The sequence below is a fragment of the Rhodamnia argentea genome, chromosome 2 (assembly GCF_020921035.1).
Source record: "Rhodamnia argentea isolate NSW1041297 chromosome 2, ASM2092103v1, whole genome shotgun sequence".
In the NCBI taxonomy this organism is placed as follows: domain Eukaryota; kingdom Viridiplantae; phylum Streptophyta; class Magnoliopsida; order Myrtales; family Myrtaceae; genus Rhodamnia; species Rhodamnia argentea.
In genome coordinates this window covers 2042362-2104566 of record NC_063151.1, presented here as the reverse complement: position 1 = coordinate 2104566, position 62205 = coordinate 2042362, and the positions used below count along the sequence as shown (strand labels likewise).

Below are 62205 nucleotides of genomic sequence, written 5' to 3'. Positions count from 1 at the left end.
GCCACCTTGTGAATGACTTTATCAGCATAGTTGTCTTTGAGTCTCCGTAAGATTAACAACGCGTTCAAAGCCGCAAATTTTTTAAGGAGATGACCTCACAATAATCTTTTATTATTTATTATTTATTATTTTTATCTTTGTGGGCCAAAATAAATTATTAATTTCACAAACAATTTAAATCGGTCACTTAATCATTTAAAGGCAAGTCGATCTTCGTATTTAAATAGGAGGGAACACATCCTTCGAGGAAATCCTAGAGAGATATGATGTGAAAAATGTATATATATCTACTCCTTTTTCATCCAAAAGTAAACGTACCAACGAGGGAAATATTTTTACCGAGAAGTGGGTCCAGAGAATCAAACGAATCGTAGCCATTGACATCATGGGTCTCACAAGATCAACCGTTGGAATGTATTTGACCCACTAGACCCGGATCAAAACACGTATTTGCCTCTTGAAGTAATAACCTCGGTCACAAGAAGCATGGATACAAGAACTTCTTCCTCGGATTTTAAGATATCCTATGATAATCATTTTATTTATATATATTTTTTCAAACTTGGAACAGGTTTGGAACAGTTGCCGAACACAATTTCATTTTTTTATTTATTTCTGAAGTAAGCTTTTAGTCCAAAAATAGATTTAGAACATAAATGAGATTTCTACGTCTCTATTTCTAGAACAGAAATAGAAATAAGATTATTTGTCATCATTCACTCCCTCTCTCTCTCTCTCTTGCATCCCTTCGGTAGTCTGCCGATCGTTATGTGCCGTCCAACAGCCGGCAACCACAGAAATTTTATGATGTTATCAAATAAATTTTTATTTCGAAAATATGAATTTGATATTATGGGAAAATACGTTTTTCTATTCAGAAACTCGTCAAGAAATGGTAATAGAAAATTTTATTTCTATTTAGAAATTGTTGCGAGGAACATAAGAATTACCATTCGCGCATAGCTCGCCGGAGCAGGCGGGGCTGCAAACGTTCATTCCATGAATCCCACGTAGATCTCGGTGGACGCGAGAGCAGACGAGCACTTCCCCCCACGGACAGAACCTGAGCGATCACCTCACCTTAATGTCGGTGGCCAGTGCCCACGCTCCATCTTTGACGGCTTACGTCAACGTGCGAAAACCAACACATGCCAGTCGACTTAGAAAGGTTCAAAAAAAAAAAAAAAGAACTTGATTAAAATCCATATTTGCTTAATATAACATCTACCCACTAATTTAATTTGATACTCGCAGTTACATCACATCGTTCTTACGGATCGGCACTGTAATTTTTTGAAATATGGCTCGCAGAAAGCGAATCCCTGCGAGCACACCTTCCCACGAATATAATAAAGCATTGGAAATCCGAAGAACAATAACTCCACAGTCTCTCTCTGCTCATCGCTCACGAGATAGAGAGAGAGAAGAGAGACTCTGCCACTGGAGGCTAAAGACTAGGAGTGGGGAGTAGGATTTCCAGCCTCTGTTTCGCGTTGCAGAGAGAGAGAGAGAGAGGGATCTTTTCGGGTTTATCAATGCAAACAGTGAGTGCAAGAGAGAGAGAGAAAGAGGGAGAGAGAGACTGGACAAAGAAATGGCCAAAAATTGTTAGAAATGGACTTTTTTGTCTTCTATATATAATCCTCAGCTCGCTTCGTTCGATCCCATGTGATGCCCTTTTCCTTCTCCCTCTATAATTTCTCCTCTCTCTCTCTCTCTCTCTCTAAAAATCGGATCTTGCACTTTTTGTCTCAACCCTCGCAACGAAAGAAGGAGAAAGAGATCTGTCCTTCCTTCCTTCTTCCTCTTCTTCGTCTTCCTTATCTCTCTCTCTCTCTCTCTCTCTGGCTCGCTCGAAAATGGGCACTGGTTGGAGGAGAGCGTTCTGCACGACCATCCCTCGAGACCCAGAATCCAAGGCTCTCGAGAGGCAGCAACAGCCGAAGAGCATCAGCCCTAGCCCCAGCCCTAGCCCTCGTAAATGCACCGCCGTCAAGCTAGGTTTCTTGTCCGGGGGAAGTAACCCCACCACGCCGCGAGTGCAGGCTCCCCATGAACCTACGCCTCCGTCTTCGACCACCCCTAGCCTGCTTCGATGCCGGACTGCTCCGGTATCGGCTCCGGCTCCGGCTCCCGGCACCGCGAGTGTGAGCTTGAGCGAGACTCCGAGACTCGAGTGCAAGACCTCCACTCCCAAGTCAACCAAGATGACGCCCAGATCGTTGCCTAGCTCCAACGCTTCGTCTCCGCGGTCTCCGCTCAAGCTGTCTTTCTTCAAGAACAGCTTCAAGCTCAGAGTAAGAACCTCTCTTGGACCGTGCAATTAGAACATGTCGCGTCGCTTTGTAAATCGTTTTCGTGAATTAATCAGTCTTCCGACGTCGTGCTTCTTGTGTTCCAGACCGCGTGCGGGGTGTGTTTCGGCAGTGTCAAGACTGGCCGCGGTGCGGCGATATACACAGCGGAGTGTGGCCATGTCTTCCACTTCGCCTGCGTCGCCGACCACGTCCGCAAGCACGGGGCCTTGGTCTGCCCCATTTGCAACGCCTCCTGGACTGACGTCCCCTTGCTCTCCATCCACAAGGACCTCCACCGCCAAGATTCTCAGCTACACTCAGACCCACCACAGCCGTCGCCACTGGCAGAATCGGTCAAGCTCGAAGACAAGAGGATGATCGAATCTTTTGCTTCACCCAGAGCAGCGAGACCTACCACGCCGAAATTACCGGAACCGGTTTCGCGTAAGTTGGCCTACTCGAGATGCTATGACGACGATGAGTCCCTGCTGTCCCCCAAGTCCGGGGCGAGATTCGTTCCGATCGACGAGCGAGAAGAAGGAGAAAGAGAAGAGCAAGAGGAGGAGGTTGAAGAGTTTCAGGGGTTCCTCGTCAACCCGACTCCGTCGTGCTCCAACGTTTCCCAAATGACGAATTGCAAAGACTCGACGCACGTCGACGTGAAGATCTTGCCTCAGTACGCCGTCGTGTCCGTGTCCAAGAGCTGCGCCACCTACGTCATCGCCTTGCGGGTCAAGGCTCCGCCCCCGGCGGCCGCCACGCGGAGCGGCCTCGACCCAGCGCGCCGCGCGCCGATTGATCTGGTCGCGGTGCTAGATACCAGCGGCAGCATGACCGGCGCCAAGCTGCAGATGCTGAAGCGCGCCGTGCGCCTGGTCATCGGCTCGCTTAGCTCGGCCGACCGGCTGTCCGTGGTATCCTTCTCGGCGGCTCCCCGGCGGCTGCTGCCTCTGAGGAGGATGACGGCTCAGGGCCAGCGCGCGGCTCGGCGCGTTGTCGACGGTCTCACGTGCGGCCAGGGGAAGAGCGTGGGGGACGCCTTGAGGAAGGCCGCGAAGGTGCTTGAGGACCGGCGAGAGAGAAACCCCGTAGCAAGCATCATCTTGTTATCCGACGGTCAGGACGAAACCGTCCCTTACAGCAGCGAGAATCAAAGGCAGGCGTCGAGCCACGTGCCCTCCACGCGTTTCTCTCACGTCGAGATACCGGTCCACGCCTCCGGGTTCAGCAAGAGCGGCGGCGGCGGCTTCGGTCGCGAGCCGTCGGAGGATGCTTTCGCAAAGTGCATCGGCGGCTTGCTGAGCGTGGTTGTACAGGATCTGACAATCAAGCTCGGGTTCGCGTCCGGATCGGACGCGGCTGAGGTCACGGCCGTCTATTCGTGCAGCAACGGACGGCCGGCCTTGCTCGGCTCAGGGGGTTCGGTCCGGCTCGGCGACCTGTACGCCGAAGAAGAGAGAGAGCTGCTGGTGGAGCTGCGAGTGCCGACGTCGACCGTCGGGTCCCACCACGTGATGACGGTGCGATGCGGTTACAGAGACCCCGCGACGCACGAGGCCGCGAATGGGTCGGATCGGGCGCTCGTGGTTCCCAGGCTCCACGCCGTCAGATCGTCGGACCCGAAGGCGGAACAGCTCAGGAGCCTCTTCGTCACGACAAGAGCCGTCGCCGAATCGAGGAGATTGACGGAGTACGGTGACCACACGAGCGCTTATCACATGCTGGCGTCGGCTCGGGCTCTGCTGATGCAGTCTGGCTCGGGGCCAGCTCAGGAGTTCGCGAGAGAGCTGGAGGCGGAGCTGGCGGAGCTGTGCTGGAGCAGACAGCAAGCCTTGGAGAGGCAGCGAATGATCCAGCGGCGGAGAGGGAGCGAGAGGGAGGAGATGACGATGGTCGATGCAAACAGGGAGCCGCTCACGTCGTCGTGGGCTTGGAGAGCTGCAGAGAAGTCGGCTGGCGCGGCGATTGGGAAGAAGTCGCTAGGTCGAGTCAGCGACTTGCATGGCTTCGAAAATGCCAGATTCTGAACTGTGATTTTACTCGATAGTCAAAAAGTACATTTTGGAAGAGAAAATAGTTGAAGACACAAAAAAAAAAAAAAGAGAAAAGTCATTTAAGGCTACATTCGGACCATAAAAGGCTCGATACATGAGATCCGCCGGATCATGTAGATCTTATGTGAGATCGACGGCTAAAATATAATGGGGGAATATGCAATAATTTTCTTGGAAATTGGGGGTGTATTAGTAGTTGAACATGTCTTGCGGTTTTGTGCAATGTCCTAGGTTAAGACATCTTTCTTCAGCACCTGTTACTCGTTAGGAAGAGAGAGGCTGAGGTTGCATTTTGAATTTCGTGAATTAAGGGGCAAAGTTGTAAATGAATATCTATTGCAATGAATGTTTTATGCAAAACATGTGATAATGATGTATGTATTTATGGTTATCTCCAACAAGATTGTCAGGAAAACATTTCCCTACTTTCTATTTGGAAATTTGCTAGCTTGATAGTTTAATTGTTCTGTCGATTATTTTTTATCACATAATATTTTAATTAATAAATATTTTATATAAAATATGCAATAATGATGTGCCACACCTCCCTTAAAGCGCATTCATTACCTATAGCTACGTTATCTTGTCTGACATATTATTATTATTGCTACGTGGGCTTGGCTACAAATTCTCCTCTATGAATTCATTGCATTATGATTGGCATGTCGTCTTCCTTTTCCGTGCAATCACCTGGTCGCGTTGTGATTGATGTATCAATCAATGGCAAGTGCAGGGGCTTAGCCATCATAGGCTGAAAAGCCTGACGCATCATTAGTTTATATCACCAGATAGACGATGCTTAGGCCATGAATCCCGAACAGTAAGAATACCCTTTAAAGATTAACCTGTCTCTCTGATCCTTAACTCTGTCAGTTTAATTTTGTTGCAAAAAGATTTGTGCTTTTGTCTTCTTCTCCTCGCGGAGGTTCACTCCACTGTTGGGTCAGATTTTGAGTTGCAATGGCGGTTGCAATACTCAATCTGTATACATCGGGAATTACCGGGGGATGATAAAGAGGAGATGATTAACTGCCGATCTCAATCTTTGGAAAAATAATCGACTGACTAATTACAATGGTAGCAGTATCACATACAAACCGGCTGCGTGGATAATACATCGATCTATGTACCAAAGCTTGCGCCAAGAATCCCTAGCATGTATCCTACAAAGCCGGACGAACATACACAGCAGTAAGAGCAACCCACAAAGACGAGGGTCGATCAGGAGGGGTCGACGGGGGTCATCTGCCATCGACCCCCTCAGTGTTCTGCAATCCTCATCTACCTTTCTGAAGAGAAGAGTGAAACACTTTGACAACGTGAGGAACGCAATCCTCTTATTCCAATTTTAGAGGAAGAGAGAAAGTTATGTGAGAAGAATTCAGTGCTGGAGCTCTCATTTCTGGATTTGTTCGACCTTCGCTCTGATTTTCTGTTCCAAAAGAGAGATCTCCGTCTCGAGGCTGAACATTCTGTTAAGAGCGTGCATGTTCTCGAGCGTCTCGCTCAGAGTACGCCCGTCATTTTCGTCACATCTCAAGTGTTGCATTGGTCCGTGGAGCAGCTTGTTGACTATTCCTCGGCTGAGATCATCCACCACGCGCCTAGTTTTCTTCGGTATGTCATCACCCATCTTTGACAGGCACTTCTCTAGCTCCGCGACTCTGATTCTTTCTGCGTAAGCCCTCAGCTTCTTGATGGTAGGAACAGTCTCTAATGAATCCCGCCATGCTTCGAATTGTTTAGACTCCTCGGCAATTATTGACTGAGCTTCCATGGCTTTCCGGAGGCGATCCTCCTTGTTGGCTGCCACAACCTCCTTAAGGTCGTCGACATTGTACACTCGTGCAGTGCTGACATCAGCAACACACGAACCCACATTCCTGGGAACAGATATATCAACGAAGAGCCTCATACCCCCAACTTCTGAACTCACAGGAGGAAGAGTCTCAACATGCTCTTTCAAGAACAAAGGTGTCTCTGATGCTGTGCTCGTGAATATCACATCAGCTTCGCCTGCGCATTTGAGCATTTCTGTGAGGGGCTTGTAGATGACATCTACACCTGTCATCTCTTCGCGAATCGCGGCAACTTTCTCCTCACTTCTGTTCACTACCACCATCTTTGTACACCCTTTTGCCACCAAGTGCTTGATCACAAGTTTACCCATCTTGCCCGCTCCAATTACTACCATTCTGGCCGTAGTGTGGGAAGATTCCGGGATCTTCATCAAAGCCAGCTCGACGGCAGCAGAACTTACAGAAACAGCTCCAGAAGCAATGTTCGTCTCGGTTCTGACCCGCTTTCCCACAGTGATGGCGTGCTTAAACAGCCCGCTAATGTTTCTCCCAAATCCAAAAACTCCTTGGCCAACTTTTACAACCTGTTTAACCTGAGCAAGAATTTGACCTTCTCCCAGGACAAGAGAATCAAGACCTGCTGAGACTTCAAAAAGATGCTGTGTAGCATCCCCATTGTACAACAAAAACTGGTGTTGACAAAGCTCTGAAACAGGAATCCCACTCGTCTGTCATGAAGAAAAGTAGTGATAAGAACTTGACTGCATTTTGTGTTAATTCCTTCCTTAAAGGTCACACTAATTAGAACTGCTGATCAACTAGACAACACTCATAACTGCAGACTGTGAATTAACTAGGCAGCATCAACCTTGTAAAGACAAGACCCAGAAGCAAAATGCTGAAAACACAGATGATACAAGTTATGTTCCATATTTACCCAGAATGCTTCAGAAATCATTAATTTAAATTCTATAAACCTGTTTAATAAGTTTAAAGGGCTATGACCGGGATAGGTCAGGTGCTTTTATTTCTGCAAGGAACTAACAGCAGGATTTTATAAAAAAACAACTGCTAAAGGATTCTGGTTGCCACAGAAGAACCCAAAGGAAGAATCCTCGACTGAAAAGAACTCAAAGGAAACTTGAGTTCAACAAATTTAAAGGTCTATGACCTGGGATAACTCAGGTGCTTTCATTCCTGCAAGGAACTAACAGCAGGATATGATAATAAAAAATGCTCAAGGATTCCGTTCGCCAGAGAAGAAAAGAACAGAAAGGAAGAATCCAGGACTAAAAAGAATTCAAAGGAAACTTGTTCTTTTCATTCCATAAAACCAGTATTTTAGGGCAATTAATTGTAGCAAGACTCCAAGAACTATAGTCATGGAAAGGAACAAAGGTAATCACCTTAGACATCCATTCAGTCACTTCTTTAACCCCACGATGCTGAGACAAAGCGACAACATATATCTCCATTCTGTTGCAGGTGCTAAGGACAGCCGCTTCCTCTATATGATTCAAACTGCATAGTTCTCCAATGGCTCGAGGCCATTCTGCCTCAGGAATGGCAAGTTTCTCACGCATTTCCACTGGAGTTGTGTGGACACTAAGCCCAATAACCACAATGCTGCTCCTTTCTTTTGTATACCCTGACCAAAAAAATTCAGATAAATTTAGTGATGTCAACTTAGGAATCTAATGTCGCGATATATACTTTCACTTCTGTGTTTTCTATTTGCATCATTGCTTGAAAAGCTACACCATAGGCAGATATCTCATATCTAGAAGACCACACACAAAAAGTCTTCACAAATCACCAGACAGTGATTGGTGGTCATAAATATGGAAGGACTGAATCTATGCAACAGGAGGAGAAAGTAGGTAACCACATTTGCGGCCAACAAATGAAAAGAAGAAAGTCAATCTCTATGAACATAGGACTGCTTAAGCTCAACATCTCTAAGAAGAGAGGAAAATAAGTAGTTCCACCTCAAACGCGAAGAAAGGGATGCATCACCAAAAGAACAGAATAAAATCTGAATGACTCAACCCGAGACTAAATTCTGAAGTTCAATTGAATCATTATGGTTTTAACACAATTTGGACATATAACCATCTTCAGTCGGCGAGGCTACACTACCACCTAACTCCAAACCTCTTGCTTGGTCTTGTATGCATTTCTATCTAAAACCAAAAGTAGAAAACGGTCAGACATAAACTCTCTCCCTTTCAGCTCATAGATGACATTAACTCCATAATTCCAGAAAAAACTAACAAGTTCACAAATTCTTCAACATAATAAAATGGAGAAGGAGCAAACACTAGATACTAAAACCATCTAACCCCTCACTGCAACAACCCAGAAATTAATGGAAAATGCTTCAAATAACACGTACTTTCATGAGATTGCACAGCATAACAAAAATCCCAAGTTCAAAGCACACGCAAGAAATCCAAACTTCAAGCTCGAACACAACAGGGAAGAGGGCTCACTGTCAGCAGCAGAGGTCTTGAGCTGCTCGAGAGCGGAGATATTGGAAGTATCAATCTTGGGCGATTCGGAAACAACGTCCGACGCGGCGACGTCACATCTCACAACCCGATTGAACCCAGCCCCAACGCTCACGCCTCTCTGCGCAAGAGATCGCCTCCTCGGCAACCCAATTTGAGATGGCAAGGACAAGGAGGCCCTCGACGAAGACGAAGACGGCGACAGCGACCCATTACACAGAAGCAGCAGATTCTCCAACTTCGCCCCGGTGAAGCCGCTCGAGACCGCCATTTCGCCCCTCGACCCTTTTCAACACACGACGCGGAGGGAGCGACAATGGAGGTCAAGGGGGCGATCGGAGAAGAGAAGGCGTCTCTGGGTTCGTCGGCCGGCGAGATTGGAGGGGAAAGAACCCAACAAAGGAGGATCTTTCCCGGTGGCGGCGGCTTGGCTTGTGGTGGGAATGCGAAAGATGTCAAACGTGAGGTCGTTTTTGGGAGTCGCGGTTGGTGCGAGGAGGCATCGACTCGAGGGCCAAAAGGGGTTTGTGTGTAATCGGGGAATCGAAGCTGGGGAAATTGTGGAGAGGAGGTGACGATTTGGTGGGGGTAGAGGAGATTTCTGCGCTTTGTGATTGGTGGGTCGAATGCACGTTTTATCCACACTCCCTCCTCTCCCTCTCGATGTCAGCCTCCTGTTTGATCTTGGGGATGACCCACCGAGAATACTCCTCCTATCATCAAATCGAATGATGGATCCAAATCTGAAAGCAGAGGTGGTAAATGAGAGGGTAAAATCGATGTTCGAATTGAATCGTGTGTCGAATTCGAATCGCTCGAAGCTCGAGTCGATCTCAGGTTGTTTCAGGACAATTCGAGCCCATTTCGGATTCCATCCGATTTGGTGATGCAATTTTCACGAGCAGGATGCTCGGGTTTCGAATAGTTTGGATGGTTTCTTCTTGTTCCGCCTAGGCTTCTAGAATCATTTTGTTAATTTGGTAGTACGATGTGGTTCAGCATGTTCTTTACTTGCCACCTTGAGCATGTGCATTTTCTGTCTACCAGTTTAAGACATAAGCACCGAGAAAAAATTGAAATAAAGTTTTGATATGGCGATTCGATACCGATAGGCAGATGATAAATTTACACACCCCGATAAGGGATTTATAAGGTGCCGATACTTGCCCTTCTTGCTGCGATTGTTAAGCCATAATGCAAACAGCCGAGTGAGCAATGGTTCAAACCTCATTAATAATTAATGACTAGGTTTTGGCAAATCTTAACATTAAGATCTGCTTATTCGTATATATAATGTGGACTCTCCGTCACTTGTCTTCTACCTAAAATAAAAAAACCCCTTGTCTTGATAGAAACTCTCTTCGGAAAAGAACCCTATAATGCAGCGATTACGATGCCATGCCTTTATAATGCTAAGGTTTTAACTGTTTCGCAGAAAATGAATGATTCGAAAATTATTTTTTGGACATAATTACTTACATCTCTTATAAAAATGAAAAAATGAAAAAAAAATATTTTCAATGTCGAAGAAAATATCTGGGCATAAATAATTGACGATTATGAAAATACTTGTTATTGCCTAATTATTTTGAGCAACGCAAGCTATCATTTTTTGAAAAATGCTTTCGAAATCATTCATTTTTTATGGAAATAAACGGAGCCTTAATCTCTAAAGGCTTACCTTAGTTTCTCTGCATGGTATAGGTGATTTCGGTCTGAAGATAACACAAGAGTCGAAACAAAAGGCCAGAAGGTACGCCACAAAGCACTCTCACGACCATGTCTAACATGCGCAAGCCGATAAAAAGAGCTGAACATCTCAAGGTATATTTCATGGATTTTCTGTCTTCGTTGGAAAATATGCTTCCCCGAAAACAAAAAAATGCACTATTGACACTTTCTTTATGCCCAACGTGTAATATGATTCCTGGACTTTTAATTTGTTCAATGTGGTTCATAATCTCTTGACGATATGAAAATGTCCAATGTTATCCCCGATCTTAAATTTATGGAAGGATTATATTGAAATTTTCATATAATTCGGGGACTCTATTGAATATGTACCAAAAATTCGGAGGACGCATCGAACAAATCAAAATATCAGGGGCAATTTGTATCATTATCTCAACGTGAAAAATGGAATGTGCGGACAATAGCCTATTTGGCGTACTCGCGTGAGGAAACACGACAGCTTTTGCCTTGCATGCACGCTTTATAGCGTTGTTGTCATCTTATTTAGTACTGAAAATCAGATGGTATCGCAAGAATCAATTTGATTTGGCATTTGGCAAAGGGCTTTGCGCATGTGTTTCGTCGGAAGAGAAATTAAGAATGCACATACGGTTTGTGCGAATAGTTTCTTCAACCCACAGCTAAAAGGCTAAAAGCAATTTCAAAGACTCCAAGGTTCGCCTTTCAATAATTCCGTGAGATGACCTCGACTTCTCGATCAGATTTGACCGTTTGATTCACTCATCACCGGTGGTTTAGAAGTTTACATCCTATCGTAACTTAGATCCGACAACCTTGCCGTAACATCGAAGAACCGCACTTGCCGGGACAGACAGCGAAACCACTTGCCAAAACAACTGAAGAACGCACGCGGGATGAATATGGCTTTCGATTGCCGCATTGTCCGCTACTATTAGAGATTCTAAAGCTAACAAAAGCGCAATCCCTACCTTTTCGGCTTGCTAAAAATTGTCACTCGATGTTGTTTTTCTTAAGTTACAATACAAGATTTGGGTACAGTTCAAGGCAACTGCACAAGTTGCAGACAACATCATCGATGTTCTTGTTGAGGTTCTTGTTACTCATTCATAATAATTCTTAGAAAATGTTTGATCCCAGTACTGCAGGAGCTCTCTATCCGACAATATATACTTTGCGTTTGGTATGACGATGCATCTAATGTACTTTTTTTTTTCACATGTCTTCGAAGTGAACTATAAGATCTCCTTTATGTGCACTCCAATGAGCAGGACAATGTCGTCACAACCCTAATAAGATATCGGCATCCACGAAAAAGGGGGCCGATATTCCATCGAACGAGAAAAGATGCTCCTAGCGAATTAAGGTGCCATAAATCCTTCGATTAGTTTAACAGCGGACGGAGAAGGACACAGAATACTCTCACCATTAAGGAACCGATGAGGCGCTGATCCTTGAACGCTAAACACCCGCAGCTCGGGTCCGGTCAATCGGATCGGAGTACATATGATCACCTACATGTTTGGATCTCATTTATAGATCATAGCGATCCGAAGAGACATGATGAATCTGATCCGTGTTGGATCAAATTTCTGGCAATGTACCAGCCCGTGCCCGTAGATGCTTAAGACTTGCGGATGAATATTAGCTCCACGCTCATTGACCCGCATGACTAATTTGCTGGTTTACAGAAATGTGTCTTCTACCCTAAAGCATCTATAGAGCTATTTGTATTCTACCCTTAAGCATCTATATCAGTCAAATTAAAGCATCTTTAGAGAAATTTGTATTCTACCCTAAAGCATCTATCTTAATCATATAGTCATCCAAGTCAATGAGCGGGTATACAGTTAAAATCAAAATTAAAAGAACGTTCGAAGGAGGCCCCGCAAGCGAGGGTTGGCCTGGCCAAACCTCGTGAAGGGGGGCCTCGCCGGTGCTCACCTTCGCCCAAGTGCGGTCCAGTAAGGCCAACTCTCGCTTGTGTCCAGCCACCGGCAAAAAAAAAGGCAAAAAGAAAGGGTAGAAAATAATAATAAATAAATAAAAACCCAATATTTTTTTTTATAACCAAAAACCCAATATTATTTATAAAAAAAAAAGTCAATATAAACACTAGCAGTACCATGTAATATGGCGAGCGTTCGTGTCAATGATGTTCAACCTAAATTAGCCGGATAGACTAAATTGATACTAAAGTGAAATAGATTTATAGCTACATTGATCCAATTGAAAGGTTTAGGATTACATTAGTACCAATATAATAGGTCTACAACTTTTTTAGTGCTTTCCCCAACTAGTCTATATAGTTCATGAAGACTTCAAATTCTCTGAGATTATACAAAGCAGTAAGTCTACAAACAAGTAATCCTTTACTTCCAAACACGACCAGCTGTTCTTCGAATAGTATATAGATCTGATGCTTCTCATGGCCTTTCTTGAATTGTAAGCTAGTTTAATCTGGGTAACGGAGTTGCCTAACATGTCTCTGACAAACGAGTAATCTTACATGCTCCCACTTCCAATTTTAGTTCGACACAAGCTATTTCGCTTGCTGAAATGAGCTTTGTCACACACATACATCCACCCCAGTTGGACATGATCAACAACAGATTCAGGTGTACGAATACGAAGCCCCACTCTGCGGAAGCTCCCTCGATCGCCCATGGCAGCAAGGACAGAGCTGCTGCTGCTGCTGCACGCGCGCACTCTCTCTCTCTCTCTCTCTCTCTCTCAAAATATATAACGGGGTTCAGTCATGTGGTTAGGGAGGTACACCAGCAGGGATGTTACACAGACTAATGTTGCCTATGTCATGTTTGTTGTCTGTGATTGTCTTGACTTGAGGAAGTCGGCATGCTCTTGAGCATTGACCAGCAAATGGGAATACAGACCGAAAGGAGCGATGTGCACAAACAGAGAAGGGCAAATTTTTTTGGCTTGGGTTGCTTTACTTTTGAATTGGCTTCTGTCCAGGTGAAAACGAGGAACAGAAGATGATCATTTCAAGCCTTCTAGGAAGAACACGACCATTCAGTGGACAAGTGCGGATCAGATACTTCCCCATAACCAAGATGGCCCTAGGTCGAGATCAGACATATTTTGTCTGATTAAACTCAAAAAACAGATGACAGCGAAGGCCCATGTACATCACTCTCACACGGCTTTCGCAAAATACTTCAACAATTGGCTGGTGATGAGATAAGGAGGATAAAATTCTTCATCTATGTACAGTCACTGATTAGCTAGGCAGCTCATGTCCAACATGTGCAGCTCAAGCCACATTGAAACATGTAATGGGAAGAGGAAGGTCCAATTCTCACAGCTTACACGACACTTCACGTAAGGGCTATCATCAGCAATACTTGAATTGTCACGGAAAAGAAATAACTATTCTCATGGTTATATAAGGAACTTTATCTCACTAAAGAGAAGCTAAGCACAAGTATATTGTCAGAACAAACAATGTCAGCACTCATCCATGGCTTTATGTAATCCAGATCGATGAGTAAGTAAACAGTTACTTATTTTCTTTGAGCAAGACTAGTCACTGATCAAGGTATGCTTTTACAGTCTCAAAAGTTCAAAATGAGTTACGATTCATTGGATGATGGAGTGTCATCCTTGTGCTTAATCATACCAGAATCCACAAGTATAGGAACCTCAGCTGCAAGCCACGGAGCTAGTCCCAAACAAAGGGCATGTGCTATACCGAAACGAGGGCTGCCAAAATTTGAGACAACAAAGTTCAGACCCCCATTGAGCCAAAATTTTAGTAAAATTAGGGGAGGTAGAGAGCAAATTAATTCCACAAAAATTGTACCAAGACATTTGAGCGCGCAGAATATACAAAAGATACAGAAAAAGTGAACCTCTCTATTTCAAGAACATTATCTTCACCAAATGAAGAAGCAGCTCAAATATCAAACTAATACTTCTGTTGTTCACATCAAACAAATCATGTGATTAAACATTTAGCACAAAAATCAAGAACCATTTTTTAACAGCAAAAGGCACTAAGATGGCCTTCTGAAATCTATAGTGTCAACAATTTCCATAGTCCATCCTAAGATGAGGGACAGTAGCATCATAAAACCGAAAGGAAATTCCCGGGAACCAAAGATGCCAATCTCAGTAGCTATTTTAGAAGCTAATAAGAACAAAACAGTAAGATTCGTTCCTCTCCCTCCCCCCCTCCAAAAAAAAAAAAAACCCCTTCCTTCCAATTCTTCTACCAGCCAAGCATTCATGAGAAGTACAAGCAACGGCATGAAGGCTGACAAATTGTTTGTTAACAACCCAAGAATAAGAAATCTTCCTCTTCCCCTACAATTTGAATCTGTAATTGATTTTCTTCCTCTTATCAGAATAGAAGCAGCTCCAAGTCGTTGCGTTATCTCATACACAATCCTGTTCTTCTCCGTTAATAGAAAACGAAGTGAAACAGCAATTATTCAACTAAACCTAGAAGCCAAAAATTTCGAACCACTTAAGTAAAGATTGATGATCTCTAAGCTTCCAAGAAACCAAATAAAGAAAACTCCTAGGATATTCTTTTGGCTTTTCCGCTGTGTCCCTCAACCAACCCAACACATTACACAAACATAAAGTAGAGAACAATATCGGGGTACAAACTCAGCTCCATCAACATCCCAAACACCCAAAACCACAGAGATCACTCACAAGCTCCACAGAGGCACAAAATAAACATATTACCAGTTTTTGGCCCAGAGCGGCTTGAAATGCACCGTCAAGCATATCTTCCCTCCTCTATACATCTACCCCATCACAAACACAAATACCCATAAGTTGAAAACAAAAACAAAAAAAAAAATCGAAATTGGACAACGTTAAAAACCAAAAGGCAGGAAGATAACCTTCTGGGTTTTGCCATCGAGCTGAGGGAGCTCGATCTCCGGGGCGGTGGCGGGATAAGTGACGGGGATGTCGAATTGGAGGTCGAATTCGTACTTGAGGAGGTTGTGGACGTACCAGCACTTGCCGGTCCAGCGCGTGCCCTCCGGGTTGGCGGCGGAGATGCGGAACCAGTCGTTGTCGTTGGACTTGTTCATCTGGGTGTAGGCGATCAGGGCTTTGTACTCCTCCTTCAGCCTCTGCGTCCACGCGCCTCCGTCCCTCGGCCCCGCCTTCGTCGCCAGGAGCGGGATCTGGGTCAGTGTCGACTTCGTGCTCGGGTCCCAACCCTCCATTTGTGTGCTCCGCGCTATCTCTCTCTCTCTCTCTAAACCCCGAATGCTTGCGGCCGGACGGTTTTGCTATTTGCCTGAGACTGCCTGACTCCTCTCTCACAGCGATGAAAAGTTCTCTTCTTTTCGAGGTTACTCCTTTTTCTTTTTTTTTCTGTAGGTTTTTTTTTTTTGACAAAAAAATATAAAACTAATAATATGCATTTTGGATATTAAATTTATTCGCTACAGTCATTGAATTTTAGCCTTATGTGCAATGTCATCGTGAACTTTTTAAAAAAATTTATACAAGTTTAATTTAATCTCTAGACTATATGAAAATGTTCAATTCAAGAGAGTAAATTGAATATTTACTAAAAGCATATGAATTACATCGAATAAATTAAAAGTTCAATGATGACATTGCACATTGGGTTAAAATTCAACGACTACATTGAATAAATTTAAAAATACATGGGCCACATTGTACATTTGATCAAAGTTCATAATATCATTCCGTAATTTGTTAAATCAAACTTCTTTCTCAACAGCCGCTCCACAATGCAATTTAGGTACTATCCAATGTGGAACATTAAAATCATTTCAAAGTGTATGATTGCTTCACATTGAGTTTCACATGCATTGTTAACATATTCTTTTAAATTTACTATGAATTTTTTTCACTTTTATAATTTAAAAAAAAAAAAAAAAATGAGAGTTTCACGCCGGAAGAGAACATATCCAAATAGGCTAGGTTCACTTCTGGGGCAACTTTCACATGTCAGAATAAATCCATCTCCTCAAATTACATAAGCTTGAGATAGACATGCAAAGTAAATGTCACGGAAGAACTTCTCTTGAAAGCTTAGGGCATCCATGGAAACACTTTTACTTTAAACATCAACTTTTGCTTTTGAACATAAGTTAATTTTTTTATTTCTACTCCAAAAGTCAAGAGCGAGATTGAGGGAGAGAGGACTTGAGGAAGAGAGATTGACATCAAGAACCCGGGCGTTATTGTCTTTTTCTAATTTTAACTTCTAAAGAGCGAGTCAATTTTTTTTTATTTCTTTAAGTGGCTCCAAAACTGCTTCCGGAACTAAAAAATGCTTTAGAAGTACAAAAATAAAGTTGCGCAACCAAACAAATTTCTACTCCAAAAGTTGCGTATTAAACAGATTTCTGCCCCAAGAGTAATTTTATAGCAGAAATTCTACTTGAGAAGTGTTGTCATGCGCGCCCTTAGATGATCCGGCTTTGTGAATATATAGGGGAAGAATTCCGCTTAGGCTAATAATAGATCAATTCCTTTGCGTATTGTACCCTTTTGCACCCAAAATACCTCCCTTGGTTCTCTTAATTGGCAAATGTCACACTCTTTCTGAAAACCTAGCTCGAGAGACGTAAAAAAGTTGCTTCTAAACTTGCTACAAGCAAGTGCGCATTCTGCACTTGGTTTTAAGACAGATGAGAGCATTCTTCTGTCGATGGTAGAAGGATTGTTGTTCTTTTGTACACTCTAAACAAAAATTAGAGACATGAAATACACCGAGCCACGGATGATTGGCAAGAAAATCTAGGACAGTTTGCTTTTGTAATGGTCCTATTTGTTACAAGACCTGATCACAAACAAAATTGAGTGCACACAAAACCTAACCCCCACTCATACCACAGTCGCATTTCTAAAGGGGTGAGGAGTCAAAATCCAAAATTCACCTATCTTATCCCTAAAGATCCAGCGCCACTTCTCTACATCCGTCGAATACCGTTCTCCTGAAAAGAATATAATGTACCAAAGAATTCTACTTAAGAAAGAAATAAATAAACACTTTCTTCAGTCTCTTCTTTCCTGGCTTACCATCTGATCCTGAGTTGTGATGGATTGTTAAAAAAATGGTCCGACTGTGGTTGGGGATGGAAAGGTCACCGACACATGAGAGAGGGCACCAGCGTGCAGAACCTGCTGAAATGCAGGGTAAAACATGAATTACTGATGCAAACTATGCATTTTCCAGTGGATCTGGGCTGTAAACATTTTCTGCATGGATAAATCTCAAGACAAGATTCCAAAGATGATGGAGGCAGCACAATAAGAAAATGTTTGCAGTTTTTGTTTTCATGAGTTTTGTTTTAAGAGAAAAGAACAACGAAAGCAGCAAAAATTTGCTCATATTCCACCGAAATTGTAAGAGGGACTTTCTTTTGATTTTTTAGCCCTCCTCCTCGTTTAACACAGCACAATAAGAATACCCAAAAATTCTTTTCAACCAAGAGCTTTATTTTGAAAAACAGTATCAGTCATTTTCATTTGAAAGCTGAACAAAACACTGCTAAACAAGTTCCTGGATAGTTCTCTTTTTCTGTTGGAAATGATAAAAAGAAAAACTACAAAATCTTTTGATCCAAGGAAGACCTAATTTTCAGATAACCTTTGGTTGATGAAGTTTTCACGTGCAATTTTTTCTGATGCAAACCAAATGAAGTCCACTTTCAACTGAAAAAAGCCACTGAAAGTAAGGGAAAAAAATTACGAACACTGTTGCATGGCAGCCAAACGACAGACCGTACCAGCATGGTTGAACTTCCATCACGTAACAGTTAGATCAGCCTCCAGCTTCTTGTCAAAAAGCCACCCTTTTGGATATATAAGATCACGCGCTTCCAAATGGAGATGCCAGTTTATTATTCTTGAGCAGCCAAAAGGAACACCTTCCATCTGACTTTCATCTTCTACAACTTGTTCTATAAATGTGGTCTCCTAAGAAGAGATGGATGAGAGGAACGGTAAGTGAAAAAACTATATCACATAAAGAATACCTTCGAGGAATTACCAGAGACAGAATTTTGAAAAGTTATGAAGAGAGGAACACCAAGATATTACCTGAAAACCCTCCTTCACTGTGTCCAATTGTCGTATTGGTCGCAGCGTTGGGCGCCTCCATCTCTTTGGATCCCACAAGATTGTACTGTTAATAGCAAACCCTGACATATCAACATGAAAACGTCGGAGTCTTTTGCTTTTCTCATTTGTGTGCCATCCAATCACTTGACTTCCATTACAGACTGGACCTTCAAGAATAGCCTTGTTTTTGCTCTGTGCAAGCATCGCAACTGGCCAAGTGCCAAAACGCCTACATGAGAAGCAGCTGAATGTCAGGATTTGACAAAAGTTGAATGAAGAAAAGTTCAGCAATCTAACAAACTTGGATACATAACAACTACTACTTATGGCCCCCGCACAAAATCCCAACTCCCACCCTAAGCTTCTAGCACCAATTGGCTATAGGGAACCAGAAGTCCACCAACGGTCAACTAACAAATGTATCAATCTCAAGTCAGTAGCCCAAGTACACCAATAGAAGAAATGAAAAAAAGATCAGTCCAACTTAGCACCTCTTAACTGCCTGCTTCAACTATTCACTTTAGTGGAAGGAAACGTGTGGAGATGGAATGTTCACCCTTTGTATAGGAACCAAACTACAACACATTTTCACTAATGCTTTTGGTAATCACAGTATCAACCTTAATATTAATAAAAGACACAGCAAAAGCCAGTATACTATTACAAGTAAAAGATCCAGAACTAAAGGGGAAACCCACAATAAAGGATTAGAGTACCCCAAAATGGCTCTAAGTTTTTCCCACAATGTGGGGAAACTCCAAGAACCTCTTGCCAAAAAGTTAAACTATTAGACTAATTGGGACCAACTTGTCAGTCCATCCATTTACCACGAATTCCTTTCCCAATTATATGTACCTATCGACAAGGAAGAAGGAAGAAACCCGCTGGGATGCAAGCTGCTTTTACTCCGAACTAGAAGTATTAGTGGACTTGAAAGAGGAAAAAGTGATTTAACTATCTCAGCTAGGAAACTCCAAAATAACTTTGAGCTTTTACAAGTTAACAAATTATTTTCCTGACAAATAAACAAGGACAGAGAAAACCGTTTTGTCACTAAGCCTATACAGACACAATAAATTTGCGATAACACTATAAGAAAGTTATTCCAGTGGGAGTGTGAGAGACGGATAAGGAATGGTAAGAATTAATACAGTGCCAGCAAGGAGTTAGTTGAGTGCCAGGTCCACAACCTTTACTGCACCGCATCACAGAGTAAAATTTGCTATGGGTCAATTTAGCAGGATAGTGTGTTTATGCTGAAACATATATCTTGCTTGTAGGATACTATCTCATTAATATGTACCAATACAGTAAACAAGTACCCAACATAGTAGAGTAGAAAGACATTCCAACTTATGTTATATCAACATTTATGGAAACAGAGGTACCAAACAGATTATGGCAAACATGTTAATGCACTCCCCAAGCAAAATGTTCCATGTGCAATATGCTTGCCTTTGACACAATCTAAATTAGCAAAGAGTCAAGGCAAAGATTTTGCGAAGCTCATTCCTACCTACCGCTAGCAATCAAGACAACAGTTCAGTATTATTAACATGTGCAGCGTTGATTAACCTTTAGAGACTAAACAGCATAAATAAACAAACAGAGGCAGCTGCTGCTGGCATCATTTCCAGATAACATCGAATCACCTAACTCACCAGGCATAAAATCCGTACAGTGATTAAACATAATACAGTTAATAGAATTTTGAAAAGGTACCTAATTTGTCTTAGGCTGTGGAACAACTCCAGAGAATAGATATTATCATCATCAGCAAAGTAAACAATTCCATCAAGCTTATGGTGCTCAATATGCTCCAATGCTGTGTTTCTCTGATGCACACCCCTATCCTTAATATCTGTGGAATTCTTTGTACATACCAAATGCCGATACATAACTCCACTTTTCCTCAATATATCCGCAGTCTCCATGGAAACAACATTCATCTCCACCACTATCCACAAAAGCGGAGGCGGCACAAGCCTCAGTACCTGGCCTAATCTAAGCAAAAAGTAAGCTTGTGCTGCTCTAGTAAAAGTAGGCGTAACCACAATCAACTGCTTCCTAGGCACCAAATTAGAACTTCCATCTGAATTTGCCCCGACTCCCGCTCCTACTTCAAGATTTAAACTTTTGACCAGAAACTCATCGCGACTTACCGGATGCTCGATGGCTTTCTCCAACCGAGCGTTGACATTGACATTGGGCGGCTTGATATCCAAAGAGAAGTCATGAGCCTGCAATTCGTTCACATGCCCGAAAGGGGTCATGCCGAATAGAAACCCAAGGAGGAAAAACAACAAACATCTATAGAACGATCTCCTCCACGACCTCCTCGGCTGCTTCCCCAGCAAAACGAACGCCAAAAATCGACAAACACCAATGCCCAGCAAAGCCGAAGAGGGCTTGGCCGAGGCGGCGAAGGGTTTATGAGACGGAGAGGAAACCGGAACGGGGGTTTCGCCGTTCTGGTAATAGCGATCGTGATATGGCGGCGACAGAGTTCTCCTGATGGACGCCATACCGAAAGAAGACAAAGCGGCACGCAGAGCGATCACATCATCGGACCAGCTTTATCAGTTGCGGAGAGATGAACGAGGAGGAGGCTCTAACAGACGCAGATGATGCACGACAACTTTACGAGAATGGTGAAATGGAGTTAGATGGATCACACGAATCGGGTGAGGAAGCCGAGAGTAATTCAAGAGATCGACTAGCAAAGAGTAAAGATTCGTTTTTTCAGCTGCGCCGAATTCGACGGTAACGTGAGATGTCGGAGGGCGCCGATGATTTGGGCAAAGAGATGCGGCCAAACTGAACATACGTACGTACGACCGACGGAGGGACTGTACAGCTTTCCCTCTGAGAGATCAGTAGATTGCTGCACTAAATTTCAAGAACTCAGAGAGAGAGAGAGAGAGAGAGAGATACTGTGTTGAGTTTTTCATTTTCCTTTTATCTAAATTTTATTGATTAATTTCTAATCTATTTTTGGACAAATTGGGGAATTAACAAGATCCACCTAAATAAAGGAAACACACTATCATCTTTTTCAGAAGGTTAATCATACAAACCCTAAGACAGCTAGTAAGCTTAAAATGTGCCAACATTTTCTTATTCAGTTCCCTAACATGACAAAATTCAACATTAGGTAAGTAAAACGTGGTCACACACTAATGGGTGAAAAGCAAGTGGGCATGACGGTTGAGGCCCGACGCCACTTGAATTGGCTTTGGTTGTTTTATTTTTTCCCCATTTTCTTGTTGGAAAGCAAGGGGAAAAAAAATCAAGGTGATTGATTCTCTAGATGCGTTGATTTCAAGTCCGGAAAATTGGAACAGGCCATGCAGATTTTCGTGTATGGAATCGATTACACGGATCTTGCCTTGGTCTAAGCCAGGATTGAGGTAGTGGTTAAAACGAGCATGGAACTAAACTGGCCGGTTCTAAACGCCTTCTTGATTATACTCAGAATCGAAGTAATGTAACCATTGTCATATTATACTCTATTATATTCTTGTTTCCGTAGCTGATGTTGAATGATTTCTTGTTAGCCGAGTGGAAATGCACTATGCCTAACCTGCAGTTCAGAAGGATTAATAGGGAAACCGAACCGGCCTTGGCCCCGTTCCAAGGTTTTACCAATCCTCATGTTTTTAGTATTAAAAAAAAAAAAAAGACGAAGCAGGATGTGCAGTTCTATGCCAAAATCAGGTGACATTTTTTTTGTTTTTTTCCAAGGAAAATCCCAAAAACTTGTCTGGAGATTTTGGAGCCGTCCGGCCAAGACAAAAGTGAAATTCGGCTGACGATCTTGAAGTGGTTTTCGACATTGATTTGGTGAGACGCTCTGATACCGCTCCCGATGGCGTCCAACCATCATCGTCCCGCCTGATTTGAACTCTTGAGATCGTTGTCGGTTGGCTTTATTCCCCTGCTCATTCATCAATTTCGGACACCTATCTAGTTTGACCTATAAACGGGAAAAATTGTTTGAAAAGTTCTGAATCTATTACGCTTCCGCCAATTCGATCTTGAATATTTAAATTTTGACAATTGAATCCTAATGCTTTTCATGTTTTATCAATTGAGCCTATCGGGCCAATTTTGGACAGACATCATTGACGTGCACGCCGGCCGTCTTAAATGGTACGGCCATCGCTGACGTGGACAATTTTTAAAAACATTTTTTGAATGTTTTTACTAATATTTCTATTTCTCAGCCTAGCCAAATCTAGCAGTGGCTTGGCCAACCTCGCCCTCGCTTGTGGCCGGTCGTCGGATCAACGATTAGCCGGAGGAAGGAGAAGAAAAAAAAATAAAAAGAAAGAATGGAAAAAAATGAAAAAATAAATATAAAATTTTGATAAAATATTATTAAAAATTGACACGTCGTCGTCGGGCCAGATAAATTGAATTGACACAAATATAAAAGGATTAAAACTTAATCAACAAAAAAAAAATTAGCAGTGAATTGTCACGGTTATAATAGTTTGAAGACTTTTGGTAATTTTCCTGATAAATATCAGTCTTAAGCATCTTGTTTGGCGAATGATTTTGTTTTAGTTTAGGAATCGTGGGGATCAGAACAAGTATCTTGCGAACGATGTGATTGATGGTTAGTTCAACAAATTTGGTGGGAACAACCCTCTTCAATAGTAGTAGGGTACGACAAACAACGCATGAACACTCTTGATAACCAGGAGGTCACGAAGTTTTTATGAAGCAAGAACATAGTGTCGGCTCAACGAAGTATGTAGAAAGGGCAAATTTTCATTCCTACCTTTTCTCACGAAAAATAATATTTGTTTAATACCAATATAAATCTTGACGGAAAATCTAGCCATCTATCATTGCGAGCTTATGTGTATCTTGTTATCAGCTTCAGCACTCAACCAAAAGTCATGGATAGATAAGGTTTTCTATGTTTCTTCATCCGAACCAAAACGGATGAATGAGCCATCAACAACCCACCATGATAACATGTGCTGGAGTTGTCAATCCTAGGTTCGGTGGATAGTCGGCCAGTGCCTAAAAAGAGAGGAGTATGATATCATTCTCTAAATACCTGGAAAAGAATGCACAGCGACCGCGATTGCTAATCAAACGAGTTTAGCCACACAAATTCGAACCGGCCATTTCGTGGATTAAATAGGAAAATGCTTGGTGCTTCCACCAGATTCAGACCAATAGCCACAATCCAGTTGTGTCCTTAAAGTAATCACCACATGTTGTGTGTTTCCTCTCTCCCCTTCTTGTGTGGAATGATTTATTTTTCCAAGAACAGTTGAGCACCTTACAAACCTCAAAAGCTGAAATAGACATGTTTTATACTCGCTGAGTAAAGATTACTTGAGTTATAAAAGCAGAAGCAGGCAATGAGTAAACAATCTAGGCACATTATTCTAGTTAATAAATATCTGAAGAACCCAAATTCAAAGATATGTACAGACCTGGGTTCCCCATATGGACGCCTCCTTTTGATTCGAATAATTTCAGAGTCTCCTATGACATAAAACACGCATCAATGCATCTCCTCATGTAACAATGATCTTGACCCTGGCAGTACAAGACTTCCAGGGATTGGACATTTGCACAAAAAGAAAATATGCCCCTCAGAAAGTCCACCAGTTTTGTTCTTTCACTTTCATGGACAGGGTTGATGCGTGACTCGACCTGACAGCTAAAAAGCAAATCCCCAGCAGCAGCACCCAAGATATCTCGTGCATAGAGCGCATGGCTGGATGGATATCATTCTTCTCCAGCATTCATCCATCATATCTTGTGAACATCGGCCATTCTATTCCAGCATATTTGTAGTGTAGAGCAAAAAGTTACTGTCCCTGTTGGCCAGTCTAGTCTCAAAATCAAACAGCAACAGCCCCAAAAATTGATTCACAAAAAGACAGTAATTGAACTGCTCCAGGAAACCACCCAAATGCCTCCAATGGACACAATGAAAACAAGAGAACTGCAACAGACAGAAGAACAAGTTCTGTGTAAAAGTCAGCAAAAGCAAACACATGCCTATTATAAAGTTAGTTAAACTCCTAGATGACGCATGATATGTACTCCTCAAGGTTCAGACAGCAGAACTCGTGTATAAATGTGATGCGCAAAATGTAGAGCAAATTTGCACAAGCTGCATGGGATCCTCTTTCCCTTATTATAGTATTTACTTATATCATCCGTAGGCAACCTAATTATCACAAGGACATTGTCCTGGGATGAATTGGAGAATCTACAAAAACTTCAAAATCTGCATAAAGAGACATGTTTAGCTATCAGGAACTGGAGACTTGAATTTCACAGGATAATGCTTTTTCATAGAGAAGATACTTCACCAAGCAGATGGGTGATCACATTGAAAATGCAGAAATCATTTCGCTAATTTTGTACAATTCCTCACACATGGAATGTTGATCGCTCAGAAATCATCCAGAGCAATGTTTTTAAATCTTTTCATAGTAATCATCCTGATTTCCCATAAATACCGATTCTCAATGAGACAGGTCTTCTTCAAGCTACAAACCAGACAATGTCAATGCCTGACAATGGTAATTCTAAAGCAAAGATACTTGAGAAGAGTGCGCAGACAATGTTCTCTAGCGTTCCAGATGACAGGTATAAACCCACTGATCAAGCCCTTGCAATGAATGACATTGAAAAAATAAAAGCACCAAAAATCGTATATTTATCCATGCTGTCCTGTCACATTGATCACAATGAGATATCGCTGTGCAAAACAAGGATGTTCCATAGTACCTCATATGACAGTCCTGGGTTTCTGAGGACTGGATCGAGGAATAGCTAAAATGGCTATAAGACCAGCAGTGAAGGCCGATATTGCTGCCACCGCAAAAGCTGGTGAATTTCCACCACCAAATAATTGATCCCATGGTCCACTTCCCAGGGATACCACCACCTGTTTTCAGGGATTAGATATGTCACAGTTAGCTGATTAGTAAAATGCCTCTCTGTGGGAGTGAAATGCATCAGAGATATGCATTGGGATGCATATCACTGGTGTAGGGCTGCCATTCCATTTTGGAAGGCACTGTTTGCACACCCGTAACACCCATTTTATAAATTAATCGACTAGAATGCAGTCTCTCCCTTCAATGTTTTCAGGTTTCTCTTCTTATTATGGATAGTTGTTGGATATTTATTCAGGAATTCATCCTCTCCAATTTGTTTCTCCTCCTCTCCAATTTGTTTCTTGCCACCATCTCTTCCATTAATTGAGTGTCTATCCATGATTTCATCTTCCAAATCACAATGAATGGCATATTTTTGGTATACGAATTTAGTAAGAGCAAGGTAAAAATCAAGGACTAGATTTTCATCTGTAATATCTTGATTTATTGCTAGAAAGAAATTGTCAATTTTAGGTGTTAGAAGTTCATCCTCTGGTGTTTCATAGAAGTGCTTCATGGTTTTTTACAGAGACTAGAACTCGGGTTCATCATTTTCTTTGTATTAACTTGTATCGCTTCACAGAGGAAATTTTTTAATATATAGATGTGGTTTGACTTGTCCATAACTCCTGTCATGTAAATTAATCCAACAAAAGGTACTTGGTACAAGCTTTATGGAGGAACTAGACTATTCATCTACGCTTCTCCATCTTCCATAAAATTTTAAAAAAGGTTCATTTATGAACGATCAATGTCTTTTAATTTCATCCTAAGAGAGTTAAGATGCTTTTCACCAGAGTTAGACAAAAGGGACAGCTCATCGTATTTGCCATTCAAAGTTTTATCAACTATAGGACCATAGTTCAGAACATTGAGACATTTATCTAGATTAACCCTTGAAAGAAGAAGAGAGCACCAATTCTATTAGTAGACAAATATCAATTTAACAAACTCTCTAGTTGACCAGGACACATATATCTGCATCATTTTCTTCTTTCAGAAAGATCAGACTTCTATTTTATTCCTCTAGAGATCCTCACATCAACGCGCCTCAGTATAATGCCAATGGAGCCCCTACTAGTTTTCCCCCAATTATAAGCATGCTCCTCTAATCTTTCACTACCTCTGAGCCTTCAAGTATCAAATTGGACACGCAAATAGCTTTCCAGAACTTATTAATGTTTCAAGCTAGAGCTAAAACTCTTTATCTCACTCTGCAAGAGATAGGAGAACTTTGTCACAACTCCCTCAGTAAAATGATACAGCATGCGATAAAGATCACTCCCACAGATTGGTTTACTTCGTCAGTGAAACTTTTAATGGTTGGTCCCACAGATCAGTTTACTTTGTCAATGAAACTTTTAATGGTTGGTTCTAAATATTTTCCTAAAGTACAGACCAGCTAGGGCATATATCACTTTCTCATCAAATAGGCAATCTAAATTCAGTTACATGCAAAGTAATATAAAGATCATCCCTGGATCAGAATCTTATGGTAAGAGAATATATAAAACTTCTTCAGTCAAACAGATTCACGAGAAAGAGCTGCTTACAGGAATGTCAAGACAACCAACATCACAGGATATATATGACATTATCAACCACGTCACTTCAAGAAGGTTTTGCACTTACTTTCTTATCAGCCAGGTAGCAGAAGATAATTGCAGCAGAAAACGTACTTATGCACACATGGTCTATTTTCAAGGAAAAAAGAAGAGAACAACCAATAATCCTAATTATAAAAAAGTAGGTCTACAAGAGAATTATACCTGTGGGATCACGATTGCCAGGTTTAAAACGCCCATAGACAATCCTAAAAATAATAATAAACCAGAGATCAATATAAGCAATTAGTTAACCGAAACCATAAAATAGTTCGAAAATAGAGCACAGATGCGGACCTTGCCCAAGTCCCAAAGACTCAATACGTGTTGAAACCAAGGCATATGGAACGCTATAAGTTACCTGCAATAGCAGTATCACATTAATCGCTTTCCCATAAAGCACGATAACCATCACAAAGTTAAGGTACTGTTACTCCCTAATTTCTTTCTACTCCACACCACATGCACTCCCTAAATTAAGTACCACAACAAAGTAAACAGCAGAATCCAATCCAGAAAGCTTCCCTTGTTAGATTAGCAGAAATAGCTATTATCAAATTTATCCTGATTAATATGATGTTCGCAACTGAAAATCAGGATGATTTCATGTTCCATTAAGGAAGAACATTTTTCTTTTCATAGGAGATAGCAACTTACAGCCAAAGGAACACCTAGTATGGCGAAAATCACTATTGCAGCGATTACAATGCCGTCTGCAGGTGAAGTGTCACCTGAGTCCATGCTATTGACATATGTTACCACAAGCATGCCAAGAAAACAAAGAGCCATAAGAATGTCCGAAATCCCCCATACAAAACCTGCCCCAAATTTCCTGCAAAGCTTCTCCATGAGAACTGAAGTTATTCCCAAGACAACTGATTGCAACATGAGACCTAATGCACCCATCCTAACACCTTCGTTGTAGTTCTGCCCTTCATTGGGTCGGCCGCCGTAAATTTCTCTTCCCATCCAATCAGTATCAAAGAGAAGAAAAGGAAACCATCCAATCCAAGTCAAAGCAGTAACAAGCAAGATTATCCATACAGGCCCGGAAAAATATCGGAAAGTCCCAAATAGTTCCCACATGAAAGCTTCCTGAGTGTTGCTTGACTGTTCAGGTCCATCAGCAGTGGACAAGGATCTGACACTCGAACCAAGAGGTAATTCCTGAGCTGCTGAGACGCTTATATATGTAGTGATTGCAATAAATGCAACATCGATGAAGAATGCAGACTTAAGGTTGGCGCAGTCAGCATTGCATGCAGAAGTCACAGTAAATGGCAAAATTTTATACCATCCACTATATGACCCTGTGGCGAAACCAAGGACATTACCGACAGCCATAAACAGCGAGAAATATGCATTGGCTACTCGAGTCCTTCTATGGTCATTCCCTGAGATAAAAGAAATTAACTGAAATTAAATGTCAATATTATGCTATTTCCATTATAACAGCCTACTACAGTGCTTCCTAAAATCCCACATATAGCAGACGCCAGAGAAAAGTACTTAGTGTTCTCTTGTCACAATGATTTTGCCTAAAGAGGAACTAAGCCACACTGTTTTCTTCAAATAAGAAAACCCTTACTTGTCAGAGAAAAATTCTTTATTTGGTCAGTTAAACAACAGACAATAGAAGTACATTCCTCAAGTTCCCAAGATCCAAGTACATGAACTATTTGTAAAGTTCTATGGTTCTTGTTTTGCTTTCACTAACAACTTACTTAAAGGCAGTACATCATAATTGAAACTTATTCAATTATTTAATTGAAAGCACTATGACCCTTGTGCAGGTGGGAAAGATTATGCTTGAGCGAAGAAACAGACTCACGGAATCACTAAATGAACTTAGAGAAGAAAAACAAAAATAGACAAAGAGCCACAGTTCAACTTGGCCACCAAGACATTACATATGCACATATAACTAAGGGCAACCACCCCAATGCAGAATGGAGTAGAGCTACTGGGTTAGCGGGAGGGGACTTATGTGGGCTTGAATGATCCTGTAGCCAGCTTTGCAGTGCAGTAAATTTCCACTTCCAAACAAAGCCTGCTCAACCTCCGTGGCCACTTCCCCACACTTTCCAACAGAAAGAAGGGACAAAATTTTTTAAAGGACAAGAAAATGAAGAAGAAGAGATTCGTAGCTCCAAATGAAAATCTTCTGTCACAAATATTTATTTGTCCCACAACGTCCACATGATTTTGTTGCATAGGATCGCCATTAAAGTAGAAACCTCACTTTTGCTTTAAGAGGCCTGTAAGAGTTAAAGGATAAAGCAAATATGCAGGTTGCTCTAGAAAGGTAATTACCAGGTTCTAATGCTATTGCAGTCATTCACCTAATGATACACCCACCTCAGTTCAACCAGCTTAGGACATCTTGTCCCGTTTCTCCCTACTATGAAAAGGTGAAAGCCTGACATTTCCTCAGTCTCCTAATCAACTAATTGGCATAAAAGATTGATAATGGTGTATCGAAAGGCAAAAAGCCAGGAAACCAAGAGCAATTGTCATCGTGTCTCTCCCCTTCATAGGCAATGAAAGATCTGATGACATGTAAAGGCTCATAATCTCTATAGAGAACATCACTTAACAGGAAGATTTCTAATACTTGTAAGCGAAAAATCAATGCCCCAAATGACTTGAGAAACCAGAACCTCAGACAAGAATCGGAAAAGAAGATTGTTCTTCCAGACTGGATGGGAACATTAGACCTGGTAATGTCCTCCATTTTATCTAACTTCCAAAGTGCATGCTATTTAATACCTCCTTATTACATTCATCTGCTGGCTGACATCTCACCAGCAGCTTAAAATTATTCTCTGCACAATTCGCTCAAAAACATGCCAATACACTTAAAAGTCATCAAGAACAGAAACAAGACTGCATCATCTGAGTGGCACAATCCGGATTGGACTTCATATCCCTGGACCTCATCCAAGCACATTCACCTGCCTAACATTGTTCATATTCCATGAAATATCTTTGTTTGCAGATCCCTGGGGATGAAGGGAAAATGCTAGAAGAAGGGGAAAAAAAACTCGCTTGTTATTTTCAGCATTCAAGCGGCTGATAAGTTTCAAAATAATCCTTTCCTGTACGTTTATACTGTAGTTAATTTCAGGTATAGCAGGCGATCGCTTCTAAACTAAATAATAAACATCAGTCACAGAAGGAAGAAATGTAAAACAGAAAACAATCGGGAGCATTCAATCATCCACAACAAAACAAAAAACCGTCCCGTGGACCACTCCCAACTACGTGCGCCAAAATCTCAAGAGGTACGAGCCAAATTAAGGATAAAATACTAGACAGCCATAGTTGTACCATCTGTTTTGTCCGGCCAAAAGATGCCCAACTGAAGTCAGAAATACAACTCGCGTACGACCAGCCCCTTACCGTCAATTACACACTAATAAAAGAGAAACGCTCCGGAACAGTGCTCCCCTAGGGTTCCGACGAAGCAAGAGAAAAGCGGAAGCCAATAATCGTCAGGCAACTGAATTATCGAAACAAAATGAGCTAAATTACCGGTGAGATCACCGAGCAGAGCTCTGCAAGGACCCTGAGTCATGTTGTTAGCCACATCGAGGATCCAAAACCCGAAGACGAAAGCACCGACCGCTCGCGGCTTGGTGGTGCCCCTGTCTCCAAGCAACCACCCGATATCGGCGGAGTGGCCGATGATCAGCACGGCGACAGTGATCGACAGAGCCCCGGCAACGATGAACGGCCTACGGCGGCCGAAGCGGCTGGTGCACCGGTCGCTCATGTGGCCCACCAGGGGCTGGACGAGGAGCCCAGAGAGCGGCCCGCACAGCCATATAATGCTGGCCCACGCGTGAGGGATCCCCAGCTCCTGCACGTACGGGGTCAGCAGCGAGAGCTGCAGCGCCCACCCGAACTGGATCCCGCAAGCGACCGAAGCCACTCGGAGGAGCCGCCGGAGCGGGACTCGAGACTTCGCCGGCGGCCTCGCAGCAGCCGAGGCTTGAGGCGGCGCCCTGCCCCGGCCGCGGTGGCGCTCCTCCTCAGGGATCGCCATCGCTCAAGCTTCCCCGTCTTCCTCTGTGGCTCAGCTAGCTCTCTCCCTCCCTCCCTCTGCAACGGTTGGTGTGTTGCGTTTGCCCGGTGTTGCAGAGCTTTTTGAGCGTTTCGATGGGCCGAGTGGGCGGTCAGAGGGGAGAAGAGTCCCGCGCGGGTGGGTCTGCGCTCTGCACCGGAGAAGAAATGCGCCCCGTGTTTTCGTCTTATTCACGGTCCTGCCCTTTTCCATCGGACTGGATTAGAAAGATGGAGAATGGAGTGTCGTTTTAGGACAAAGTGGTGGTTTTAGGAGTGGGAGGAGGGTAAATAGTGGAATTCGATGATTGGATATTTTAGTACCGCGGGGCTTAACTGCCAAGTTGCGGGGCGGGGAATGATTTCTGTTGCAAGTTAAGACGAAATGACGGTAATGCCCCCCGCCCCAAACAAGTGTTTTCGTTCACATGAATGTCCGACGACAAAAGCGGGAATGCTAAGCTGTACTCCCCCGTGCATCCTCCCACGAACACTCGCCCTTTCATTGGGCCACGTCACGCGACCCCAAAAAATCGTAGTACATATTGATCGTTCTTATTGATAAAAAATGGAGTTTACAATTACAAGGCATGTGAAGTTATAGCCCTAATAGACCGTTAGGCTGCATTTGATCGTCCAGATTTATAGTCGAAATATAAGAAATGTAATGATTTGATCATATCCTATTTTCTGTTTGATGAACTACGGATTTAAAGTCGGATATTTTTATGTCCTATCATATCCATTATTTGGTGGAAACCGAATATCAATATAATGATTCTTAATTTGTACTATGAGGAGGCTCTTTTATGAAGCCGACTCGGTGAATCTTTGGCTACTTGCATCGAGTCGGAGCTCGTGGGGATGGCCTTCAAGGTTGAAAACCACTCCAATGGCTAGTCGAATATTGCGTCGTCATGGTTTCCAAAGACACTAGCAAAGGGAATGCCCCTCGATCTTGTTGGAGAGAGAGCTTGATCCCTATACGAGCTTGCATTCAATGTGGATCAAACGAAAGGTAGGTCCCTAACTCGAGCTAATTTAAATTCATAAGATTAATTGTTATTTACTAGTTTTTTTCTCTTGGATATTCGTACTAAGAGTGCATTTGTTTTGATTTATTTGATGATATGTTATCGAAAATATTTTCCCGATGTTTAGTTTTCATTTAAAAAAATAATTTCAATCTCATGACTTTACATTAGGAAAAAAAATTCAAAATTTTAAATTATATTCTTTTTCTTTTTTTCTTCTACCTTGTGGATCACCGAGCCACGACGAGAGATCGTCAATCACGAGCGAGGCCAAGCCTCACCGGGTCTAGCGAGCCGGAGCCTCGCCGGACGATGCCTGTGGCCGTCACCGAGGCCTAGTGACCAGCCAAGAGAAAGATAAAAAAAATATATATTGATATATTAAACAACATATTAAAAAACTCGAGAGGAGCAATTCTGAAAAGTATTTTCACCTCTTCAAACTAAATAATTCAAGTTCTTGATTTTATGCATGAATATGTTCATTGACTGAAAAGTATTTTCCATTGACTTGTTATTTTCGGTGAACCGGACGGGTGAAAGTTTGGAAAATAAAATTCCAAAAATCACTTTCATTGAAACAAACGCACACCCTAGATCAATTTCAATGTCGATACTTTCAGTTGCCAATATTATCGCCTTAGTATTGTGATTAAGACTAAAATCTTATTTAATTTCATGTTCTAAATTAGGGCAGTGCAACCAATCGGGTTCTATTCGGGAACCAAAACAAGTCTAGTTCCTAGTTCCAATGGCCAATTCCTAATTCCAATGGAAACGAGTTTGCTTTTTGGTTCCAAAAATTTGGAATCGGTACTATTCGCATAGGTTCGAGGTGTTAAACCCACCCACCCACCAACTCGAGAACAGGCAGCCAGAACCTATTTTACGAAGTTGAAAGAAGATGGTTTGTCTTTCTTAAATAAACTTAACTTCCCTATTACTTTATAATCATATTTATTTTGAGTTGTTTTATTGTTCATACTAGTTTGCTGTGACTACTATTTATCTAGGTTTCAAGTTCCCGATCACTCCCATCATAGATTATAATTCTGTTCTTCATAAGAAAAAAATTCGTACACAACCTATTTAATTTGAATTAAATGCGACAACCATAATTTTGCTTTCAATCATGGCGACTGCAATGCCACAAAGAAGGGGATATAAACGATCCCTGAATTTTGGCCAACGTGCGATGTAATCTATTGACTTTAAATTTGTCTAGAGAGATCACCGAAGAAGCCCAAGTCTCGAGGCTATTAACATATTCAGTCAAACCACATTCACTCAAAAACTTAAGCTAATGAATTATGAGCTAACATAAGTATATTAATTGCTCTACACCACTTCGATTCTCGGATGTGAGATTTCTTTAACACAACTCACTCACACGTGCATCCTAACACCCCTATCTATAACTCCCATCTCTTTGACTTTTGCTCTGCTTCTTTGTAGAGAGCGGGAGTCGAATCCCGTATTTATGATACTAGCATTCTCACTCCTCAATCATTTTATTAGTAGGATCACATGCTTATTGGCATAAATAGGGGATTTGAAATTTGGGTTTATGAGAATTTGGAGATTGAGGGTATTATGGTACTTTCAATTAAGATTTTGTGCAAAAAGATTGAGAGAGAGAGAGAGAGAGAGAACGGGTTTGATAAGTTTCACGTGAAGAATTACTCACGGTGGCCACGTGCCCTAATGAGAAAGGCAAGTGTTTGTGGAAGAATACATAAGTGAATGCACCTAGAATTCATCATGCTAATCAAAGCCTCAAAAGCAATTTATATTTCTAACATTGAAAATGCAGCGTCGATGCGTTGAAATTGATTACTTCAACGCATTGCCAAAGACATAACACGTTAAGCAACGTATTCAGACCATAAAATTTGCCGTTTTAATGTTTAACTTCCATCGTTGATTACCGGCGATGATATCTCCCTATTTATACTCATTAAGGAAGCTTGCGTGCTTCATCGACTCGGTTTCCTGTTCATTTATTATTTCGAACACGAGGTAAGATCGATCGGTCACTTAACGATGTTGCCTACCGGAATTGAAACCGTGCTATCAACCAATGAAAATCCCACATTGCTGGTAATTGTCACTTTTTTTTTTTCCTTGACGAGGATCCAAAAAGCGATTTAGCAAAAATATTTATTCGGGTAAAACAGGTAAAGACATGTTTACTGTGCGCACGAGAAAAACATGGGTGGGCCGGGCACGATGTTTGTTTTTTTTTTTTCCTTCCCTATTCGGGTGGGCATAATGTCGGAAGGCCCAATGCAATGAGTGCGCCATGTGCGATTTTTTTAAATTTTAAATTTTTGCTTTTTCGTTTCTTATTTTGATACATTTTTGTTTATTTTATTAGTTGGGGGGAAAGGCATGTTTTTCAAAAAAGTCGTTGTCGGACAGCAATGTGACGTTGTCGCCGCGTTGATTGTTGCCCGTGGCATCAAATGATTGTTTCCGAAGTTACGTTTCGTCTCGTGGTTGGGCTTCGGTGGATTTACACGTTTTCCTCGTTGCTCCGAACGAAAGCAGGATGCTCTGTCGTTTTACTTGGTTTCATATGGGGTCCTCCCCGGCTTTTATTTTTTTTTTTTCAACCGTTGAGTGCGCTCGTTTGTTTTGGGGATGTGAACGTCTTAGTTCAGGGTTAATACCGCAAAAACTTTAAACTGATACTCGTATGAAAAATTTACCATCCATTAATTTTGATTAAATTTTGTTATCAAATTATTAAATTTGATGACACATGTCGATTGACGGGTGTACAAATTTGAATTTTAAAAAACCATCTGTTTGTCAAGGAAATACTAATTTGATGTTTTTCGTGGTATTAACTCAATTTTACGAAAATTAAGGGACGGTAAATTTATAACAAGTGTACTAATTTGAGCTTTTTGGTAGTCAAAAATTAGTTTAAAGTAAATTTGTCACAAATACAATAGTTTGGGTTGTTTCATAGTATTAACCCTTTAATTTATGATTGAGCGCCCGAAATTGTTAAGTGATATAGACCTTAAAAGAAGCTAGAAGAGCTTGAGGGTACCTAAATTTTGGATAGGACCTTAGTTGAATTTGTGCCATGTAACGATCTAACGAGCCGAAAAATACACTCCGAAACCCTTCTCTCGCTTTCTCCGCCCAAACAAAGTAACCCACTCTCCACTAATGTCTCCGATGCCGCTCTTCATGATCGATCGCCGCCCTCGCAGCCGCAGCCACTCCGTTACAGCCGACACCGAGAGGCTTCTCACGATGGAAAGTTGTTCCAAGATCTCGACAATGAGATCTAATGGCTCTATCCATGTGGAAATCGTCGACGTCGCGATCGTGTGTGTGTGAGAGAGAGATTAGAGCTTAGTGTGTGGAAGATGGATGTAATTTTCATGATGTGAAGATTTTGAAGCACAATTTTCGCGTGGCCATTCTCAATGAATAGTTTATTCAAAGTTTTGGTAGCTCGTGTCAAAAGTTGCCAATTATTTTATAAGTAGGGTAGGCCTGCCACTAAAAGTCGTGCAAAGTATGAAAATTTTACTACGATAGATTGTGGACACAAAATCGACCAGGATTGAGAGTTGATGGCCAGACAATCTTCAAGTATGATGCGGCAATAAGAAAGAAGTCTAAGTATGCATAACATTTGAGAACAGATCTATTTTGGAATAATTTTTCAAGATAAAATCTATTTTCGGGAGAAAAAATTATCGGTAAGATCATCACATTTCCTTTCAATTTCATGCATTACCTTCGGCACCATAATACCTTATGATTATTTTACAAATAGACATGAACACGTTCCACATAATCAATGTGTTTGTGATTTTATGCTGAATGTTGAATATTGTATCGTTTTTTGTTTAACGATTTAAAAAAAAAAAAAGATATAGGGTATATGGCACTTGGAACCTCCATATTCCAAATTATATCGAAAATCCCGTACAAAGTAGATTTCAGGTTTCAAAAACTTGAAATGGCACGAACATGGTTGATTCGAGAGCCTGTCAAAGAACATTTTGTTTTGTTGAGCAACCAATCGTTATATCTCGTAATCAGACAAGTACACAAAAAAAGAAGCGTAAGAAAGATAAAGGCTCGAATTCTTCTTCGTTGCTGAACATTTTTGCTGTGGTCCAAGGTGCTTGATGACAAACTAAACAAAACAGAAGCCCAAAATAAGTCGTAACCCCATCATGAACCAAAAGCCCAAAGCCACAACAACGAAGAAGAATTCAAGCCTAATCCAAGACCTGAGCCGATGAAGGCGAGGATAAATAACAACGAGGTAATAGTCCTGTGTAGCGAATTTATTTATCGTTTGGACTGGTTAGGAGGAATAGTTCCATGATAGGATTGATTGGTTCTCACCCAGGAACTGAGAATCGGCCCACGTAGTCTTGGACCCAGTGGGGAACCTAACCGATCGGTGTAATCAAGTCCTCGGGTGGGTCTAGGAATCGATCGTGTCTTTTTTCTTTCCCTATTTCCTACAAGACTGCAAGTGTTGTCGCATCATCTAAACTACTACACGAGTATTGGTAATATAACAAGCTCGTGATGAGCTAAACATGATGATCATCTCCACGAACCAACCTATAATGATCATCAAGAATCGAGTCCGAGAGGCGTAGAGCCGCGAGGGAGGAGTGAGTGTTGCGTTACTAAGACCGAGAGAAGTGAGAGCGACAGGCATGAGAGACCGAATCAGAGTAAGAAAAGAATGAAAATTAGAGTTTTCAAAATTTGGAATCATAAGAAAATGAATTTGGTCCGATCTAGGTGGTTTGGACTAGTAGGTCTATATTTAGAACCGGGAACTAAATCAATATCCACCAGTTTCAAATTTTAGAAACTGAGATTCGAACCGGTTTCTCCTAGAATCGCCCGGTTCAATGTGGTTCTTTTGCTCACTCCTAATTCATTCTAATCATATTTTCTGTAAAGGAGACTTGGTGCGATCTTTTTCCCATTCGATTTTCCTTTAGGCACCGTTGATCTCCTTTCTAGTTTTGTCAGGATCCCCTGAATTGACGTTAAGGATGGACTCCATTGGCAACATTCCTGAATAAGTTGGTCCACAGAAGCGCCCCGCCCCGCCACGCCCCTCTAAATTTTGAAGCAGCACTCAGCCACCGCCGCCGCCGTCATCCTACCGCCACCCATATCTATCTACTCCCTCTCACTCTCCCGCCTTCTTAACAACGAAGGCAGCAAAGGAAAATCACACTCCTTCCTCGTGAAGAAATCCAAACCACCGCCATGTCCGTACACCTATTTAACCTCCGGATCGCCGCATCCCGAGCCCTCCACGGCCTCCCACTCTCCGCCGCACATGGAGAATTTCGAGGCCTTCTTCGAGGACTGGCTCTCGCAACGAGAGGCCTTCCTCGATCAACTCCTCCTCCACGCCTCCAAGCCGGAGGACCAGAGCCGCCCACGCCACAACCACAGCGACGGCGAAGCAGACAAAGCCTTGATCGAAAAGGTCATCAGCCACTACCAGCAATTCTACAAGGAGAAGACAAAGTTGGCGAGGGAGGATGCGTTTCTCTTCTTCTCTGCCCCCTGGCTCACCGCCTTCGAGCGCACATTCCTATGGATCGGCGACTTCAAGCCCACGCTCCTCTTCCGTTTCCTCGGCTCCTCGGTCGACGACGTCACCGCCGCCCAGTCGGAGGAGATCGAGCATATCCGGGTGGAGACGAGGCGGAGGGAGAGGGATCTCACAGAGACAATGACCAGGGTCCAGGAGAGCGTGGCGGCGCCGCCTCTGCTCTGCCTGCTGAGGGCGTCGGCCGGGCAGCCGGAGAGGAACGGGGATATCTGCGTCCTGGAGGCGGCCCTGGTGGAGCTAGGGGAGTCAATGGTGGCGGTGCTGGAGGAGGCAAATGCGCTGCGGGCTGCGACGGCGCGGCACATGATGGAGGTGCTGAGTCCGGCCCAGACGGTGAAGCTGCTGGCGGCGGCGGCGGCGGGGCAGTTCCAGGTCCGGATAAGGAGGTGGGGGAAGCAGAGGGCGGCGTCGGCGCCCCTTCAGTGAGCGGGCAAGCGTGTCGGCGGTTTTTATCGTTATATTCCGCCTCAATGTCAAGGAGGAGTGGTCGTTTCTAGTTTTGAAGTGTGTAATGCCGCGGTCCTTTGTGTCAGTGACTTGCTAAAGCAAGTTTCTGTTTCCATCGATGAACCCCAAAAAAAAAAAGAGAGACAGTTGTCAGTGGTCAGGTCAGGTCAGGTCAGGTCAGGTGTTTCGAGTATTTGAATTAATGAAAATAAAATTTCTTGCCCGTCGTGGCAAGATTAATAAGTGATTACCCTTTTCCCAAATTCCGGTAGAAAATCCCGAGAAAAAAGTGGCCTGTTCCTAAATGGGCCCGCGCCTGTCCGAACTTTGGGCCGACGTAACCTATTTATAGGAGGCCCCAAAATAGGGCCCCGTTCCTATTTGTCTACCGCACTAGCCCGGCCCAATAAAATCTAACAGACGGAAGAAGCTTTTTGGGCCAATGATATCTACAAGCGGTTCGGAGTGTCCCATGTAAGCTCCATCCGACCAATTTCCAAGTATGCCGTAACGGCACCTTTGGTATATGACGAGAAGAAACGAAACGAGGCGGGAAACAGGACGGACAAAAGAAGAATGAAATGGAACGAGGATTCTAAGGCGCGCATGACAACAATTCCAGAGCTAAAATCCGTTCGATTACGCAACTTCATTTTTCCTACCTCCGGATATATATATTTGCTTTAGAAGTAATTTTAGAGCCACTTGAAACTAAAAGAAAATGAGGAAATAGACAGAATGAGAATCCATAAATTGATTTTTAGAGTAGAAATGTTGTCATATACGCCTATAGTTGTCATACCTTGTGGCCATGGGAATCCCAAAAACTAGTGGCGCCGAATGCCAAATAGAGCAATATGTCTCTATGAAGGGTACAGGAAACTGAAATCGAGAGCGACTAAGAATCCCTGAAACGTCCATTCCTTCATGGTTACACGAAGCATGCGGAGAGGGGTAAAGAGATTTGGAGGGTCGGGATCGCGATTCTGTTCCAAGCCCTGCCCTCCTCCAATCCCTTTGTCAAACATTTATTAGTTTCTTTCCCCAAGTCTAAAAGGCTTCCTACTCATTCTTCCTCAAAAAGATTTGAGAAAGAAAACGGGGAGAAGGAATTGGGATCGAAGTGTGTACGATGTTCTTGGGAGGCCATCAAAATGGTCTCGAGCTTTTGTCGGGGGAGAGCATATCATCCTTTAGGTCAACGCACTCATGGTCATGGAGGCGTTTTAAAATCAAGAAAGACTAGTTTTTCACATCCCATTAGGTCTCATTTGGTTCATAGTCTTGCGATAGAGAAAGGCAGGATCCCGTTCTAAACTAATCCAATTCCCCGAGAATATCTCCTTTCAGTTATTTTGGGTAAAGCAATATTACCATGGGACGAAACTAGAACGGGGTTCGCATATTCAAATGCATTTAGAAGGCAACATGGAAGTATATTATCTTTAAACCTTCTACATTTATGTAGTGATTAGTGTGTATGGTTATCGCGTGATTAATTTGGTCATTCGCACGAGTTTGGCGTTATCGTTAATACAACAACTTTTTTGGCTTGTACTTCATTTTATTTTGTTGTCTAGTGGAATTATGTCTCGGGTTTGAGGCTGTGAAGGGAATGATATTCCATAGCCGAATAGGATTTGTGGTTCGACATATGAACAAGCTTTGTTGGCTTGAATTCCTAGTTTGAGTCGATTAAACCATGTGTCATATAATTAAGAGGTGGGTTTCGTTGGTTTTTGCCCATTAGAGAGTGAACGGAGCTTTTGGCCCTAACAATCAATTGTGCGGCTTACTCTTGAATTACGTCCCGAGAGAAAGTTAAAATTGTTTTTCAAGCCATGATAAAACATTGTGGGAAGAATTTGTGTTTTCTTTATGAGATTGATAGAAATTGTTTCGTATAAATCCGGGATCCGGCTTAGCTTCCTTGTCCAGTTTATTATTGTATTCGATCGCTTGTTTTCCACGTTAGTCATCTTGATATAACAGAGCCGTAGGATAATTAACTTTGACTTTTGCAAACATCAACGATGATATATGGATTGCGGAATAGTGATACCTCAAGGCGCGAATGACAACCATTCTATTTTCGAGAGTTATTTTTTGCCAGAAACAAATTTTTTTTCTATTTCTATTCTTCGGATGAGTTTTTTTATAGAGAAACGTGTTTAACAACGACACAAAATTTCCATTCCCGAAAGAGAAATTTGCTCGATAACTGCATAAAATTCCTATGATTGCTGGCCGTGGATAGGGGTGCAAGAGCGAGAGGGAGACCGCAAGCGAACGTTGATTAATGGCATTGATCGACATATCCATCCTTATTCATCGATCGAGTGGAAGTGAACTTGACGAAACGTATGGTCGACGGGGAAGAAGACCGGCCAATGATGGATTTGCGACGCAAGGAAGCACCAGCATCGTGTCCTAATTTTATGACATATGCAAAATAAGAAAGTTAGGAAAGTGGGGGGAGCTTTATGACGTCATCTTCTTGGGCTCCTCCGGTGGAGAGTCTTGAAAAAGCCAATTTTCTCTCACTGCTGTCGTTTTGGCTCGGTGTATTCAAAAGAGACAACCAAGAGTATCGTCTAAAGCGAATGATTGATTCCTTGGTGCCGTGAGCTTATCTCTACAACGTGCGGTCAGATCGCCCCCACCACTAACGAAAAGATCAGTCATATGAAACATGTTGATTTGACCCCCAAAAAAAAAAAGGAACATGCTGATTTTTTTTTTTTGGCGGGGGGTTGTTTCAGCTCCGATTTGATTAATTTCAGGATGAAAATCCTTTCATTAAAGAGATTTAACAATTCTTTTTCATACCAAAATTGGCAAATTTGGCGGGAATCGTTACTGAATAATGGAGATTATCGGACTAGACGTTCGTTGAAAAGGGATAAGAAAAGCCCGGATAAAATAAACGGAAAATAGAAAAAAAATTCAAGCATTAAAAATTGTCGGCTATTGAAGAAAATTGAATTTGGCTGCTCTTTCCTTGCACTTCTTCAGTAACTCTTATCGAATTCCTGTGAAATCGGAATTTTTTTCTTTTACCATATTCCAAACCGTGTACGATGCTAAAGAGAATATGAAGATGTTTTTTTCATCAGTTCTCGTTACGACGGTCATATCAACAAGGACAAATATAAAAGAAAGCACAGCATTCAATCATTGCAATAAATTCAACACGAACTTCAAATGTATCGAGAAAAAGCATGACTAGTTTTTAGGGAAAAATTCAAAAAAGGGCCCGAAGTCTTCAGATTTTCTCAAATAAGGGCCCCAAGTGAACATTGTCTCAAAAAAGGGCCCGAAGTCCTCATCTTTTTTCAAATAAGGGCCTCAAGTGAACACTGTTTCAAATAAGGGCTTGAAATGACTATAAAATTTCAAAAAAGGGCCCGATTTAAGGGCATTTTAGTCTTTTTACTTATTTAATTTTTTTTCTTTTTTATTATTCTATTTGTTATCTGTTTTCTCACCAAAAAAAAAAAAAAAAAAAAAGAGGAAATCGGACTGCACAGGCGGGAGGGCTCGCCCCTCCTTTGTGGCCACCGCCCCACCGCCGGAGGGCGTAGGCGGTGGCAACAAAGCTTGGCGGGGTCGCCGGCGACCCCACCGGCCTTCGCCCCGCCCGCCGACCCCCCCCAAGCGGTGGGCCGGCGGCCACAAGCGAGAGGGGCGACCCTCCCTTTGTGGATGGTTTTTTTTTTTTAAAATTTATTTATTTAATACATAAATCAGGAAAAAGAGAAAAAAATGAATAAAAAAATTAAAATGTGAAATGACGAAAACGCCCTTCAGGCCAGACCCTTTTTTGAAATATTATGATCACTTTGGGCCCTTAATTGAAACATATTATATCACTTTGAGCCCTTATTTGAAGCATAGTTCACTTGGGGCCCTTATTTGAAAAAATTTGAAGACTTCAGGCCCTTTTTTGGATTTTTCCCTAGTTTTTACGACTGTGACAATTAGAACGACCTTTCAACTTGGTAAAGAAAATTACACAACGCCTTCGCGATAAAAAAAAAAAAAAACAATTTAGCTCGCGTTAATATGTCGTTCATAGGAGAAATGATTGAACCTTTGTCCGAAAGGTCCCGCTGGAGAAGAAAGAACCTCTGACGCTTTTAGAGAAAAAATCATGTTGTTAGATTTGTTGCAGTGGTGAAAAGTTATATCTTTTGTACGTTTGAAAGACGAGTTAAATCTGTGTCAGAAAGACGAGTTAAAACTCACCCCACAAAAGAAAAAAACAAGAGACGAGTTAAATTTGTCGTTGGAAAAAAACGTCGTACTTTTTCTTCCGATAATTGGCCAACGAATGATGATGCCGGTGTTGACAATATTCAACATTCCAGACAGATTCGAGAAAATTATCAAAAAAATTTTAAATTTATTTTACGGTGTCAATTTAGTCATAAAATTTTCACCTTAGCCCATTTTTTCCTACAGATTTTGCTAATATAATCATTCCTGTCACTTTTGACCCAAAATTATTGACATGGATGTAGGATGTCCTATGTGACGAGAACGCAACATTAGTGATTCCCGATCAAAATTAGCCGGAACGACTATATCAGGAAATCGTCAAAATATTTAGAACTAAATTGACAAAACGTTAAAAGATTTAAGGTTCAATTGACAAAATTAAAAGGTTATGATTGAATTAGCATCGCCTTCCGAACATGTCAAGAGTGGATTAGGATCCGGCAGTGACGCGAGCGATGACAACTGCTTCGATAATCGGCATCGCCTTTAGATAAATTATTAATTTCGATTTTTATTTTCGGGTCAACAAAAGTTGGAAAAAAATAAAGAAAGAAAAAGAAACAAAGAACTGGGAAACAAAGAACTGGGAGCGCATCGCAATCAAGAGAAGGTACCCTGTCTCCCGGGAATGTCTTCGATAAGCATATAATTAAGCGGGCATGGTCAAATGGAAGTTGCTTGGTCAAAGGTGGCTTGGTCTTTAATTCCAGTGAAAATGAAACCTCGCGGATTATTAAAATTAGCTTTAGGGCCTTCACTTGCAATATAATACATTTGTTTTTTTGCGCAAACTCGATAAAATTTAGGATTAGATTGCGCTTTTTTTAAAGTTTTGAAGTAAATAGAGATAAAAATATCTTGGATTACACAAGACACGCTTTGCCCCGGTGACAATGACAATGTGTTGGTATAAGGAGCTTCTATGGTCCCCCATTCGGTCAAACTTTTCGGGAGAATTATCAAAAAAGTCATTAATATATTGCAATTATGTCAATTCAATCTCAAACATTTTGCATTTAAACTAATTCAGTCAATTTGGCTAGTTAGTGTAACGTGGCCAATTTTTAGTACTTTTTTTTTTCTTCCTTTCTTTCTTTTTCATTCTTCCTCCAATAAGGAAAATATATATATTATAAAAAAAATTAGCCACACCAGCGCCGATCGGTCAAATAAACTCAATTGGCATAAATAAAAAAGGTTTAGGACTAAATTAATATTATTATAATAAGTCTAAGATATTTTTATTAATTTTTCTCGTATTTTTTCCATACTAAGTATCGTAACCCGGGATGACAATTGAAGAGTTCGCTATCAACGGACCGGATTTAACGGCATTTTTATTTAGGAGCCATCAGATCCGACTTGTAGAAATCTTATCCCATCATGGACATCACATCGGAATTGCCGGTTCCGAAGGCTACCGCGCGATCCATCTCAAGCACGCATGTCATCGCCCATTTCCGTAAGAGACGAAATAAGCTTTAGGTGTGGACCTGATGAATGATAATCTTCTGACAATACCTACATAGGAATCGCATACGTGGTACACCGAGTCGTGTTACATAATTAAGCACGCTTAGATTAAGCTTAACTGAATTTCGACCGACGAGCTCAATTTATAGACCCGATCGCGCGGAAGTTGTTAGCCTATTCACACGTCCGATTTTTGAGCGGCCTAATATACTACTTGCGCGAACACAAGCAGGTACATATATGCTTCTAATAACATACTATGCTTAGGTTTTACTGCCGTGACATGGATAGTATACGGCGCATCCCAAAAAGTGGGCCCGATACTTCAACTAGAGTAGCGACCAGTTGTTTCACCAAATCCCGATCCAGTGTCGCAACTTCTCCAGGTCCGAAGGGATCCAGTGCCCAACTACCGGCTCCTTCGATGCTGTGCCTGATTAACGCTCCGGAAAGAAGGAAGAATTGTCAAATATCAACTTCAACCGATTGAGCTGTCGTGCGTGACGTGCAGGCAGATTGAAATGACTGGAGAAGCATCCAAATCTAAAACTGTTCCTAGCCAAAACATAGAAATTTCCCCGTGGGGACTAAGTCAGATGTCTCTGCAGCCAACTGAGGATTTCCTCAGTTTTCTAGGGGTTTTATGTGGATCCTGCTTCCTTGTCGGAGAGGAAATAATCGGGATTTGGTCGGTTGGCATTTTCTCATCATAGAGTTGCTGACCATGTTATTATTTTCCCATCAATCATCTAGGTAATCATCAATCATCCCGAGTTAACAACGTCGATTTAATTTGTACTTTATGGACCCGAAGTATTCAAAATGTCTCGACCAACCATACTTTATTATTTAACCGAGTGGAAAATGGCTTAGTTTATGGGGCCCCGCTTGCAATATATAACGACTTGAGATTTGCTTTTCAATTTTATTAGCCGAAAATTTTTCTCCAGACAATAGTGTGGTGAGTGTTATAGGATGCTTCATCACGTGTTGCTTGAAAAAATTACCAAAAAAATCTTAAATTTATTGTAATTGTACTAATTTAGTCATAAATATTTTTTTTCAATCTACCAATTCGGTCCATCCAATCAATTTTGACAGGCCGACGCCGACGTGAGGTTGTAATTTTTAAATAATATTTTAATAAATTAAATTTATTTATTGTCCTTGTTTTTTCTTTCTCTTTTTTTTCTTCCTTTCCTTCATCCTTCGGCTGGCCCCTGGATCTCGGTGACAAGCTCGTCATTGGGTGAAGCTCGCCCTCGTCGGCTCTAGCCTCTGGCCGCTTGCCGAGGTCCAAGAACCAGCAGGAGGATGAAAGGAAGAAAAAAAAGGATAAAGAATATAAAAAAATAAGTTTAAAAAATATTAAAATATCATTAAAAATTGCCACGTCACCTTGTTAGCGTGAGATCAACGATTTCAAGCTAAAATTGGTTGGATTGATTGAATTGACATAATTGAAAAAGGTTTATGACTCAATTGGCAAAAAAAACAGGGTTTAGGTCTAAATTAGCATCATTACAATAGGCTTAGGACTTTTTTTTGCAATTATCTCATGATTCTTCTAAGTGATACAAACAATTATCTTTAAAGAATTTTTAAGAATCGCTAATTTCCGAGAAATAAATGGATCTCGAATAATTTCTTGGTATGAACGGAGGGTGATTATGGAAAACAATTTCCAATCACGATGTTATCACCAATATCATAAGTCAATAAGAAAGAAATTTTGTCAATAGGGCGAAACTTCGAGCCCCTTGGTATGAAATTGTTTATTGGACCTTGCGGTGCTTTCGCAACCTTTTCTTTTTCTGCCAAAAAAAAAAAAGTAAAAAAGAGCAGGCATTTTTTTTTTTAACCTTATTAGTGTAAGGTTATATCAGTGGGATGTACTAGATTTGTGAAGTGCTTCCGACAAAGAATCTTATAATTCTACTTAAGGATGCGAGTCCCTCCTTCCATAACATAGATAAAGACATCTGTTTATATGTGATCAATTATCATTAGCCGGAAAAAGGATGCCAGCCGTTCATTAGGACAATGAATAAGACAATCTGACAGCCAAAAATGAATCAGAATAGGTTGATTTTGTAGATCTTTTCCCCTCTTCAACTTCTCCTGCTAAGGATCGCAGGATCACATGTACGGATCAATTAGCATCTGATTGAAACTAAAGTTTGAAATCATTGAAGTAGTTCTGCATTAATTGTTTAAGGGATTGCTAATTTAATGACGTATATGTAAATTCACACACACATAGGCATATACACACGAGCGCGCGTGTCTACGTGAGCGAGCGAGATGAAAATACACACCATTTAATTTCAATGCAAACCGATGAAGTCGCTCAAAATTGTCGATACGGAACAGTAATTTTTTTTATTGGGGCCAAAAAGAGATTGGTTCGAGAAACTTAACTCTTTCAATCTGGGGACGCTCATCTCTTTATCTCTCTCTCTCTTTCGTGTTGAAACAGATGAGTACTTGATTTAGAATTCATGCTTGTTTTCACTAGAAACGATTCGCCTTGTTGATGTGTCTATTATAACGTGGCAGCATCGTTGGCCATATCAAATCTCACATTAGCTTGCGTGTACGGTTGGTTACAAACCGAAATACGAGCTCACAACTTATGATAAGAGTTTATATGTTTTAATACAATTATAATGCCAACTCGAAAGTGACATGAATTAATATTTATGAGCTCTATATATGAGTGAGCAAAGTGGACCGGATCGACCAGGCTGATCCTGTCCTTGAGAGGGGTGATCTGGTCCCCGGTCCCAATAAATGGGATCGGTGATCGGGCGGTCCAGTCCCACCCCATGGTAGATGAGACCATACTAGACCGCTCAATATATATATGAAAATTAAATTTTTTTGAAGAACTAGTTAACCCGATTTCCTCATTTTCTGCACGACACTCACTCCTCTCCTCTCGCTCGCTTCTCGCCTTCGCAATGCAACTCTGCTTGACGCTTGCTCCTCTCGCCTTCGCCTCTCCGCTTGTTCCTCTCGCCTTCCTATTTTTGTTGATATGCGGTCTCCGGTCATATTTTGTCTTGACTTAATCTGTGTTTTTTCTTGACTATATTATGCAAACCCATTGTTTTGTTTGCACTTGGATTCATTGAAGTACAAATATAATCCTACTTTGAGCTTAATTCTTTCCAACTTAAGGAAAAAGATGCAAGAGCATAATCCTGTTTCAGTTGTTTTAAGTGTTTTTCTTCCTATTTAGTCCGTTAAATATGTCTTGAATTTTATGTACCTGGTCCGGTTCATCACCCGACCCGACATATTTTTGTGCGGCCCAAAAGTGGAGAAAAATTGAGATTTAGTTCGTGATGCGGAGAGTTTGGCCGATAAGCCCAACTCGGAGCAAGAGAACAAATTTGTATTGCGGTACGAACATATCTCTATGGGGGTTCGGGGGCAACACCCCCGAGAAAACTTTTTTGGATTCTATTTATACTGCGACTAGGGCTTTTTCGTTTGATATTGAGAATTTTCTTTACATGAGAGACCATGTGTCGGTTACATTTTGAAGAGTGTTGGAATGTCGGACATGACCTGAGACTCTTGAAAAGTGTCGGTACTGCCTAGTTCTCCACTCTATTTCTTTGACTAAGAAATGGGTCCCTTTCTTTTGATTTTTCTACCTCTTTTTTACTTGATTTTTATTCTCATAAACGTCTTTGTACTTAACTTATCAAATTAGAAACAAACTACGCCCTTTTACTTGTCGAGTCAAATTCCCTGGACGTTTTCTCATGCAACCTGATAAAGATGAAAGTTAAAGAAGCAACTACGTGGGCCACTGCCACGTACCTCGGTGAAATGTCCTAAGGCTTGTGAATGTGCATTGGACCATGCAGACGATGATCCTCGAGATAAGAACTAAGAAGGAATGAAATGGAACGACGATTTCGGTTGTTATAATCGGAGGTCGGGATGGCAATTCGATTCCGGCCCTCCGTTCCTTTTATCGGACATTAGTTTTTTTCTTTTTTCCCCCATGTCTTACAGGCTTCCTAGTTATTCTCCATCAAAATTATTCAGGAAGAAAAGGGGAGGAAGGGAAAAGTTTTTTTTGGGCTCGATGATGATGTTCTTGGGAAGCCATTAAAAGGTCTTGAGCTTCTTCTTTTTTCCTTTTTTTTTGCGGGGAACAGATCATCCTTTCAGCTACCAACGTGAGATGTGGTCAGCTTATGAAGCGATTCTTGCTTTTCGCTTTTCATTGTCCTCGGATGTTTTGTGTCTTCCGAGTGAGAAATCGTTTTGTGTTGATAAAGTTCAAAAAAAGAAGAAGTGTTGATAAAGAATATAAGTTAAAAAAAAAGCTAGTTAAATCACTTCTAATCCTCTCGGAAAGGCCCATGCATGCATCAGGTTGAGTACAAAAGAGGGAAGTAGATTTTATTCGGTTCCCCCTTTCTATTTTTTGGATACTATGTTTAAATATTTCATATTCTTAACTCGTGTTAATCTGAAAATTGAGTCGCATTCATATGAAATAGAGAGTAAGCAACTCTATCGATTTATGTTTAATTGTATTGAAACTCGTGATTCATCTCCTCTTGTTCATCATAAATGGGATCAATCACTAATTATTATCCTATTTATCACTTCTTTTTCCCAGTCTTTTCTTCTTCGTATTTTTGCGATGTGGTGCTTGATAGGGGACACGTGTTATAACGAACCAAATAAAAGAAATTACAACATTTTCAGTTTGTCAAACTGGACAAGTTAGTTGATAGACTTAATTGTACCGGACTTGACAAGTTTTAAGATTTTATTGCATTTTTTTGCATTTTTTTAAAAAATTTTGGATTTAATTGCACTTTCATGATATGTTGTATGATTGTTAATGTACTCATCCCTAAACTTTTCGGGGGACGTAAGGGCCCAAAAGGGATTTCCTATAATATTCTCTTGGTCGGAAAAGGGATTTCCCATATTCAAGAGGTGGATTTTGTTGGTTTTCTTCCCATTTTTTGCAAGTAATAATCAATAGTGCTGCATTCTCATGAAGTGTGGCATTCTCATGAAGGGTCATGCTAGCATGACAAGATAAAAGTAAAATGCTAGACATAAGATCAGAGGTGGGACCTTACTTGCTGTTGAAATTGCACCATTATACTGTCACATGTAGAAAGATTTTCTCGGTTCCTTAAAGAGATTGATAGGATATATAATGTTTGTGTAATATGCTCTTCTTGTCATCACCAACTGAACTATGTAAATTTAGCAATGACCCTCTCTGAGTGGTTGTTAGATCCAGATTATCTGTAACCTAAGTTCTACCATCAATATTGGGTAATCTTAAGTCTACTTTGCCTCGAAAGTTAGCTCAAAGCCACTTATAAATTAATTATCAGCTTCTTGCATAATCGATGGAGGATAAATCTCAGCGAAATGCTACATCTATAATAACTCGTCGGTCAAGTAGAAATGAAAGTTGATGAAAGGGATGGTCAAAGGGTAAGGACCCGGGAGGGCCAGCACGGTAGGAAGAGACAAGCAAAATCATGCATAAGAAGACCGGGTCAATGATGGATCTGTGACCCGAGGAGGACCAACATTATGTCCTCTTTTTTAAATCTTTTTTGTGGTCTCTTTAAAAAGTCTCTTTAAAAAGCCAATTTTCTCTCACTCTCCTTTTTGGCTCGGTGGTGTGTTCAAAAAGACAATGGAGAGCATTTGTGTAAAGCGAATGATTCCTTGGTACTGCGTGCTTATCCTTACAACGTGCGGTCGGATTGCGCCCCACCACTAAGGAAAGAGATCAGTCGCACGAAACATGTGGGGTTTTTGGTTTTTGTCTTCAGGTTCAATTTTGTTAATTTCAGGAGGAAAATCATTTCCATTAAAGAGATTCAGCAACCCATTTTCATAACAAAGCCGCAATTTTAGAGCTTTATGGCGTTAGAAGTTTGTAGAAAAGGGAATGAGGGAACCCCCAGTGAGTGAAATCAACCCTAAACAGAAAATTTAAGTTTTGCTAATTTTTGGCCGTTGAAGAAATACACAGACGATCGGATCAACAAGGCGAAATTTAGAAGAAAAGGCACCATTTTATCGTAGACCCTACTACGTAAAAAACAAAGAAAAATGAACTTTTTACCACTTTGATTCGTTTCGAGAAAATAATGTGATTTTGGTGTTGAGTTAAAGAGACACCATGAAGATGATTTTCAGACCAAAATGAACCATATTTAGGGTTTAGGATATATGGTACTACCCGTTACAAATTGTCGACGGGGTGAGATTCGGGTAATTGACACGTGGCGAGATAACAACGAGAATTGACGAATTACTAAAGAATCCAATTTTTGTCACAACTGTAGTAGGTTGCTTTTTTTTTTTTTTTGTGTAAATTTGAAATATCATGTTAAGTTTAAGGCAATGATAAAGAATGGTATTACATTCCAAATTTGAAATATCGGGTGAACTTCGGTTGTGTTTTTTTTTTTTTGTGGATATTTGAAAGTTCGTTTTACGTTGGTCGTGGTAGTACAAGGTTGTACTTTTTTTTTTCTCAGAATTTGGCCAATGAATAATCATGCAATGAGTATATAACATTTTAGATAGACTCGTTTGTCTGAGGATGTGGTGAATTGATTTTAGTTGTAAACAAGGTATTTCTTAACTTGGTCATGGTTTGAAAATTAGCATCGCCATGTGAACATGATAAGCATAAATAGGGTCGGTTAGTCAGCCCGACAATGACAAACTATTCCGCCAATCAGGGCAGAAGACGAATCTCTCTGCTTAAATTAGTGGCAGTTGTAATTATTAACTTCTAGCTATCTAATCCACCATTATAAGTTCAATCTATCTAATCTATCAAATAAGAAGTATATTTCATGAACCCAAAATCTAATGGACAATTATTTAAAAAAAAAAGTCATAAATCTATTGTAATTGAGCCAATTCATTCTTAAACCTTTTTTTTTTTATCAATTTAATCCTAAACCTTTTACAATTATGTCAATTCAATCGATCTGGTCAATTTTGGCCATGTAGCTGGCAACATAATATTTTAATACTTTTTATTTTATTTTTCCATTTTCTCTTTTCATTTTCTTTCTTCTTCTTTTTCTTCCATCTTCTTCCTCTAGCCGATCGCGATGGCCGGTGCTGGTCGGCGTCCACTTCAGCGCCGGCCCGCCAAAAGTGATCGGATAAACTAATTGGTACAATTGTAAAAAGCTTATGACTGAATCGGTAAAAAGATATTAGGACTGAATATGCACAATTGCAATAGGTTTAAGACTTTTTTGGTAATTTTTTTTTCCAAAATTTAACCATGAAGGAGAACTTTCTCGTTAAACGTATTTACATATCAAGGAACTCCAAGAGGCAGGTTGAGTACTAAAATCAATATACTGCGCCTCAATTACAAGACGTGAGATTTATTATTTAATTCTCACCCGAGACAATCATTTACGATCAATTTAGCGGAAGCGATCGTTTTGTGAATTTCCCAGTCCCGACATACGATTGAACTGAGGAGGCGTGGCTTAATCTGATGAGGAAAAATTAGTCTTCAATACCATTTTGAGTGTAACATGAACCAAATTATGATGTTCGATTGCTTTTATGTCTTGGTCAATGCATGAATCAACAGAAGTAGGAAAAAGACAAAAACAAAAAAAACGAAAGAACTGGGAGGGCATCGCAATCAAGAGATGATGCTTGGTCAAAGGTGGTTGGTCTTAATTCCAGTGAAAATGAAACCTCGCACGATATTATATTTGGCTTTTCCGACAATGCATATCTTTCCCAAGTCCATTAGCAATTGTCGGCTCATAGGGCCATCGAGTTGATTAATTATCGAAGTAGGTTTAATTATTTTGGCATTCTAGAAGGGCCAAGTTCGTAGTTTGATCCAATGTGCAGCACATAGATTTATCACTCTCCTAACAACTTTCAATTTCAAAAGACAAAAGGCTCTCCTCGTGGTATCGGCATAGATTCTAGGACTTTGCTAGCATAATGATTTTTTGGTAAATGTGGGAATAACATGTTGTGAGCTACAAATTCTTGAAAAAGTAGACCTCACAATTTTTAATTATTAGATATTCATTTTTTGTGGCTCACAACATGCTTTCGATCTCACAGTAGATAAAAAAATTGTCACATAAGCATATTTCTAGATTCTATGTATTTAATCAGACTTATAAAATGTAGCCCCTTTCTATTATACGCATGATTAAAGTCGAACTCGAGAGTGTGTTGGTTCCCGTGCTTGCCACGTGGCACTTCGCTTTGCTTGATATGGTTTTTCTCGTGGATATTGAATCGGTTAGTATTGATTTTATTGATTCGTCACGATCATATGCATTTTGTCTTGATTTTATTTTTTTATGCAGAATATCATAACACATGATGAAATTCAAAGAGGAAATTTCACAATCAATGAATGAGAATTACCGACAATTTTCTTCAGTGGCCTGCACATTGTATTTGTAGGGGTATTCGAAGGTTATTACAATAGACAGTCGTGTCTCACTCTAGGGGAGTCGCAATTCATATCATGCATGCGTTCTAAATTAGGAGTAAACGGTTTCAGAATATTTCCATCATGGAATAGGACCGGGCAGCCAACCCACTTGGCCCTATAACCAGCGTGTTTTACTTTTTTTTATGTCGGTTTGTTCTATTCCTCGCAAGGAAATAACTATTTTACAAGGAAAATCTAAAGATGATTACGTAGAAGAATAAAACAATTATTTCTACGAGGAAACTTACATTGAATTGAAGGTTAGCCGAATAAAATACAATAGAAAGAATATTCAGGGCCGGTTTCGGTGGTCCGGTCCAATTCAGTCTCGGCCTGGAATCGAGAACTAGACAAACTCCCACGCATAACCAACCAGAATCGGCCGGTTCGGTCCGATTCCCAACTCAACTCGGGACAATGCTCACCCCTAATTGCAATCCATACGAAATACATTTTAGATCTACGCTCGATATAAGATAATTTATCGCAAAACCTATTTAAACATCACGCACACGGTCCACCGAGTCATGTTACGTACTTAAGCACGTTAAAATTGAATTCAACCGGATGTGTATCACGGACGAATCAATGTAATTCGACAGAAATAGCAAAGTACATATCTCAGCGGAAGTTCACGGTACCCATAGACACATCTAATCTTAAGCGGTGACGCAAATTCAAATGAATAACGCAAGAAAACCCTTGCTAAAGGAGAGAAATCTCGAAAATTCTATGAATATTATTGATGATGTCCTTCAAAAAACGTGATAAACACCTTTTATAGGGCGTTATCCTAACCCTAGTCCAATTAGGAATCAAAATATCAAAAAACGGAAAATTACAAAAGTGCCACTGAAATAAAATTAAGCCCGAAAAATACTAAAAAAAATAGGAAAACCCATCTAGACATTCTCGAACAGTCAAAATTCATCGTTAGTCACGGCCAAAGGCCGTGAGTATTGATCAGGACGCCATTTCGCTTCAGCCTACCGAATTTGAGCTCAATCCGACGTCGTCGACTTGATCCGCTAGTTCTAGCCGCAACTGCGTTTCGCCTTCCGATTAGATTTGTGTTGATCCAATCGATCCATAAACGTATTACTAATGACATCCGCATCAAGCGGGCTAAGACATTACTCCCAATCAAACTGCTGTGCGATGCGCAAGCACATTGAAATGGCTGATGCGGCGCCAAACCGGATTCACTCCTGGCTTACAACTGTAGTAGATCTGGGGAGCAGTGCTCTTGGTCTTGGAAAACTGGGGACAAAAGTCATTTGTCCGTGCAGCCAACCGATTCCTCAGTTTTCTAGGGTTTTGATGCGGATCCTACTTCCTCATCCTTAGGATTTGGTCGGTTGGCGTTTTCTCATTATAGAGTTGCTGTGCTGACCATGTATTCATACTCATACAACGTATCTGCTGACGGAGATTAAGCCCATCAATCAAATCTCATAAGCTGCGCCTCGTTCCTTTTCTCGTCTCATCACTCTTCCAAGTTACAACTTCTTCGATCGGCTTGATCTGTCCTTCATGGACCCCCCAAAAAAATCGAAACTTTTGCGAACCGATCACGATTTATTATTTAACAAAGTGGGAATAAGCTTAATTCCATTTCCAGGGGCCCCCCTTGAGTGCATTATGACTTGAGATTTGATTTTCAATCTTATTTGCTGAAAAATTTCCCCAAAAACAGTGTGATGCGTGTTTTAGGATGCTTGATCATGTGGCGTTGAGCTCTTGGCAACTTGTTTTTTCTCATAAATTTTTTTTTGTGTGAAATTCTGTTTTTATTTGAACATGTACCAAAAAATCAGAGGACCAATTAAACAAATTAAAAGTTCATGGATGACATCGCACATTGGGTTGAAGTTCGGAGGCCATTTATGTCACTATCCCTTGTACTTTTGGTGCCATAACCCTGTCGAGCCTACTTGATGGGACTAGTCATACCATTTGTTGGAAGCGCGCGGCAGAAGTCCGATACCTTTATCCGGGAAAATCGTTAAGAGGGAGCCTAAGTCCGAGCGCGTAAAAAATATAACTGATTTTGAAGGAAATAAAACTTAGTCTATTGAAAAGACTTTGATCTATACAATGAGGATTTATTAGGAATATATCCATACGCCTTCTATGCTTAATGAGCCTAATGTTTTTATTTTGATAGAAGCAGGATTTATAGCAGAAGCGGACTCGCACGAGATTCTATGGGAGATATATTTAAATCTTCAGATTAATCTTCACTGTTTAGTTTAATCTTACTCTTATTTACTGAACATGATCAATTTTCCTCACTAACGGTCTATTATCTGGTTAAGATTGCATTCTTAAATTAAATTGATTGACTATCAATCTCAAAGATATTTTTGTGAGTTTTCATACAAGGGGTCTTGATTGATTAGCAATCACCCCTTAGACAATTTCCTTGTTTAGAAACTTGATTTAAGGATTCAAGGATTTGATTGTATGGGCAAACAAATCCTCTCAAACTTCTGATCGTTCTCACCTTAACGGCTTGTGATCTTTATTCATCAATCAACTAATGGCTAGTTTTTAGATATTGATCCTTGAAGTGGTTCCGTCCAGCGTGAAGCTTGGAGGACGAAAAGTATAGAGAGCACAATGTTTGAAGACCAGCGAGAGAGATCATAAGTTCATCATCCTTATTTCAAGAGAGTTTTACTTGGTAGAGGCAATATTCGCTTTTGCGTTACTTGGTAGAGGCAATACTCGCTTATGCGAAAGTACTTGTGGCGAATACATATCTATCTAGGCCGTTAGTATGGGAAAGTGGACGTAGGCTTACCAAAAGCCGAACCACTATAATTTTCTTGCATGTTCTTCTACTATTTAGTTGCCTCTATCAATTGTTTCGTAGAAGCATTGCATGGTTCTGCTAATTACTTTTGCTCCTATCAAACTTGATTATTTTATTTCCGCATTAATTTTTAGAGTTTGATTATAAACACCTATTCAACTCCTCTAGATGTTAGGTCTAGCTATAACAACAAGACCCACATTCACTTAAAAGCTTAAGCCAATGAGTAATGGGCCAACTTGGATATATTAACTGCTCTACTCCACATCAATTCTTCAATGTGAGACTTCTTTAACACAACTCACACATGCATCCTAACAATCTCCTCCTCATGTGTGATTTCTAGTGTTAGGTTTGTTTTCTCTTAATCCAAGTATCTTTCTGCATTTACTTATTTCAACATGAATCTCCAAGTCATTGCAATACACATGCAACTATGCACCGCAATTAATCAACGTCAACTGCTAACTTGGGATTGCATCACCCATTGTCTCTATCTCGTGTCACCAAACCAACCGTCCATAGTCTCTTTCTCGCCGGACTTGCGTTACACCGAACAATGTCTATGGTTACTTCTCGATAGACCAACTATGATAGCAGTTTTCACCCGAAACAAGTGTCAATTATAAGATTTCTTTCTTGAGATATTTACGAAACACCGTAACAGATTGAGAGTGGGCCACCAATCAATCATCGGATCTGATATAATTTGTTATACCATTTGTTGGGAGTGCGCAGCGAAAACCCGATACCCGCACGTGGAGAGATTGCCAAGAGGGAGCTCGAGTTCGACCTGTCAATATATCCAGTTAGACCCACCTTCACTCAAAAGTTTAAGCCAATAAGGTATAGACCAACTTGGATATATTAACTGCTCCATATTATATCAATTACGCAACATGAGACTTTTCTAAGACAACTCACGCGTGCATCATAACATAACCCGTGCAACATGTTTGACTAAATGCAGAGTGTCAACTTGATTACTTGTGGAAAAGTGTCAAAAAAGTCCTAAACCTATTGCATGGGTGCAATTCAGTCCCAAATCTTCTATTGATGCCAATTTAGTCCTAAATCTTTTGTATTTATGCCAATTCAATCCTAAATTTTTTGTATCTCTATCAATTGAATTTATCGGGCCAAGCGCAAAAAAAATACACGAATTACACTCGAGAGCTCAAAATACCCATTGTTAAGTTTTTCATCTATGCAAACCCACGAAGTTGCTTGAAATCGTCGAGTAGGAACACTTATTTTTTTGTTTGGGCCAAAAGGAACTTGGTTCAAGGAATGTAACTCTGTCAATTTGGGGCTGCTCATTTTTTCTATCTTCTTTTCATGCCAAAGCAGATGAGCTTTGCACTTAGAAAACTCAATAACAACATCGCTCTGTTCGCTAGAAATGACACCTTCTCGCCCTGTCGATGAGTCTATTGTGACATGTCGGTATCGTCAGCCACGTCAGATCTCACATTAGCCTATATACACAATCCGTTTCAATACGATTATCTGGCGAACTCGAAAGCAGAGCGAATTCAACACGCGTGAGTTTTTACACAGGTTGTTTTTCAGGGTCACGATCTCGCACGATTACAAAAATCCGATTACAACTAGTCAATACAAATGGCCAGCCCTAGTGGCCAGAAATTTAAGAAGGGACCAAAAAAAAACAAAAAAGGTCCGCCCCCGTTCTCCACTTTGATTCTTTGACGGGGAAAAGGGTCCCTTCCCCTTGATTTCTACACGTCTAGAAAGTTGGATGACCTAAATGGTGAGAGGAACCACCATTTTTTTTTCCTTTTTGCCCCACTTGTCTAGTCAATTCACCTGGACTTTATGCAAAACTGATAAGATAAAGTTCAAAGGAAGCTGCACTGTGGGTCGCTACTTCGTACCTTGGTTAAATGTCCTTGGACTTGTGAACGCGCACTGGACAAATGCAAAACGAATGGTCGCTCTCGACACAACAGACCGAAGAACCGATGAGATGAATCAAGTAGACAGAGTGTTTAATCCCAATCTTTTTTTTTTCATATGACCTAATCTCGAGCATAAAAAGGGAGATCTCACGTCTTTCCGTTGCGCGGAGAGCATGATAGCGCGAAATATAGCAAATCGCGTGTTATTAAGACGGGTTTGGAGTGGGAAAAAAATAGAGCGATGCGAAAACCCAATGGGGAGAGGGAAAAAAATCGAATGAAATAAGCATTTAAGGGAGTGCATGGCAACACATTTGTTCTAGAAATCAACTTTCGATCATAAATTAACTTTTTTCTACTTTTGAAGAGAAGTAAATTTTTTGTACTTCTTAAGATCTTTTTTTTTTTTTTGTACTTCTTCAAGTAACTTCAAAACTATTTTTCAAATAAAAAAAATACTCTAAAAGTAGAAAAATGAAGTTGTATGACTAAACGGACTTCTACTTCAGAAATTGTGTTACTAATCATCTTTCTGTTCTAGAAATATTGTTATGCACACTCCTAAATGCTCAATTACCACGAGGTAAAAATTGAGAATATATAGAGGAGGAAATATTATTTACGTTCATATTTTTCCTTTAATCCGACGGCCGACACGGCGTTACCTAAGTATCTCACTCGAGCTGTGACACTATTCTGCAAACCGGTTTTAGCAGTAATTAACATGGCATTTCTTGTTAATTACAGCTCGTCACCAACCAAGAAGGAATTAAAGCTTAGCGCGTGAACAATGCACCGATCGCGCGAGATCTTCTAGAAGGATTCCATTTACGTTTGGAGGATTATTAGCCCGAGATGGGGAGGGGCGCTTGCGCACCACGCGATCCTGTCGGGAGTCGGGGACGTATTCGCGGCATTATCCCACGTGCTCGTCGATCGTGTGGCCCATTTTCATATTTCAGTCAACGACGGCGGCTGGACGATCCCGAGCTTCGCCGACGCCTTCACTGTCGCTACAATCATTCACCATTAAACTATGGTGAACAATGTATGAGTATGACAAAAAAAAAAAAAACCATTGTCCGATGTGCCGACCAAAAAAAAAAATTATGGTCTAATGCAAACAAATATACATATATTTATTTGGTTATTTATGGACTAATGCTGCATTATCAATAAGGCCAACGCTATTTTAATAGGCCATTATCGAGCTTTTGGTATTAGCACTCTAATATTTTATTTCGTTTAGAAAAGCTCTCATGTCTGTCTTTTCAAGGTGCGCAAATCTCTTGATGCACTTAAGGGTAGATTCATGAATATGTGCCTCTTTCATCTCTTGCATCTGGATTGGAACCTCCATTTATCTTGATTCCCAGCGCTAAGAAGACCCACTAACCTTAAATTACGCTCCGTGATGGGCACTTGCTGGCATCTGAGCAATAGGTAAAGCGTCGATTGCTATTTTGTCCATACACACAATGCTAGCAGAGTACACAGATCGAATTCGCTACACATCCGATCTGAGAACATCTCGTGCGAACCGCACAGATAAGTGGAGATCAAGAAAAAAGTGTTTGTGTTTATGAAAAAATAACAAGATTGAAGGACCACACACACACACACACACACAAAAAAGGAAATAGAAGTAGGGGATTTTTTTTTTTTTGTGGTTCGTTTTATAGCTGCATTAACATCTCTTCGACCAGTTTCTTACACGATAGAAAGTAAAGACAAAAAAACGTGTCTCTCTGCTGAAGCTGAGAAGTCGATAGATCGAGATTGTCGGATTTGATTGCATTCATTTCCCCCCCAAAAGCGGTGAAGTGGGCCGTGCCCTCTGTTGGTGTCTCGTGAACCACTAGACGAAAAGCCAACCTCGTGCCTCTTCGCTGGGCTCCAGTAATGCCCTGACCAGCACGGCATTAACGTTATTTTTAAGGGTGATTGGTTCCTATCCGATCAGGTTCCCTTTAAAAATCGAGAATTAGATTGATGGTCTCGATTCTCAATTTTCTAAAATCGAAAATCAGATCATTGGTCCGGTCCGGTTCCTGGGCAATTCCATTGGACCGGACACATGCAAAAAAAAAAAAAAAAAAATGCACCACTCCTAACATGGAGCATATGAGTTTGGTTACTTTCAAAAAATAAAACAGAGTGTAACTAAAAAGATTTCTATATAGGAGAATAAAAAATAGAGAGTACCAATAACTTCTCAATTTGATAAAATTTCTTGAATACCCTTAACAAGTAAAGAAATGGTAACTTTTAAAAAAAAAAAATTCGATTGGTCCGGTTTGGGCGATCCGGTCCTAGGACCCTAGAACCAGGAACCGGACCACTCTCTCTAGAACCGGGAACTGGACCACCGATCCAGGCAGTCCCAGTCCGGGCGGTCCGATTTGCTTACCCCTAATTTTTTTCACAATAATTTTTATTTTTGATAATCATCCTAAAAAAAAGCCTATTCGATCCTCTAAAGTTCATCGCGTTTAAAATAAAATAAATAAATAAATAAAACCCGTCAAACTTATAAAAACATATAATCATGGTTTCCGATGGAAAATCTCAGTTACTAGACTGTTATCTTTCGTTCGATCCGACTCGATACGAAAATTGATACGTCAGGAGAAAACAAGCGTAAAGTACGGATGCGGCCAATTGAACTTAACCCGGTATGGTATGGTCACGGGCGGAGGCGAGGACAAGAGCAATAACGCTAAGAAAGCAAATAAGACCCGAATTTCCACCGCCGTAATAGTTTAATTTTAACCTAATTTGCACCTGGGGTGAAATGAACGAAAGCGAAAGCATACATCTCCAGCGATATTCGTAGAAAGCCGACGCGTGGACGGTGCTGATGAAGCGGAATCATACGGGACGGGCGCTGTAAATTATCGAAGGAAGCTTCCAACATGCGCATGCCTCCCTTTGATGGCTGATTACCCCATCACTACAGGACAAAAAACGTTGTCCCGCTCGACTTTCGACTTGAGTTGAGGTCTCTCCTTCAAGGTGGACCGCTCTTGAGTTATATTAATAATCAGGGGAGAGAATGTTTCGATATGCCATTGCCATGTCATTTACCGATGCATGAGCGGCGAACATTTTGTTACGCATTAATTCTCTTTGGAACGATTCGTTGCAGCGGTGGGATGCGCTTAATCCATACACTGAATTAGCAAAATTCTCGTGGGGAGTCGAATATTCGGTGTCCTTAATTTGAAACGGGGTGAGATTCGAATAGTGGCGCGAATTATTGGAGGTGAATTAGGAACGCTATTAGTACAAGATGTTAATTATGAAGTGCGGATGTGCCCTTGACTCGAGAAAATTTCAAATAAGAATTTGATGTGGACCTTATTTCAAAGAAAAGCTTGAAGTGTCTTCATTTTTTCAAAGAAATGCTTGATCGAGGGTATATTCGTCATTTTACATTTTTTTTCGAATTTTTATTTTTTTTTCTTTTTTTCCCTTCCCTTTCATCGATGGTCGGTCTCAGGCGATGGCCGGCCACCGGCAAAGGCCGGGCGTGGCTGCCTTTGGCCGTCGCAACCCTTGCCCAGGTGAGGGTCCACCACACTCGGGCGAGGCGAGCTCTTGCTGGCCCTCACTAGCTTCAATAGAAAAAAAAAAAAGAAAAAATTTAAAAAAAATGAAAAATGAAAAAAATACCTTGGTTATGTCCTTCTTTGAAAAAATGAAGACACTCCATGCTCTTATTTGAAAAAGATGTTATTATTTGAGATCCTTATTTTAAAATTTCCTAGTCGACTCTGGAAAGCAATTCTTCCAATATTATGATGCAAAACGTCGAGTAAGACGTAAGCCCATTCAATAGGTGGGTCGGGGTCGAAAATTGTCTGATTTAAATTGGCTCATTTAATCCGTTTTAATCTATTTATGTACAATATGAATTCAGAGACACATGCCCAACCCGTCTTGTACCCCAATCTGATCCAGAATCTACATTTAGTAATTTTTTTCCTTCAAGTTGTCGTTTTTGAATAATGGATGACTTTTCGACTGAAAAATGAAAAAGAATGGATGGCTCCACGGATTGGTTCCACTTTCAATTTGGGTTGAAAGTAGATTATTAACCGACCAATTTGTCATTCATATCTTTTGTGGGTTTACTTTTCAAAACTCATTTATGATCCGTATTTTGAGTTTAAGTTGACCCAGATGGCCTATCTAAATAAATATGGATTAATGTACGTGCTTGTGGCTCATTTTGATAGCTTCAAAGGGACGGTGAAAGTATCCCGCGCCCTTTCACCTCCGTTTGACTGTGGTGAACGAGCGAGTGACGGTGGCAAGCCGGCGATGATAAGATCAATCATGAGCAGGTCCAAAGTGCGATGTCGTTGTGCGAACTGCCCATCCACACTCGCCACTTAAAAATGGCCTCTTGACTTTGATTTCGTTCACACTTCCTCCGATAGAGAATCACTCCACCGCCACTTCCGCCGCCGGAACGAACGTGCCTCTCTCCTCCGCCCCTCCGCCCCTCCGCCTGCCGCCATGTCCGTCGCGAACCTCCCCCCTCTGTTCCTTCTCTGCTTCCTCGCCCTCTTCGCTCTCGCCAGATCCGACCAACTCCAGACACTCCTTGACCTATCCGGCGCGCTTCAATCCCCGAGCCCGGACGTCTTCTCTTCGTGGAAGCCGACCACGCCCTTCTGCAACTTCACCGGCGTCACATGTGATGGCGGCGGCTCCGTCGTTGCCATCGACCTATCCGGTCGTCGGCTGACCGGCGTCCTCCCTCTGGATTCCATCTGTACGTTGCCGTCTCTGGAGAGACTTGCGTTTGGCCGGAATTCCCTACATGGACCGATCACGAAGGGCCTGAACAATTGCGTGAAGTTGCAGTACTTGGACCTTGGCAACAACTTCTTCGCTGGCAAGTTCCCGGAGATATCCGCCCTCGCTGAACTGCGATATCTTTACGTGAACGGAAGCAATCTCAACGGGACTTTCCCATGGAGCTCGCTCAAGAACATGACCAATTTGGTCTACTTGAGCGTCGGTGACAACCC

The 62205-nt window shown here is 41.2% G+C and overlaps 7 protein-coding genes across 16 annotated transcripts in view; 3 read left to right on the top strand and 4 right to left on the bottom strand.

Annotated features, from left to right (window-relative positions):
• The first annotated feature begins 1680 nt into the window (after window positions 1–1680).
• Window positions 1681–4345, top strand: LOC115746401 (E3 ubiquitin-protein ligase WAV3). Its single transcript, XM_030682148.2, has 2 exons — window positions 1681–2297; window positions 2402–4345. The coding sequence occupies exons 1-2, from the start codon at window positions 1860–1862 to the stop codon at window positions 4322–4324; spliced, it is 2361 nt and encodes a 786-aa protein (XP_030538008.1). The 5' UTR covers window positions 1681–1859; the 3' UTR covers window positions 4325–4345.
• A 1053-nt stretch (window positions 4346–5398) lies between these two features.
• LOC115746356 (glutamyl-tRNA reductase 1, chloroplastic) lies at window positions 5399–9196 on the bottom strand. Its single transcript, XM_030682080.2, has 3 exons — window positions 8643–9196; window positions 7557–7798; window positions 5399–6878 (listed from the first exon to the last, which is right to left on the bottom strand). Exons 1-3 carry the CDS (start codon window positions 8929–8931, stop codon window positions 5748–5750), a joined length of 1662 nt encoding a protein of 553 aa, XP_030537940.1. The 5' UTR covers window positions 8932–9196; the 3' UTR covers window positions 5399–5747.
• Window positions 9197–13716: 4520 nt separating this feature from the next.
• LOC115746384 (ubiquitin-fold modifier-conjugating enzyme 1) lies at window positions 13717–15710 on the bottom strand. The gene is made up of 3 exons (XM_030682128.2): window positions 15248–15710; window positions 15087–15148; window positions 13717–14093 (listed from the first exon to the last, which is right to left on the bottom strand). The coding sequence occupies exons 1-3, from the start codon at window positions 15578–15580 to the stop codon at window positions 13964–13966; spliced, it is 525 nt and encodes a 174-aa protein (XP_030537988.1). The 5' UTR covers window positions 15581–15710; the 3' UTR covers window positions 13717–13963.
• A 1393-nt stretch (window positions 15711–17103) lies between these two features.
• LOC115746373 (probable beta-1,4-xylosyltransferase IRX9H) lies at window positions 17104–21383 on the bottom strand. 6 transcript variants are annotated; one of them, XM_048274871.1, is made up of 6 exons: window positions 21218–21383; window positions 21133–21152; window positions 20181–21063; window positions 18438–18687; window positions 18118–18314; window positions 17104–17490 (listed from the first exon to the last, which is right to left on the bottom strand). In XM_048274871.1, the coding sequence occupies exons 3-5, from the start codon at window positions 20981–20983 to the stop codon at window positions 18144–18146; spliced, it is 1224 nt and encodes a 407-aa protein (XP_048130828.1). In that variant the 5' UTR covers window positions 20984–21063; window positions 21133–21152; window positions 21218–21383; the 3' UTR covers window positions 17104–17490; window positions 18118–18143. The 6 variants fall into 6 exon arrangements, 5 of the variants coding, with proteins under 5 accessions (XP_048130828.1, XP_048130827.1, XP_048130829.1 ...); XM_048274870.1 differs by having other exon boundaries at window positions 21133–21383; XM_048274872.1 differs by having other exon boundaries at window positions 18123–18314; window positions 20181–21383.
• A 2457-nt stretch (window positions 21384–23840) lies between these two features.
• Window positions 23841–31197, bottom strand: LOC115746312 (sucrose transport protein SUC4). Of its 5 annotated transcripts, none has more exons than XM_048274868.1 (7): window positions 30517–31197; window positions 27640–28376; window positions 27280–27343; window positions 27148–27191; window positions 25227–25386; window positions 25094–25096; window positions 23841–24304 (listed from the first exon to the last, which is right to left on the bottom strand). In XM_048274868.1, the coding sequence occupies exons 1-5, from the start codon at window positions 31028–31030 to the stop codon at window positions 25228–25230; spliced, it is 1518 nt and encodes a 505-aa protein (XP_048130825.1). In that variant the 5' UTR covers window positions 31031–31197; the 3' UTR covers window positions 23841–24304; window positions 25094–25096; window position 25227. The 5 variants fall into 5 exon arrangements, with proteins under 5 accessions (XP_048130825.1, XP_030537892.1, XP_030537893.1 ...); XM_030682032.2 differs by lacking the exon at window positions 25094–25096 and adding an exon at window positions 24410–24432 and having other exon boundaries at window positions 23841–24349; XM_030682033.2 differs by lacking the exon at window positions 25094–25096 and having other exon boundaries at window positions 23841–24456.
• Window positions 31198–37173: 5976 nt separating this feature from the next.
• LOC115746313 (protein ZW2-like) lies at window positions 37174–38266 on the top strand. Its single transcript, XM_030682034.2, has one exon. The coding sequence runs from the start codon at window positions 37429–37431 to the stop codon at window positions 38134–38136; it is 708 nt and encodes a 235-aa protein (XP_030537894.1). The 5' UTR covers window positions 37174–37428; the 3' UTR covers window positions 38137–38266.
• Window positions 38267–61421: 23155 nt separating this feature from the next.
• Window positions 61422–62205, top strand: part of LOC115746286 (receptor-like protein kinase 7) — a 3692-nt gene continuing 2908 nt past the window's right edge. Inside the window, exon 1 of the mRNA XM_030681988.2 lies at window positions 61422–62205. This exon is cut by the window's right edge and continues 2033 nt beyond it. Within this exon, the coding sequence (XP_030537848.2) occupies window positions 61688–62205 (518 nt within the window). The 5' untranslated portion in view covers window positions 61422–61687.

Bases quoted from the DNA above. Each gene is read 5' to 3' on its own strand.
- LOC115746356 (XM_030682080.2), bottom strand. From the start codon at position 8,931: ATGGCGGTCTCGAGCGGCTTCACCGGGGCGAAGTTGGAGAATCTGCTG. The intron at 7,799-8,642 runs GTGAGCCCTCTT...TTTTTTGGTCAG, and splicing joins CAAGACCTCTGCTGCTGACA to GGTATACAAAAGAAAGGAGC. The intron at 6,879-7,556 runs GTGATTACCTTT...TCTTCATGACAG, and splicing joins TGACTGAATGGATGTCTAAG to ACGAGTGGGATTCCTGTTTC.
- LOC115746384 (XM_030682128.2), bottom strand. From the start codon at position 15,580: ATGGAGGGTTGGGACCCGAGCACGAAGTCGACACTGACCCAGATCCCG. The intron at 15,149-15,247 runs GTTATCTTCCTG...GTGATGGGGTAG, and splicing joins TCGATGGCAAAACCCAGAAG to ATGTATAGAGGAGGGAAGAT. The intron at 14,094-15,086 runs GTAATATGTTTA...AAATTTTGGCAG, and splicing joins CCGCTCTGGGCCAAAAACTG to CCCTCGTTTCGGTATAGCAC.
- LOC115746401 (XM_030682148.2), top strand. From the start codon at position 1,860: ATGGGCACTGGTTGGAGGAGAGCGTTCTGCACGACCATCCCTCGAGAC. The intron at 2,298-2,401 runs GTAAGAACCTCT...CTTGTGTTCCAG, and splicing joins AGAACAGCTTCAAGCTCAGA to ACCGCGTGCGGGGTGTGTTT.
- LOC115746313 (XM_030682034.2), top strand. From the start codon at position 37,429: ATGGAGAATTTCGAGGCCTTCTTCGAGGACTGGCTCTCGCAACGAGAG.
- LOC115746312 (XM_048274868.1), bottom strand. From the start codon at position 31,030: ATGGCGATCCCTGAGGAGGAGCGCCACCGCGGCCGGGGCAGGGCGCCG. The intron at 27,344-27,639 runs GTAAGTTGCTAT...CTGCTATTGCAG, and splicing joins TACTAGGTGTTCCTTTGGCT to GTAACTTATAGCGTTCCATA. The intron at 27,192-27,279 runs GTCCGCATCTGT...TATTATTTTTAG, and splicing joins GTCTTTGGGACTTGGGCAAG to GATTGTCTATGGGCGTTTTA.
- LOC115746373 (XM_048274872.1), bottom strand. From the start codon at position 20,983: ATGGCGTCCATCAGGAGAACTCTGTCGCCGCCATATCACGATCGCTAT. The intron at 18,688-20,180 runs GTACCTTTTCAA...CTTCTCATGTAG, and splicing joins CACAGCCTAAGACAAATTAG to GCGTTTTGGCACTTGGCCAG. The intron at 18,315-18,437 runs GTAATATCTTGG...ATCTCTTCTTAG, and splicing joins CAGTGAAGGAGGGTTTTCAG to GAGACCACATTTATAGAACA.